This window comes from Rhagoletis pomonella, unplaced genomic scaffold, assembly GCF_013731165.1.
Source record: "Rhagoletis pomonella isolate Grant_MI unplaced genomic scaffold, Rhpom_1.0 Rhpom_scaffold_00009, whole genome shotgun sequence".
Taxonomy (NCBI): Eukaryota; Metazoa; Arthropoda; class Insecta; order Diptera; family Tephritidae; genus Rhagoletis; species Rhagoletis pomonella.
The window spans coordinates 29,601,836-29,673,603 of NW_023458563.1; the positions used below are offsets into that span (position 1 = coordinate 29,601,836).

Genomic DNA, 71,768 nt, shown 5'->3' on the forward strand with positions numbered 1-71,768 from the left:
ATCGTTTAGTTTCCGGTAGTCTACGCAGAACCGCATTTGACCATCCTTCTTCTTCACAAGTACTACCGGCGAACTCCATGGACTCGCTGATGGTTCAATCACACCACTCTCACTCATTTCTTTTATTATTTGGCTAACAGTTTCACGTTTGGCAAGTGGAACACGCCGAGGAGCTTGACGGATTGGCCTTGCATCGCCAGTATCAATGCGATGTTTCACAACGTTAGTCCTGCCTGGTTTGTCGCCATCCTTGTCGAATATGTTGCAGTATCTTCGCAGAAGTTCCTTAGCCTTGTGCTGGTATTTTTCTTCCAACCCTTCCGTCCATGCATTAATGTCTTCCGCAATGTCATTCTCGCCAATGGAATTGCTTTCAGGTAACTTTTCGCAGTTGAAGATTGCCTCTACCTCTCGACATTGCCCCAGTACAGTTCCTCTTCGGAGTTTGACTGGTGATTTGAACTCATTGAGCACTCGAACTGGGATGCGTCCATCCTTTTGCGTCTTAGCCAGGGTTTTACCAATAAGTACGTCCGGTGTAGAATTTTGTGTCGCTTCAACAACCCACAATTTGTTTGTCCCACAATCTCCATCAATCTTTGCCCACACAACTGCTTCTGACTTCGGTGGAATCTGCTCGCTTTCCTCTAGGATCACTCGCTTGCTGCTGTACGGACCATCATACCCAAACCTAAGGGGCACTTCCATGTTGTCGTACGTCATGATCCTGTTCTTCATGTCGATCTTCATACCTTGACCAAATAAAAAGTCTAATCCAATGATGACTTCATCCATAATCGCCGCGACTATGAACTTGTGTAACACCGTCACATTCCCTATTGCGACTTTGCATGTTACCTCTCCTACAACTTGGGTGTCCTCACCAGTTGCTGTCCTCAACCTTGCTCCAGGTAGTGGCCTTACCTCTTTAGTGACCAAATCAGATCGAATGATGGAATGTGATGCGCCCGTATCCACAGTTAGTACTCGCTCATGTCCGTCCACATATCCACCAACAGTAACGTTGCTCGCTTTTCTGCCAATTCTCGAGACGGAGATTATGGGGCATTCAATTGCGGGAGCCAGTATGCGCCCCTTGCTGCTGGCTCGTTTTAGTTTAACGACTGGTCGGAGTTGGGCTCGTCATCCTCAGTCCTGCGTTTACGTACTGCTGAACTGTTTGACCTGTTGGAACCCGTCTTACATTCGCGTGCGAAGTGGCCTGGTTTTCCGCAACTAAAACATTTTCTAGCACCATCCTTCCTCTCGGTTGCACCAGGAGTATTCTTCCCTGCCATCGACTTGAGTATTTTCAGGATCTCGTTCATCACGTCAGGTGTTTCCACTTCTACTCGATGGGCTTTGTAGGCTGGTCTACTTAGGAGCGCTGCCGTTTCACGTGTCTGAGCCTACGAGACCGTTTCAGCAAATGTTGGCTTTGGATTTGCATACGTCTCGCGCTTGGTATACACGTCCCGCATTCCGTTGATGAACCTCTGGATTTTTACTCTTTCGAGGTGCTCACCAGATGCATCTCCAATTGCCAAATGAGCCAACCTTTCAACCTCGGAGGCGAATTCCTGTAGAGTCTCGTTGGATTTCTGGCAGCGATTTTCCAGCTCCATCAGGTAAATCTGACTCCCGTGCTCGCTACCATAACGTCTTTCCACTGCACCCATTAACGCATCGTAACTGTTCCTTTCACAATCAGGAATAGTCTGCAAGATTTCCGCTGCAGGTCCTTTTAATGCAACGAACAGTGCAGCGGATTTATCCTCCATGCTCCAGTGATTTGCTGTAGCTGTCTTATCAAACTGGAGCTTAAAGACTTGGAAAGGAATCGTGCCGTCCAAGGATGGAGTCTTTACCTTGGGCGCGCTGGTCGAAGAAGGTGGGCGATTCAACTGCATATCTCGGAGGCGACCTTCCAACTCTTCTACCTTAGCCTCGACTTTCTCCTGAATTAGCTCTTCGATTTTATCTTGTCGTTCCTCGATTTTATCCTGTCTCTCTCTGAGTTCCGCGTTATCTTTAAATAAATTCTCTTGTTGCTGAGTAATCTTTTCATCTAGCTGCGATGACATGTACGTTTTCTGTGCACTTGCAGCTGGGATGAAATCTGTGATGACAGCTGTGATGACATCTGTGACATGGCAGCCAATAACGTGTTCATGTCCATAGCTGTTGATGAACTTGGAGACTTTTGCTGTTCTTCAACCTTCCCGGATGTCTGCTGCACATCCTTCGACGAACAAGCAGCCTCATCCTTCTGTTCGTCCTTTGCGGATGCATCGTCGGATTTACCCTGGAAGTCGTATTTGTCCACGTCGATGCCTTCAGCTTCCATAGCCTCCCGCAAACGGGATAATAATTCCACTTTTCTTCCGGAGGTGGCCAAATTACGCTTTTCCAACTCCTGTTTCAGTTCCTCAATCTTTAAGTCCTGAATTTTCGCCATTTTCAGTAGTTTATCCTTCGGCATTTATTTAACAATCCCACTTCTGGCACCAATTGTTACGATTATCCTTGAACCCTCGTCCGGATTTCCCAAATCCTCCGGTTCGTATCGCTGGATTGTTAAATAAAGGCTAACGATGACCAAATGGTAGTACAATTAACTTTATTGTACAACAAACAATTTTACAATACTTGCTAATACAGTAAAAACACTACAATACTTGTTAAAGCAATTACAACGCTTTACTACTTGTTAACACAATTAAACTTATAGCTTGCTTAATCGCAACTCGCTTCTCTGCTCAGTTTACTTGTAGCTTGCTGACTTGTAACTTACTCACCTCGCGGTGGCGGCGCCCTTATATACCTGCGCTGGCACTTATGGCAACTCTAGAACATTCTGAAGTTTATCGCTCATTCTCTTTCTCTCGCTGTTCGCAGTGTTCATCCAACTTGACGTTTCTCTTTGTGGACCATTCTACGTCATTCTTCGAACATTCTGCCTCTTTCTCGCTGTTCGCTTTGTGTTGTCGCAGTATTCGCCACAATATACATAGATTTATATATTGATGAAAGCTCCTTCAATTAAACTTCCAAAGGTGTCTATATTTTGAAAATTGGTTCAATAGTTTTAGAAATATAAGCTTTTGGAAATGTTGGAAGTTCCACGTTTAGCCCCCCTAGCGCCACCCCATCAATTTGCACCAAAGAAAAAGTTTACCATTAAACTCAGCAGAAAGGGGTGCACCACGTCCACGTTTTCTTTTTTCTCTAGCTCAAGGGTCTGTATTCTTTAGGTATGCCCTAAGTGGATAACAATATAATACAAACATTTGTAAAATAGAACAAGCGTGAAAATAACTACTTATAAAATAGACTTAACGACTTTTTGAAACTCAAAAATCAATAGGGGTCTTCATCAAAAGTGATAAGGGGATAAATTGCTTAAATTTATCAGTTTATCCGCCTTTTTTCATGAACGCACCTTGGTTAATAGTTGCATACAACTGTTTATTATTTCGCTTATACGGCTAGTTACATTTCATTCTTACCTCGTTCATTGTGTTCATTTTTTATGTGTTCGTAGCAAAAGCGACTACCTGGCAACCTGTTAAGGTTGAATTTTCCTGAAATTTATACATTTATCTACCAAAGTTGTTTTATAAAGTGATAAACTTTGGTTAAATAGATTTCCGTACAAAGTTTGACAGTTAATCTATCAAAATGATAAGTTTATCACTTTATCAAGTTTATCAAGAGTTTATCACTTTTGATGAAGACCCCTAATAACAACATGCTGGGAAATTCTGTTGACCTCAATCAGCGCCCTAGTAATGGAAGCATTTCGTGCATACATAGCCTTAAGCTTCCCTGCAAAAAATTGTGCGACTTATCTCTAAGGAGAAGTGGTATTCATCTAAACCGATAACTTTATCAAGCAGATAATCTTATAAGTTTATGCACTCTGTTACATGAACGACCCACGCTCTCTTTTCGTTTACACATTCGACAATAGTCGTGTTTTCTTTGGTTATAAAGCGCAGTGTCACTAACTTTATACTTCTAGCACGGGGATAAAGAAATTATAGAAACTACCTCACTAAATTGGAAAAAATTATATTTACGAGATATCTATTTAAATAAATGTACATATAACATAAAGGCTATTTATTTGAAGCAAGTTATAAGAAACAATTGCAGAATGTCTGTTTGTGTATGAATTCATTTATCACGGCTACCAAACTTTGCGAATTATCAGTGAAACAAAACAAACAGACGGGATAATAATTGAACCAGATCTCTATCAGGATCATATCGTTGTTGAATTTGCGTGCAAAATTTGTATGCTGATCCCGATTATTGCCTAAGAAAACATAGCTAGAGTTGCGACAGAGTTGCATTGTCTTCAGTTTATCAAGTTTATTCAGTGAAATCGCTGGATAAATTTATCAGAAATGTGTAAACGAGTTTCCATACAAACTTTGACAGTTCATTTATAAGGTTTACACAATTATAAGTTTATACGGTTTACAATGCATTTATAAGGTTTGATGAATACCCTTAGAGTATTCCGAGATTACTCTCAATCGGGTACAATTGGGAATTAATTAGTCTCAATTAGTCTCATACGGGTACTAATGGAGGTCAATTAGTCTCGACTCATCCCTTATGGGTATAATTGGAGATCAATTAGTCCCCAACTCATCTCTAACGGGTACTATTAACGATTTAATGATATGTACGCACTTAGTCAATGAAATTTCATGTGCGGCGTTGGCACACAGAAAGAGTATTCGCCTAACAAAACTGAGCACCCCGGTTCGAATCTCAGCTGGCTCATATTTTAATCTTTTAAAAGTGGATAGTCGCTTTTTATACCCGTTTGGGTATAAAGGTGAACAATTAGTCTCTTCATAGGACATGCTCGAACAAAAGAGACCAGTTCATTCCATATAAAGAGATCAAAAGTGGTATTAGTCGCATGCTCCTTTGCGATTGCTCCCGGAGTCATCCCGGATTAGTCCCATTTTTTGCAGGGTTGATATACAGTTCAAGCGTGAGCGTGAGGAATTCCATTTGTATTCTTATGGACGCTCACACCCATCTGTCAAAACTTGCCGTTCACATGCGAATGCTTTGCGTACGCACACAGTTGAGTGTGAGCTCGAAAAAAATCCATTTATGCATTTTAAATTAGTTTTTATTCCATAATTCTGAAAGATATTTTAATTCTCTATGCATGTCTCAACTATAGCCAAAAGGTTAGTAATAACTTAGATATTGGTCAAAATAAAAAGCTCACGCTAACGCTCGCATTGAACTGTATATCAGGCTTTAAAAACGCCAATATTGAAAAATTCGGGATATGGAAGGGGTCTGGCAGATATGTTAGAGCAAATCCTCTCAAGGAGTGCGGGGCAGTCAACAACACCACAAACGATATCGAAGAGGAAGGACAAGATAGTTCTCCTACTTTGCAGGATCTTTAGATTTATCAGTAGGCACCGCGATTCGTAGGTGGGAATAGGGTCCGAAAAGCATAGGCTACGAAGCGCAAAGCGCAAAAATACCTTCTGTATACGTTTGATCCTTGCAATGTGACACGTAAAGTACGGTGACCAGATAAAAGACGGGTATTCAAGCCTTGAACGAACAAACGACATATATAACAGTTTCAATGTATAGGGATCGGTGAATTCAGAGCTATGACGCCGAAGGAAAGGAAGCATAGCATACGATTTAGAGACAACGAAATTAATATGACTAGTGAATGTAAACTTGCAGTCAATTACTCCATTACTCCAAGGCTGTGGAGCTTTAAATAACTTATATTTTTTTAGTAAAGTTAAGATCCAATTAAATTTTTAATATTCAACAAAAATACATTTTCAACTATACAGCAAGATAAAAAAAATTTGAAGTGAAGAAAAATTTTCATTTTGATTTCCATTTTACAAAAATAACTTAAAACAAAAATTTTCAAAATTAACAAAGTTAAAAAATGAAGCAAGTGTAATAAAAACTATGAACCCTGCAATACTATTCCAATTGTGGAGCTTTCAAAAACTTATATTTATCTGGTAAAGTTAAGATCCAATTAAATTTTTAATATTTAACAAAAATACATTTTCAACTATACAGCAAGATGAAAAAATTTGAAGTGAGGAAAAATTTTCATTTTGATTTCCATTTTACGAAAATAACTTAAATGAAAAATTTTCAAAATTAACAAAGTTAAAAAATGAAGCAAGTGTAATAAAAAGTATGAACCCTACAATATTCCCCCTTCCAGAGAATCATTATTATATAAATTAAAAGTAACTTGTTTCTTTTTAGTCGTTGTTGAAAATGTGTGATTGTTAGGCTTTCTGCACATTGATCGTCCAATCATAGTCGCTTCATCGTCATAATCATGACGCAAGGATTACATGACGACTACACTTTCGCACACTCGGTCGTGATATTTCAATTCATTTGGCGTCTAAAAATTCACTTGAAGCAGGTATTTTCTGTTTTTCTGGTTGATATTTTCGCGAAATATTTACAAAAGCGTGCAATTTTTAAAATATGGACTGTGCTGCAACAATTCTGGACATAATTTTTCAGTAATATCTCTTATTTTCTTTTCCTGAAACCTGTTTTGTGCACGCACGCGGAGACTTTTTACAATTTCGTCATATTTTATCGTTAAAACTTTGACATTTATTGAATTTATTGGAATTGGCCACTTTTTAATAATTTCCACAGATTTTAAGCAAAAAACTAATTTTTATGCAATTAAAATGCAAATATTAACTTTTTCAATAATTTTTTCCCCATAAAATGTAAACAAACAATGCGTGTACAACGATTAGCAAACGACAGTGCCGTGCTTATCCGTTTCTGCATCTTCTACGATTTGCCGATAGCTAGCCGATAACGACAAGTGTGCAGATCTCCTTTTAAATGCATGTGCTCGGCTCAAAATTTCTAGGCGATACGATAATGCAACTATGATTAGACGACAAGTGTGCAGATAGCCTTAGTGTTTGAGTGAGTGTGTAGTGTGATTGTGTTCTTTCAACTACCGCTGGCTTTAATCTGTCAATCGAAATAGTTTTAATTTCGTTATTTACGTCTACCTTGAAATATTTCTTATCTTTTTCAATAACTCTGTAAGGTCCTTCATACGGATGTTGAAGAGAATGCTTGTTAACGATGCGAATGAAAACAAATTTACACGTTTGTAAATATTTTGGAACATAAATTCCTGAATCAAACTCTTTATGATGTTTTAAATTTGAATTAACATTTTTAAAACGCTCTCGTAAACTACTTAAAATTTCGGTCGAAGTTACATTTTCTATAGTTGGCATAACAAGTAAATCGATCAATAGTTGTTAAAATGTAGCGATAACCTTTTGAAACAGGAAGCGGTCCAACAATATCTAAATCTATGTGTTCAAATCTGCTCTTCGTAATTGGAATTGTGCTTACAGGAGATTTTGTGTGACGATAAACTTTAGATTTCTGACAACTTATGCATCCTTTTGACCATATATTTAATTCCTTGTTCATATTAGGCCAATAATACTCATTAACAATTAATCGTCGTGTAGCCTTGGTACCAGGGTGAGAAATTCCATGTAATATATCAAACACTGTTCTACGTAAACTGCTTGGAATAAAAGGCCTAGGATTTTCTCCTGAAGCTTCACACCAAATATTAAAATTCAGAACAGGAATTTTAACTAAATTAAGATTTTGAAATTTTTGCTCAGAAATAATTTTATCGAGTTCATTGTCCTGTTGCTGTTCATTTTGTAAAGTTTTGAAATTAAGTTCCGAATTCTTAAACGCATCTACTTCAAACGCACGAGAAAACGTGTCAGCTACAATGTTAGCCTGTCCATTAATATATTGTATGTCACTAGTAAACTGTGCAATAAACTCGAGATGTCTTGTTTGTCTTGGACTACGTTCAGTTTTGGAATTTAGAGCAAAAACCAAGGGCTTATCATCAGTAAAAACAGTAAATTGTCGTCCTTCCAAAAGATACCGAAAATGTTTAATGTTTAAATAAATTGCTAATAATTCCCTGTCAAAAGCACTATATTTCATTTCTGCTGGAGAAAGTTTCTTTGAAAAGAACGCGAGTGGTTCACACTTATTATTAAAATGTTGCTGTATAACACCATTAATTGCCGAATTAGATGCATCTACATTTAAAGAGAGTTTGGCATCTTTATTAAAATGATTTAACAATATCGTAGATGCAAACTTCTCTTTAATGCATTCAAAAGCTTTATTTGATTTATCGTCCCAAATTAAATTATTGTCACGTTTCTTATTCGTTCGAGTGATTAAGTTACAGATGACTGTCGTAAACTCTGCTAGGTTTGGTATATATCGATGATAGTAGTTAATCATGTCAATAAATTTCTGTGCTTGCTTAATAGATTTCGGACGTTTGAAACTGCGGATAGCTACCACTTTTCTTCAGAGGGTCTAATTCCCGCCTCTGAGATATTATGTCCCAAAAAATCAATACTTTAATATTAATGTTAAGCGTTGGAAAATTGCTTGAAGATCTTTAAAATGCTGTTCCTCATTCTCACTTGCGATTAATAGATCAACAATATATGCATAAACAAAGTCTAAACCACTAACTACTTCATTAATAAATCTTTGAAAAGTTTGCGCCGAATTTTTAAGTCCAAAAGGCATACGTATAAATTCAAACATACCAAATGGTGTCATAGTCACGGTGCAGCGAACAAAGGTGGCGCCGTCAGTGGTACCACTACTTTGGTTTTGCGGTAAACCTCCGTTTACAAATCAGCGAAAGAGAAATTTGAATTAGAAGTTAAAAATCAGTTTAAATTGTGTTAATTTGCAATTTATGAGTGATTTTTGAGTTGAAGACTGCGTAAAAATTAATAAAATGAAGTGCTGTGTGTTAAATTGCGACAGCCATCAAGATGTAAGATGCGAAGATGCAAGTGTAGCGCTGGGACGAATCGCTGCATTTTGTGTATATAGGCAAAGCCGTTCCCGAAATGTTTCTTTATTATTACCTTAACAGCATTTCCTCACAATGATTTTGCTTCTGCTACAAGCAGCCTCCATTAGCAAGTTAACTAATCAATCCCGCTGAGATGCTGCCGCAGTTTTCTGCAGCAGCCTTAATTGCAAAGCAATGGAGTGCACTAAAACGTTTGCTGAATCAGCCCCAATTGCAAGGCAATGGAGTGCACTAAAATGTTACCTATTCTCTAATAGATAAGGTAAAAATGCAATATTTTCGCATTTAGCAAAATTAAAACACGTTTTTCGCTGTAAGGTGAACTGTTTTGGCAGTTTCAATTCGTTCTTCTTTTCGTTCTATTCTTTGTTTACTTGTGGTACACAAATGTCAACGCCCCGGACGGCGCAATCTTGTATTCTATCATTCTTGTGTCATAATTGCAGTCTTATAGATATCTTCTTTGGCCATTGGAATTTGGTGGTAAGCTCTTACCAAATCTAATTTCGAAAATATATTCTTATTTCTAAGATTCATGGTTAAGTCATGAACATGAGATAAAGGGTAACGATCCGGTACAGTAACAACGTTTATTCTTCGAAAGTCACCACAAGGACGCCAATCATTTAATTCTTTTTTGGGAACTAGATGAAGTGGAGATGCTACGCATGAATTTGAAGGTCTACAAATCCCTGTCTTCACTAAGAAATCGAACTCGGTTTTGGCCACTTTGAATTTAATAGGATCTAATCGCCTTGGCTTAGAGAATGGAAGGTTTCCTTCAGTAACTGCCCGTCTCCACAGGATAAAGTTTATATCTTGATACATATGTTATCAGAAGAATATAAATAGCCAATGGAGACCGCTCATTGCTCTTCAAGAGCAATATATATCAGAGCTTATATCTTGCAATCTATTGCCGGCAATTTGGTTGTTTGACAGCTACATTTTCATTTGCACGAAAACTTCGTGGCTGCAACATCATTGCTATTTTAATATAAAAGCAAAAATTGAGCTATTTCCTGTTAAAATATTTGTAATTATGTATTTGGATGTCAAATAGCCTATTTTCTAAATTTTTTAAGCGATTAAATCAGGCAAAAATACGTTTTCGAAGCCACCTTACAAATGCTTATATCAAGATATAAAAATCCCACACAAATATTGCCACTGATATAACTTATATCTAGCGAAAAAAATGACAGCTGGGCAGCAATAAATTTTATCCTGTGGAGACGTCCAGTAACAAGTCTATGAACCGTAGTATCCCTGCCAGCCAAAAGTGGTGAAAAATCTGGTGAAACCGCGGGTTTCGGTCACTTCAAAACTGGTGACAAAACTGGTGACATTTGTATGGGCGGTGTGCAGATTGTCACCACTTTCCCCCTGTACGTGTGAGCCTTGCATCACTGTCGCACTCATTCAGATACTTCGTAAGGAAAACATATAGCTGCACTCGTCTAGCATTGCCCTCTTCTGCCGGCTCAGGGTTGCATTCTCTTCACAGCGAATTCAAAATAGCCTTAGAAACTTTAAATAAAAAATCCTAAAATGTTTTGACTTTTATTTTGCAAAATTTATTTTCAAAATGCATAATATACATACTTAATAACCAATATTATGAATAAAACTTGAAATTAACATTAATAAATATATTTTTACATACATACATATGCGCTGGCTTAATTTCTTATTATTAGTATTACTCATTTGCACATAGATGTTTAAAAAGTTGGAAAATTTCTATAAGAAAGTTCAGCGATTTTAATAATATTATAATCAAAAGAAAGGTAATCGATTTATCTTTCTTTTTTGATATATATTAAAAGTTGCAAGTCATTTATAATGGTTCACAAAAATTCAGTTTCATTTCAACTTTGCCAAATTTGATTGCGTTTTTTCGACTTATATATAGACGGTTTCAAAAGTTGCAAAATTTCTATAAAAAAGTTAAGCGATTTTAACGGTGTTATAAACAAAACAAAGGTAATTCGTTTACCTTTCGTTTGGTATATATAAACAGTTGCAAATCATTTACACTAGTTCACAAAAAATCTGTTTTGTTACAACTTTGCAAAATTTTACCACTTTTCCACTGCTTATATATAGCTGTTTACAAAAGTTGCAAAGTTTTTATGAAAACGTAAAGCAATTTTAACTGTGTTATAATCAAAAGAAAGGTAATCGGTTTACCTTTCTTTTGATATATATTAACAGTTGCAAATAATTTATGGTGGTACAACTTTGCAAAATTTGACAAGTTGGACCTACACTTTGAAGGTGCTCCTGGCGTTGAAAGTGCTGAGGGCGGAAGGTACTCATGGTGCTCCTGGCGATGAAGGAGCTGAGGGTAGAGGGTACTGGTGGTGCTCCTGGCGATGAAGAAGCTGAGGGCAGAAGGTTCTAATGGTGCTCCTGGCGATGAAGATGCAAGCGTTGAAGGTGCTGATAGTGAATCTGTAAACAAGCAAAAATATCAATTAAAATTTATAGACATATAAAAAGTCTCAATACATACTTTAAGAATGTGACTTAGTCGCTGCTGTTTTGCAATCTAAAAGAAGAAATTACATTATAATTAAATAAAATTGTTAAATACGTATTCTTACCTTCAAAGTTTTCGTAGTGACATTTCTTCACAGTATGTATACTGTCATCAAAACTCTGATGTTTCTAACATGCTCGCTCTAACGCATAGAATTCTTGTTAGAGTACGAATTCTTATCGGGTATGTAGCTCTAACAAAGGCACATTTTTTGACAGTTCGACGAAAAAATTTGTAAGTGTGTGGGTGAGATGACTAAAAAGTTGTGAATGTGTTTGTAAATCGTTTGAATTTTAGGGGAAAGTGGTGAGCCGTGGCTGGCAGGGATGTTTAACCGGTTTCGAGTAATCTGGTTCAGCAATTAGAGAAGGAAATTCCTTCAATAATTTTGTATACTTGTTATCAACTACGAAAATCTTTGGAAACGGAATGTTACAAACACACGAAATTGTGTTAAACGAAATACTTGTTTCTGGATCGACTAAACGTTTGCATTTAATGTCAATTAAGAGACCGTATTTACACAGAAAATCTGCACCGATAATTGGTTTCGCTATATCCGCTATCAAAAATGTAAACGGAAATCCGCGTCTCAAACCCAAATTAATATTCAAGAGCTTTTTTCCGTATGTTGAAATAGTTGAACCATTAGCTGCTGTTAAAGTAATATCTGAAGATTTCCTTGTACTCGAGAATTTAGTAATTGGAAGAACCGAAATTTCTGCCCCACTATCAATTAAGAAATTTAGTTTGTTAGCTTTATCAAATATAAAATGGCGACGCGTGGAGATGTCTAAATTTCCGTTGTTTGTCGCCGCAACAACGGACGACTTTAGTTTGTTGAACTATTATTTTTCGAAAATGCACATGGTTGTTCACATTTTTTAGCCTTGTTCCCAAATGTGTAGTGATATCTACATAATGGGCTGTTTTTGCTTACGCGTAAAAGCGCATTTAGCGCATTTAGCTCTAAATGCTACTCTAAATGTACATTTATCCATACAAAATTCGTCACCTAAATGCAACTAAATGCAACTCCATTTTTTATTAAGAATCTAAATGCTAAAAGCAACCCTGTGATCTTCCAACATTTCCACGATTCGAACATGGTTTAATGAGAAAAAGTGGCAACATTGCATTTTCGAGTATACAGTGGCTAGCTGCGTTTCAGTGATCGCCGATCGAGATTTCATTTATTATTTTATGCAGCGTTTTTGCTGCATTTAAAATGCAACATTTAGCACTTTCGAACATAAGTTTTCGAAGAGCGTTCATACTATCGCATTTAGCGAAGCGCACATTGGCGCGATTCTGTCGTTGCGAATTCGGCTGTTAACTTCGAATCCGCAAACGTGCGCACACTTGAGCGATTTTTTCGCGTCGATTTCCGATGTACAATTCACTCAATTTTCCCTTTATTTCGTGTATTTTCGCACTCGGCGTGCCCAAATCGTACAAAATACTATTATTACGAACGTTTTTATTAGTTTTTGTACATTACACGTTTTTTTTCTTTGCCTTTATTGCTGTGACACCTTTCTTCTTCTTCTTTGACGCCTTCAAAACGCTGCAAGACGCGTTTCGAACGCGTCAATAGAGAAGAACATTGAATGTTCGAAAAATTCGCAGCGACGGAATCGTGCAAGTGTGCGCTAGCGCATTAAAATGTATGGGTAGCATTGTTGTAATTTTTGGGCTTGCGGATTCGCAATGACAGAATCGCGCCAATGTGCGCTTCGCTTTTAGCAAATGTACATTTACCCGAGTTCGAAATCTTATGCTTTTGACAAACAGCCGTGTTCCAGTCGCTTATTCAGATCCGTATCTATTACGATAAATTCTCACGAAAAAGATAATGTGCAAAAATCCCTACTGAAAAGGAAAAAATAAATTCTAAACCGAAAATTCAATACAAAAACTTGAATTGTTTTAACCATAACCAAACATTTGTTTGTGTATATATTCATTTGTCGGTGCTGTCAATTATAATTTCAACACTTAATTAGGAAACAAAACAAACAGAGTTGCTCACAAATTAATCCAGATTTCTATCAGCATCATATCGATGTTGAATTTGCGTAACTTTTCTTTATCCAAATAATGTAAAATAATAAATGAAATCTCGATCGGCGATCACTTAAACGCAGCTAGCGACTGTATACTCGAAAAAGCAATGTTGCCACTTTTTCTCATTAAACCATGTTCGAATCGTGGAAATTTTGGAAGATCACAGGGTTGCTTTTAGCATTTAGATTCTAAATACAAAAATGGAGTTGCATTTAGTTGCATTTAGGTGACGAATTTTGTATGGATAAATGTACATTTAGAGTAGCATTTAGAGCTAAATGCGCTAAATGTGCTTTTACGCGTAAGCAAAAACAGCCCATTAAATTATTTGGATAAAGAAAAGTTAAGAAAATTCAATATCGATGTGATGCTGATAGAAATCTGGATCAATTTGTGATCAATTCTGTTTGTTTTGTTTCCTAATTAAGTGGGAAAAGATTAATTGACAGCACCGACAAATGAATATATACACAAGCAAATGTTCGGTTATGGTTAAAACAATTAAAGTTTTTATATTGAATTTTTGGTTTAAAATTTATTTTTTCCTTTTCAGTAGGGTTTTTGCACATTATCTTCTGCGTGAGAATTGATCGTAATAGATGCGGATCTGAATAAGCGACTGGAACACGGCTGTTTGTCCAAAGCATACGATTTCGAACTCGCGTAAATGTACATTTGCTAAATGCGATAGCATGAACGCTCTTCGAAAACATATGTTCGAAAGTGGTAAATGTTGCATTTTAAATGCAGCAAAAAAGCTACATAACCAATTCGGATTGTCGCGAGATTTTGATCGATATCTACATGGGCTCTAAAATGATCCCTACTTATTGACCGTGACCTCGAATAATTTTGATTTATTTCCCTCCTCATTTCACATAATTCTAAAGAAAGTTTCTCAAAATTTTTACAAATTAAAGTGGCTGTGTTAACCAAATTAGCTATAACTGTATTTCCACTTTTTGAATTTTGAAAATCATTAACTGAAGCTATCTCACTTTTGTTTACAAGCTCCCAAACATTATCAGCCAATTTTATCAACTCTCTGATATCACTTGAAGTAGAACTAGCTAAAATTACACTGAGGTTTTTCGGTAATTTCCTCATCCAAAGTTTCTTAAGAACTTCTTGGCTGAAATTGGAACCCGAAGGCAGTACAAGAGACCGATCACCCATTTCAGAATCAGAATATATTTTGTCTAATTTTGCATTCTCACTTAATGAATTCCTTTCAATTAATATTTTCTTAAGCGCGGTAAATTTATTATTTTCGGGCGGATTTTGAATAAAATCTAAAATGGTTACTATAACTTCTTGCGGAAGTGCAGTAATATTATGCTCATATTTCGTTGTTTCCTGTGTAATATTTTTTGTACTAAACTGCATTTCCGCATGGATAAACCAAGCTTCCGGGCAACTTGTAGCACAAATCTCATTACTATTCCGATCGACATACCGATTTTTTACCTGCTCGTTAAACGAACTTATTTGGCAAATCAATAAGCGTTTCATTTAAATTATGTGTATTACATGTAGGTGTATGTGTATCATGTTGTGGTGAATGAAACATTTAGACTATTTAAACTTTAACAAATAGACCTCAAGAAGGGAAATTTACAATTATTTCAAAAAATTTTAGTATTCAATAAATTATAATAAAATGTATTTATTTATTTTTAATAAAAATAAGTACTATATTTATACTAATCTAAGAGAAAATTTGAACAATACAGCTCACCAATATGTGAATTCAAGCTGCTCCAGCAACAATAATTCCTGACCAATATTTTTGGCACCTTAGTTGAGTCCTTAAATTTGCTCAGTTGCTGATCGTACTTAATGACAGTCGCTAATGTTGCCGCTGCTCAGGCAGTTGTTGTTTTTGTTGCCGTTACTGTGGCGGTAGTGGTTGCACTGCTGCTTTTTTGACAGTCACTGTTGTTGCTTTTGCTGTTAAAATCGTTGCTGTTATTGCCGCTACATGACGGTTGTTGCTGAAACTGTTGCTACTGTGGCAGCCGTTGATGTGACTGTTGCTTGTGCTAAATACCAGTATTGCAACGCTCTGGCGATAAAAAACGGTGAATATATGGTGCCGTAAAGAAAGAATAAACAGCGCTTAGCTGATAATGGCCTAGTGAAAGATGCTGCGACCACTGAGTTGCAGAACAAGCTGACAGTGCGTTGCGTTAGAGGCTGTAAATTTGGAGGCGATGAAGCACTAGCGCTTAGCCGGTGCGGTTGTATTGGTTGCACCATGTTATCCAAAATGTTTGCCGTGTGCTCTTCTAATGAAACTTATTGTGGTTTCAGTTGAGACAGCATGAAATAAAGTTTAAGGAGTCCTGATGCTGATCGTGGTTACTACGTATGACGCCAATATCGCTATTACCTCCTGGCAGGATCGCCAATTGTGGAGCTTTCAAAAACTTATATTTTTTTGGTAAAGTTAAGATCCAATTAAATTTTTAATATTTAACAAAAATACATTTTCAACTATACAGCAAGATGAAAAAATTTGAAGTGAAGAAAAATTTTAAATTTGATTTCCATTTTACAAAAATAACTTAAATCAAAAATTTTCAAAATTAACAAAGTTAAAGTGTAATATAAAGTATGAACCCTACAAAGGCCTCTTATTTCATGCACACGTTGGAGGGGTGATAAAGAGATGTGGTAGGAAGTCTGAATAACATTACTACACTTAGCAAAGGTAACATGAAAACATTTATTTATATTCAGCGAGAGTCGGTTTTTGTTGCACCAGCTGCTGACGTTATCAATATCGATCTGCATCAATTGAGAGTCACGAAGGTTAAAAGGTGTTCGCACGAGGCGATTTTGCGTTCAACTTTTGCTTTCAACTCTCGCAGGGTTGCACGAAAAAAAAGTTGAATGGCTAAATGTTGGCTGGCGACCTACTTTGTTGAAAGCGATTAGTTGAAAGGTAGAAAGTTGAACAATGCAAACAGCTTTTTAAGGCGAATATTTTTATATTTTTTTATACTTTAATATTTTTAGCCATTAAATTTTTTTTTGTGCAACCCTGCGTGAGTTGAACGGAAAATTTGCCTGAAAAATCGCCTCGTGCAAAAGCACCGTTACTAACAGCGGCTACACACGACGAACATATGCGCTCACATGCTCGGCTTGCGGTGCATGTTTGTCGTTTGTAGGGCGGTTCACGAGCTTGGTCCCAAAAAATTAAAAAAATTCGAGTTTCAGCGAGCATGCTCGTCGTTTGTAGCGTGGTTTGCGAGCATCACATTGGAAACAAAAAGAACAAACTCATTTTGTGTTGATGCTTGAAGTGTGCACATCGGCGGATAAATGCATCCAAGCCATGTGCGTCAATTGAATTTTTGATAAATGAGGCTAAATTACTATAAGTATATGTATGTACATACATACAAGTAAAATATAAATAAATTTAAGTAACAAATACATAAAAAAAGCTAACTTAAAGGCATTGCAATTGTATCATCCGCGTCTTTGCTAATCATCTTTACGCTACCACGACAAAATCACATATGAGCCGCTCGCCATCTGTAGCAAACTTCAGCGAGCATGTTGCGCACATGTGCGCGCATATGTTTGTCGTATGTAGCTAGTTTAATGGAAGCATAGATTTTAAGATCATCAGCGTAGAGTAAAAACTTAGGCGAGTGTACATAGTGGAAGATGAAAGATATGAAGATTTGTTTCTAAATAAAACCTTTTTTTTAGATAAAATCAAAAGAAAATAAAGAAAAAGCAGCAATTCATGAAATAATTTGTATAGGACAACTTTTGGAGAATTTCGCCACTTGTATTATGTGTTACGGCAAGACGGACAGACATTTTTCGAATATAAAAGAATGCCTATTAATTGATTTGATTACATTTTGCCAAAACTTGAAAAACGCGTTTTTTCACAATTGCAAACAGTTAAATAAATTGTAAACAACTCACCACAGCAAGCGATTCCTCTTTAAAAACAGTACCGCACAGTTTCAAGCTGACTGCTTGCGTAACGTCTTCATCTTCGCATTTGCTTGCTCTGTGATCACTTTCATATGTTTACTACTGCACTGTTTTCGTCTTCGGCTCAACCTTAGGCTTTCTGCACATTGGTCGTCCAATCATAGTTGCTTCATCGTCACAATAATCAAGCAACGATTACATGACGACTACACTTTCGCACACTCGGTCGTGATATTTCAATTCATCTGGCGTCTAAAAATTCACTTGGAACAGGTATTTTCTGTTTTTCTGGTTGATTTTTTCGCGAAATATATACAAAAACCTGAAATTTTTAAAATATAGACTGCGCTGCAACAATTCTAGACATCATTTTTCAGTAATATCTCTTCTTTTCTTTTCCTGAAATGTGTTTTGTGCATGCACACAGAGACTTTTTACAAGAGGAAGAGAAACATGTATTAATATCGTTAATAAACAAAACAAAAAGCAGTGGACCCATGTATGTGTTAGGTCGGTGTTATGCAGACAAACTTTTGTTTGCCAAATTAAATGGCGGCTGCTTAGTTTGCTCGGAGGTGGTTATGTCGAGTTTGGCACAGGGTTGCACGTTCATTATGGTTTTCATGGCTATTGCCAATGGGAAATGAAAATTTCAGATGTAATATATTTTTTATGATATCTTATAGGTAATTAACTGTACCCTAATCTTTTAAGCTCCTACAGCATAAATTCAGTTATTTGACTTACGGTATCACGCCAATTTTTGTGTGTAACAACAATTATCTAAAATTTTTGTATATGACAACACCGGATTTGCTGCAGTTTGACCAAACAAAATTAGTTTGCTGTGAGAGTCGCCAAACTCGCTCTCTTCGAGTTTGCTGCAACGACAATTTCACGCAGTTTGCCAAACAAAATTTCTGCATAACACCGACCTTACTTGAATTTATTTATATTATACTTGTATGTATGTACATTAGACTGCATGACCAGAAAAAGTTGCAGTTTTCCGCCGGGATTACAAAATTTATTATATCTTAAGACTTCTACCAAAATATTTCGGAAAAATATTAAGATTTAAGTGACTGAACTGATTGGAAAAAACCCCCAAAAATTGAGTTTTTTATGAATAAAAATAGTTTCCTAAAAGATTTCTTGGAAAAAATCTCCTTAAATGGCAACATGGTATAAATCTGCATAAAAATCTTCAAAATTATCTTTTAAAGGAATCATAATAATACAATTTTTTATGCTGTTTTTTTTAACATTTTCTAAGATTTGTTTAAGAAAAACTTGAAAAACTGGGCCAAAACTATACCGATATGGACTTGTGAGGTATCAGTGAAAAGGTATTTTCTCACCCTTTTCATTTCTTTGCAAAAAAAAACTCATTCACTTCCCAAAAAATTCAACATGGAATGAGGCTCATTTGTCTCACCTTTCTCTTTAATGCTTTAATTGAGCTTATTTGCAAAGAAATAAGAAAGGGTGAGCAAATTCCTTTCCAATGCTCACAAGTCTAAATCGGTAGAGCTTAGGCTGAATTATTCAAGTTTTTTTTAACCAGTCTTTGAAAAAAGTTGAAAAACAGCATCAAAAATCTCATTATTGCGATTCCCTTGAAAACTTTTTTTTAAATATTTGTATGCAAGTTTTTTAAGCTTAAACTGCTTTGTCACCTTACGTGGTTTTTCGCAAAACATACTTAAAAAACTGCTTTTATCCACAAAAAACTTAATTTTTGGTATTTTCAAATCAGTCCAGCTCATGTAAATCTTGGTGAAGGACTCAAAATATAATAGATTTTACAACTCCGGTGGAAACTTCCACCTGTTCTGTTATAAAAACGGAACGATTTTTTTTTGTATGGGGAGTGATGCAGTCTAATGTACATACATACATATACATATAGCAAGGCACATTAAACAGGTAGTAGCAGCAGGGCTTCAGTTTTGTCAAACCTTAGGTGTGTAAAGTAACAAATAGTAAGTACTAATTTGTACTGGAACCTGCAAATTTTTACTGGAAAAGTGTATAATAACACAGAAAATTCCCAGCAGAGCTCTGAATCGAGAGCGTAACAACACGGGAGAGCTGCAAATTCTTGCTAGTGAAATTTTTAGCAGAAATTAGCTAGCAGAAAAAGAAGAAGAATAAATGTCAAAAGCCGCCATTTGTTGAATTGGTTTAGCACAAACAAAGGTAAAATGAGTGGAAATCAAATTATTAATGATGCACTGAACTTTGTAAGTGCTTGTGTGTGAAGCGAAGATGATTTATCAATAGAAAAATGTTTACAGCAGAATTAGAGTTGCCAGATTTTTTATGCGCGAAATCAGTACATTAGACTTTTTCATGCTAAAAAAATCAGTACTTTTCAGTAAATTTTTAATCAAAGCAAAATTATGAATGTAAGTAACAGAAAATTATTTAAAACGCCTAAGTTCTTGTTTTTAACAATATTTTGGTATATTAATAATATAAAGTTTGTAAAAAATATAAGTGTTATTCATTTTAACATGAGTGTACACCGGACCCAATAAATTGTTTTATATTTGTGACTTTTAGCAATAATGAGATCCATCCCATTTTCAGTGTTTAAGTAGTCAAAGAATTCTATACAAAGAATTTTAATTTGAAGTTCACTTTCAAAAATCTTAATTAGAAGCCGGTTTCTCTCTTTGCGCCAGGAAACAAACTTTATTCCTAAGATCCTCTCATACTGAGAAAAAGTACCACTTTTTAAGGTGTTCATCTATATTTCCTCATGGCTTAAATAATTTTTCAACTACCCAAAAACTGCGAAAGACTAAGAATTCGCCAAAAAGAGTATCTAACTCTATGTCTTGTATGCAAACATCTTTTACAAAGTCAGTAAATTGAGAAAAAGGAGTTGTAAATTATAGGCAAAAGCCATTCGAATATTGAAATTTATTGTTATTAAACTGAAAGTTATTTTCGAGATAACTAACAACAATTACAAAATTTAAGCCTTCTTTTTAAATAATTTAAGCACCATCATGTTATCGCAACTGGTACGTAACGACCCGGCGATATGCCCATAAAACGATTGATCTTTTTGTTGTATTAATTTCTTGGGCATATCAAACATTATCTAAAACATGTCAACTATAATTAAATTATTATCTTCTTATTTTTTACAGTAGAGTTAAGGAAGTTCCAACGTTATGTAAAAACCTTAAGAAAATACTAAAGTATTTGGTTTGAATAGAAAACTCAGTACAAATCAGTACAAATTTTGAAAAATCAGAACATTAGCGTACTGATTGAAGAAATGAATAAAATCACAACAAGAGCTGAAAGATCAGTACTCTACTGATAAAATCAGTACGTCTGGCAACCGTAAGCAGAATGTCAAAATGGTGCAACAAATATTCACATGCAAGCTTTTCTAGTTTTGTGTTCAGTAACTTGTTCTGCTAGTTTTCTCTTCTTCTCAATTTTACGCTCTATACAATAGGATCCTTTTTGTCTGCTTTTGATTGGTCGAACGTGTTTACATTTCTTTCTGTTTTGTCATTCTAGGTTTCTCAAGCAAAAACAGAATATATGGCAGGATTGTGGTTGTTCTAATGCTATTACCTGTATAATATGCCTTGGCGTATAATAATTTACAGCCCCATTCCCATGCCAATGACAAAACTCAGCGGCTGACTATTGCCTTTACTACTGCGCCTAATACTATGCCGCAAATTTATTTTAATGGTATGGTGACAATTGTCATTGTTATTGTTATGACCTACTGAGTACGCAATGACAGCGAAACAATGTTTCTATTTAGTGCGTTCCAGAACGTCTACGATTTGCAAGTTTTGCAAGATTTAGTCTAAAGTCGTTCCCATACGCCACGTTCACATAAGGTTTATTAAAGGCGAAAACAGCTGTTCCTGTAAAACCTACAAATCGTGAAGTACGGGAACAGGCTAATTGTGTTTTAGGTTTTCGGCTTTCGGAGTCGTACAAGCTTTCGAAGTTGTTCAGGCTTTACAGGCGAGCAACTCCACAACAAACTTTTTGCGCTTGACGTTTCTTCAAACCTTTGACATTACGCAGTAAATGGGGAGAATGGTCTAGGAATGAGTTTTTCGACAATTTAATCAGTACTTTTGTTCCCCTTTTTTATATTAATGTTCTAACAATAAATAATTTTTCCTTGCATTTTATTGCCTAAATTTTGTGTAAAGCTGGGTTTACAAGAGTCGATTTTCTAAGCGATTCAACATTGCTCCAGAAAAATCGCTCGTGTAAATGGTGATTTAAAAATCACTTCCCTCAAATTAGACAGCCAGTCAACTTTTGCTGGCGATTATCGCCTGTGAGAAAATCGCCTCATGTAAAGGCAGCTTAAAATTCCTTTAAAATATGGCAAGTGTTATCGATTACACCATCGCGACAATCATATTCACCAGTGCTAATGTTCGAATGAGTAATACCATGGTCTGACCGACATCGATATCATGTTTTCGTTGCTAAAACTGGATTTCGACCTAAAACTTGTGTTTTCGCCCATGTCAAATATGTCAAAGAAAACCAGTTTCCGCTGAAAACTTACTGAAAACTCACGTTCCACTCATTCCAATCGGTGTCTTCACTAGTTTTTTTTGATTATTTATCGAAGTGGAAAAAATACCCTGCCAGCCACGGCTCTCCACTTTCCCCTGAAAATCAAGCCATTCACAAACACATTCACAACTTTTTAGTCATCTTACCTACACACTAAGGTTGCCAGACGTACTGCTTTTGGGAGTAATCGTATTCCTTTTTATTGCAATGTACTCCCTTGTACTCCCAAAAAAATATCTGGAAATGTACTCCTTTATTAGTTTTGTATTTCTTTTGTACTCCTTTTTCCAGCTATTCATATTTTATCATATACAGGGTATAAAATAATAACTGTTGCACAGTTTTTTGAAAAATAAAAGGAACCTTTATACATTTTGCGAAAAAAGTAGTTTATTGTTAGTTTTCCACAGATTTTACTTAAATTTTATTAATTAGATTTTTAATTTTAACCTTCATATGGGTTTACCAGCGGGTTTGAGAGAAAAGCGCAAGCGGAACGCAAGTCTTCGTCGGTTACTTTATTACATATCTTCTGTAACCATAGGCAAATGTCCCCCATTTGGGTCCTTTATACTCCGTCTTTTGTCCAATACAAGGCCTCATACTCAGCAATTGAAAAGACTCGGAACTGATGACTAGGAGGGCATTCATTCGACCAACCCTATACAGTTTTTATACCCGAGCGCCCTTGTGCACATGGGTATAGTAACTTTGTTCGCATAACGGTTGTTTGTAACAGTCAAAACGAATCGAGATAGATATGGACAAATGTATACGTAAATGATCAGAATGAAAAGAGAAGTCGATTAAGCCATGTCTGTCCGCCCGTCCGACCATCCGTCCTGGTATATAGATTGCCCTTTATCCAAGGTAGGTTGACATTGAAAATGGGCGAAATCGGACTGTAACCACGCCCACTTCCCATATAACGGTATTTTCGAAAAATGCAAAAGCTGAGATATTTTAGTAAATATTAGATGCAAATTGTTGAAAATTAGTACATGGAGTAGAATTGTGGTAAGAAATAATATTGTTATGCAATTTTTGGAAAATGAGCGTAACCCCGCCCACTTATGATGAAATGCTGTATCTCAGTAGCCGCTTCACCAATCCTTACCAAACTCGATGCGAGGGTTGGTTAGGGTCTAGCTAGAAATCTGTTGAAAATCTTTGAAATCGGGCAATAACCACGCCCACCTGGCATATAACGGTAATTTACAGACACACGAAAACTGCGATAAATCAGTAACTACTGCAGCTAATTCACTTAAAATCGATGATTACAATAACCACTTAGCAGAAATTTATAATACAATAAATGTTTGGATAATCGGCGTGGCGCCACCCACTTATGACCACAAATGTGTATCTCGGTAACCGATTTATCAATTTCCATCAAACTCGGTGCTCTTAATAACCTTGGTACGGAAAAGCAATTTGTTGAAAATTATTCAAATCGGACCAAAATTACACCCGCTTCCCGTATAACGGTAAATTTCAGAAATACGAAAACTCCGATATTTTAATAACTGAGGACGCTAATTTACTTCACGTAAATAGTTACAACAATCTCCTAACAATAAATAAGACTGCTATAGACTTTTAGGAATTGGGCGTAGCACCACCCACTTATAACTACAAAGGTGTACCTCGGTAACCTCTTTATCGATTTGTACCTAACTAGGTTCAATTATATCATTAAGGGCCGGTTACTCAATGTCTGGTTAACACTAATCTGCGGTTAAACATCGTTATTGACGTTACCGACTCCCTGTTATATGCACTGCATATTATCGAAAACGGTTGAAATCGGGTAAACATCCTTACTTGTCATGCAAAGGTAGTTCACAGAAAGTTGAAACGACGATATTTGATACCTGCGCCGGGTATATAAAGTTCGGTTTCGCCCGAACTTATACTCCTTTAGTTGTTTTTTCTTTTTTTTATACAAAATCTAAGAAAAATGCACCTGAAAACGACGTGCGTGCCGCATGTACTTATCTCCCAAAACTGGCAAATGCAAGTAAGGATTAAAATTTTTAAACTAATTAATAAAATTCAAGTAAAATATTTACAAAGCTAACAAAAAATACTTTTTTTTCACAAAACCTATAAAGGACCCTTTTATTTTTCAAAAAACCTGTGCGACAGTTATTATTATACACCCTGTACTTTGCAATTCATATTATGGCAAACGCTAATTAGTAAGCAAAGCTATGTGTGATAGTGAAAAGGTGTAAGCATGGTCGTAGCAAGGTAGGTGCAGGGCAGGGTGTCCAGATTGTTTAAAAAAAGCGCAATTTCTGAAAAAAAATCGGCAAAAATCTTTTGTTTTAAAAAGGAGATCTTGTCATAATATAGTTTTTAAAACCAAAAACGAATATAATACCTTCAGAGTATAATAACAAATAACACAAATCACTTTTATAATAGTGATATACAAACAATTTTCTTTAAAAATACGCATACTTTTTAAAAATATTTGTTTCAACACATTTTGCAACAGGACTGCGCAATTATTAAATTTATTATAACTGATATTAATTGATTAATCGCACAATCCTATTTTAAGAGCTCGGCGCTAAAAATTTGATAAAAATATAATAAGGCGAGATCAGCTATTTCTACAATTTCTTCAAAATCTCCTGAAGTATCTGAATGATCTACATTTCTGTTGTTGTTATATATTGAGCTATTCAACCTTTATAACATACATATAACACTTTATTCGAACTATTGAATTAAGGCTTTGCAACCTCGTCCTGTTTCGAATCTTAGTTTTTGTTGAATTTATTGCGGAAAAAACGCGCTCGACAAATCATGTGAGTGCGACAAGGATAAGTATATGAATTTATTTATATTTCCAAACTTTTTATTGCCTGTTGCGGTTTTTACTCCGTAAGCAATCATCCAAAATTCTTTAGAGTCGGATGGAATGGTTCTGAGAAAAGTTAATCCATGGAAAAGTTAAAACATTTAACAGGTTCCCTGTCCAATGAATCAAAGTTTTTTGCCTTGTCTCACAAGTCCATGCATCATATATGAGCAAAATCAGTGCTGACTTCAGATACATATTTCTAGGTATTTTGCAAAAAATATATTGTTTTTGTGTGGAAGTATACAAAACAGTTGTGGATTGAATATGATACATAGGACGTACCTTATCGAAAACTATTTCCCACCCTTATGTATAATAAATGAGAAATTAAATATTTTATTTTTTTTTGCATAAGGGCATATAATCTACGCTCTTTGCATATTTTTATATGCAGATAATATCAAATCAGATAAAGAATCCTGAAAAGAACGGGGGACGTATGCCATGAAAAAAGATGTATTGCATGAGGACAGGGAACCTGTTAAATATTCTGTCAAAACGCATGTGATTCCTCGACTTTAGCGCTCAGACGCACAGGGGTTTCGTATTATTTGCAAAAAGAAATAAAATGATACAGACAGTGATTTAGTATTAATTCAAATCAATAGTCATATATATTTGTCAAGATTTCTTTGTATACAATTGAGTCTATTACCTTAATGCGGGAAATATCGATGAGGCTGGTAGCTCCGGTGTTCTTCCTTGATGATTCAAAAGAGAAGTGAAGGATTAAATTAAATCGCGTTAGTTGCGGACCGCCGGACAAACACCGATATAGAAGGGGAAAGTTAACGAAAGTTCGTTGTCCGGCGAGAAGGACTTGCTAACGGCCCAAGTCTTCGCGTTAATACGTATGTGTATACATACGTGCGCATGTATAGTTATATACACACGCATGCGTACACAAATACGTATTTGAGTGAGTTACAGAAAATGGCATTAGGGTGGAGCTTTTTGAAATATTTAGGCTGAAGGCCTAAACATATTCAGTTTCCGCTGCTTTTCTTCCCTTCAAAGTCAAATAGTGAATTCGCAGGTCCCTGAAACTCGCCCTCTTGTGATTCACACACTTTTCTGGTGACAAAATCAAAGCTTTTTTAAAAGTATTTAATTGACTAGGTAATGGTTTAAAAAGTTCTTCGATTGGGGTGATTAAACATTTTTGACAGTCTTTTAATATGCTTCTTAAGTCAAGTTTATCATGCAGTTCATTAGCCTCTTCTGTAAAAATTATTTTTATAATTGGAACAATTTATTTGAATGGAAAAAATCGCCACACATCGGCAATGGTGATTTTCTTAATTTTTACTCAAATATTAAAAAAAAATCGCCAAATTGGCGCGAAATCGCCAAATCTGAACACTCTGCTGCACCTCGGGTATAAAAATCAGAAAAATATTAAATTAATTATAAGGCTTAAATTAAAAAATGGCCATATATTCAGGAAGAGTCCGGAATTCTTTTGTCGAATTTAATTGGGGAAACTTTCCTATAAAGGCGGTAATTGAAAAGGCGGTCAGCGAAGGGGAAGTGGGCATGACACCTCCAATCCCCCTTTTTGGAGAAGACATGAATCGCCATTGACAAAAATGCAATCCCCGACCACCTAGGCCCCCTATGGGTCCCTAGGAACCCCTTAGAAAAATCGCCAAAAATCACAATTCTCACTTGCGTCCCCAGTATTTTTGCGTAGAATACCTTTCTGCGTAGGCGGCCTTCGGCCCCGCTTAGGGATTATTACCCTTACTACGTAGAATTCTCCTTTTTTGTTGCCGAACAAGAGAAGAGAACCCTTTTTGTCAATGGCAGTTCATCACCTCTCCAAAAAGGTGCCACGCCCACTCCCCCTTCGATCACCATCTCTTTAACGACCGCCTTATTAGAAAGCCAACCCATTTAGTTATTAATTTTTTATCATATATTTCAGCTTTGAAAAACATTTCTAAGATGTCTTTGTTTCTTTGTACCTAATTAATGGTAATTTGTAACAATAAATTGACAAAAAAAATTAAAAAAAAATTTACTCCTTTTTTATGTCTTGTACTGCTTTTTTTCTATCGAAAATATAAATGTACTCCTTTCTCCGTTTCAAAATCTGGCAACCTTACACATTTTTTGTCTCAATTGTCAACAAAATTTCCCTTTGTTAGAGCTGCGTACCCGATAATAATTCGTACTCTAATAAGAATTCTATGCGTTAGAGCGAGCAAGTTGGAAACATCGAAGTTTTGATGGCAATATACATACTGTGAAGAAATGTCGCTTTGCTAAAATTTTGAAGGTAAGAATACATATTTAACAATTTTATTTGATTATAATGTAATTTTTCTTTTAGATCGCAAAACACCAGCGACTTAGCTACGATCTAAAGGTATATATTGAGATTTTATATATGTTTATAAAGTTTAATTGATATTTTTTTTGTTTACAGGTTAGGCATTTACCATCAGCACCTTCAACGCTAGCAGCTTCATCGCCAGGAGCACCATCAGAAAACTGAGTTTGTAAATGATTTCAAACTGTTACTATACATCAAAAGAAGGGTAAATCGATTACCTTTTGTTTGATTATAAAATCACTGAAATCGCTTTACGTTTTTATAAAAATTTTGGACCTTTGGAAAACATCTATAAGTAAGCAGTGAAAAAGGTAAATTTTGCAAAGTTGTAACAAAACTAATTGTTGTGAACCGGTGTAAATGATTTGCAACTGTTAATATATATAAAAAGGTAAATCGATTACCTTTCTTTTGATTAAAATTTTGTTAAAATCGCTTAATGTTTATATAGAAATTTTGCAACTTTTGAAAACATCTATATGTAAGGCTTTCTGCTCATTGGTCGTCCAATCATAGTTAAGTCATAGTTATCGTCATGAAGCAACGATTACATGACGATTACACTTCTGCACACTTGGTCGTGATATTTCAATTCATTTGGCGTCTAAAAATTCACTTGAAGCAGGTATTTTCTGTTTTTTTTGGTTGATATTTTCGCGAAATATTTACAAAAACCTGCAATTTTTTAAATATAGACTGTGCTGCAACATTTCTAGACGTAATTTTCCAGTAATATCTCTTCTTTTCTTTTCCTGGAATGTGTTTTGTGTATGCACACAGAGACTTCATACAATTTCGCCATATTTTATAGTTAAAACGCTCATATTTATTAAATTTTAATGCAATTATCCACTTTTTAATAATTTCCACAGATTTTATGCAAAAAAAATACTAATTTTTATACAATTTTAATGCAAATATTAACTTTTTCACTAATTTTCCCCCATAAAATGTAAACAAACAATGCGTGCACAACGATTAGCAAACGACAGTGCCGTACTTATCCGTTTCTGCATCTTCTACGATTTGCCGATAACTAGCCGATAACGACAAGTGTGCAGATCTCCTTTGAAATGCATGTGCTCGGCTCAAAATTTCAGGGCGAGACGATAACGCAACTATGATTGGACGACAAGTGTGCAGATAGCCTAAGAAGTAAAACAGTCGTCAAATTTTGCAAAGTTGTAACAAAACTGAATTTTTGTGAACCAGTACAAATGGTTTGGAACTGTTAATATATATTAAAAGAAAGGTAAATTGATTACCTTTCTTTTGATTATAATACTGTTGAAATCGCTTAACTCTTTTATAGAAATTTTGCAACTTTTGGAAACAGCTATATGCAAAGGAGTAGTAGTAATAATAAGCAATTAACCAACCACATATATATGTAAAAATATCTTTATTATTAATGTTAATTATAATTTTTATTCATAATATTGATTACTATGTATATTAGGTTAACAATGCATTTTAAAAAATTAAATTTGCAAAATAATAATTAAAAAAAAAGTAAGATTTTTTATTTAAAGTTTTTAAGGTTATTTTGAATTCGCTGTGAAGAGAATGCAACCCTGTGCCGGCTGAAGTGGGCAATGCTAGACGAGTGCAGCTATATGTTTTCCTTACGAAGTATTTGAATGAGTGCGACAGTGATGCAAGGCTCACACGTACAGGGGGAAACTGGTGAAAGTCTGCACACCGCCCATACCAAATTCACCAGATTTTTCACCAATTTTCAAGTGAAAGAAACCCGCGGTTTCACCAGATTTTTCACAACTTTTGGCCATTTCGAATTTATTAGGTCCTTTCCCGTACGCAACCCACGGGTGCCCAAAATAGCCCAAAAATCATTCCCGTACTCAACAAAATGGGTAATAGAGAGCCAAAATTAGAGCGTATTGGATCGTAAGTGTCTTCTTCTTCCTGTCCGAAACAGCCCGGACTTTTTCTCCGGGTAAAAATGGATAAAGCGTCAAAGTGCATATCAGTTGTTTTGTGTTTCCATGTTGCCAGCATTTACTTGGTGCTTTTAAGGAATAGTGAATGTATTTTCAATCTTTAAGTATATTCTTAAAATCAAATTTGTGAAACAAAAAATCAATTTCCAAGTGCTTGCATTTGAGTGACAAAAACAAATACAACGCGAATAAGCTGCTTCTCAAATTCTGGGCATGAAACGTGGTTTTTTGTGTTCCCGTACTGTTCTGGATTATGTTCCATTCTTGAGAGCGAGAGCCAACTTTTGCTTATTCTCTAATTACCGGATCCGGTCCGGATTGTTAGGGAAAGAACCTATTGTTAATTGGCTGGTCTAAGTAAAATAAGAATGAAAGTTAAAGGTTGTAAATGAAGAGAAAATGAAGGCAAAGTGTTTTGGTTTTGTTTTGTGTAGCAAAACTGTAATCAAAAGGTGTAAGAAATGTCAACGGAAACATTAACAACCGGTGTGAACAGCCTTCAGCCCACAATCCCAAAACTCGTTTTCCAAGTGTTTTCGTTGTCGGTCAGAATATGGTATAACTGTCAGACGACGCCCGAAAAGCCTGAAACAAGTTCGAAATTTGGCATCTTTCAGGCTTTTCGGGCATTTCAAACTTCGGTTATGGAGCAGCTTCTATACAATTGCACTAAATCATCTTTCAGGCTTGAGCGCCTCAAGCCGCAACGCCTGAAAAACCTGCTATGAAGCTTCAGCTTAACTGCACCAATAGTCATACGATGAATTTTGTCAGTGTCGTGGGAATAGGGCGGTTAGCCTCATTTATCAAAAATCCAATTAAGACACACGATTTGAATGCTTTTATTCGCCGATGTGCACGCTGCAAGTATCAACACAAAATGAGTTGTTGTTTTTGTTTCCAATGTAATGTTCGCAAACCACAGTACAAACGACGAAAATCAATTTGCTTTTTTTTGCGAACATGCACCGTAAGCACGAGCATGCTCGCGCACTTTTTCGTCGTGTGTGGCCAGTGTAATACTATTGTTTTGGTAGCCGTTAGACTGTGTTTATACACGGAAACTTTTGTCAACTCGATTTTCCACATTCCCTTTTGGTGTTGCTCGTTTCATTTACACACGGCAACTTTTTTGTATGCAATTGTTGTTGTCAGCTGTGAACCGCTAACTCAATTTATACAGACGAACAAGCTTCGAGTTGCCGCAACAAAAATCGCCGTGTGTAAATGAGCACTTACTGATTCGATACATTTAGGGCCGATTTCACCAACCTAACTTAAGTTGAACTTAACGGCGCGTTTACATTAGAAAACGCTGTCAAGGCAATAAAGAAATACGTATTAAGGTACGACCGCTCTAAGCGGCGCGATACTGCAGCGGCACTACGCGACACGGCGTGACACTTTTTGGTATACCGCATTGAAACTGCAGCGGCGCGACAGTTTGCTGCAAATTTTTGAATTTATTTGTGTCAAAACCTTCAAACAAGATGGCTGCCAGTGACGCTAATGCTATGTTAATGACGTTTATTTTTATTTTCCTTGGCAAATTCTTCTCAAATGTTATGTTTCTTTACATAAAATTTTCTTCCCGAATGAAATGCATGAGAATATTCACTCACAAAACGAAATACAAATTCTTCGAGTTAAAAATATTGTACGAAATGTTATGTCGTAACGCTCGGTATACTGCACTACACGGCATCGGAGCTGCGAGACACCACCCGGCGCGACGTGTTTGCCCAGTTGGCCAAGTTTTCCGACCAGTGTCGCGTCGCGTAGCTCAGCTGACGCTTAGTGTGGTATGCTCCAGAATCCATGCAAAGAATATTTTGTTGTGCTGTATAGTGTAGTGTCCCGTCGCCCAGTGCGGTCGTACCTTTAGTTGTCAAAAACGCTGATAATTGTCTCCGTGGCATAGGCGTCCTGAAAAAAGTTATGACAAATTCATTTTGAACAAAATGTCGGACGTGAACTTTGTATTATAATACGCGTTTCGCGCGAGTTATTTAAGCTAAAAACTAAAAAATAATAAAGAAGAGACAAATTTACACGCACATCAGCGTCTCTTGTGTTATATAGTTCTTTTGTCATGAATTTCTCTTCTTTCTTGCACAAGACGTCAAGGTTATTGTCTGTATACGTCAAATCACTGTCCGATTTACTGTCTTCAAAATAATTAAGACAGTGATTGAGAAAATTAGAGAAATATGCATGTATTAGTGAAAAAGTGTGCATATTTTGCTATTGTCATGACTAATGTGACCAACTATTTCATAATAATAAATAAATAAATAATTTCATTTTCCCTTGGAATATGCATGTTGGTTCGGGGCGAGGTTGTCAGTTTTTATATTCCGTCCGATATATTTGCCGATGAGCCTCTGAAATGTTTTAAGAAAGAAAGAAGTGAGGTTTATAGGTCTGAAATCCTTCGGTTTCACATGAGCGTCCTTGCCTCTTTTTGGTCGGAATACAGCCTTTGCCTTTGTCCACCCATGTGGTATGTGAGTCAGGGTTAGGCAGGCTGTAAAAATATGAGAAAGCAGGGGGCACAGTATGTCCTTAGCTTCCTGTAGTCGAGCAGGAAAGATTCCGTCAAGGCCAGGAGATTTATAGGGCTGAAAGGACATTAAAGCCTATTCCACCCTATCATCACTTACGACTTCCCTAACGGTATCACACAGAGACAAGTACGTCCTAGGACCAGGCGAAAATCCGGAGTTGTCGTCCGAGCAGCCCGGGAAGTGAGTGCTCATAAGGACCTCCAGCATTTCGTTACATAATGTCGTCCAGTCACCGTTACGCTTCTGGATAGAGTTCATACTTGAAGAGGATTTCGAGAGAACTTTCCTCAGCCTGTTGGCTTCGGAGTTCTCTTCTATGTTGTTGCAGAAGTTTTGCTAAGGTTCGCGTTTCCTGTTCGCTTAGCGTGATTGAAAAGCCTCCTGCTGTTTTCCTCAGTGCTGAAATCTCGGATTCCACTACTGGAGTTTCGTTTTACCCTTCGGGAGAGTACTTGGGCAGAAGGCTTTGAAAGCAGCATTACAGGCATTCGTCACAAAGTTCACTGCTTCATAAATTTTTGACAATGAGTCCAGCTCACCGAGAGAAACACCCTTTATATTCGAGAAACTCGCTTCATCAGGTCTTAACGATAAGCAGGACCTATCGTGAGAAGCGTATCTGCATAGAGAGGCCGACAGCGTATTTCTATACTTTGCCTAGTCAAAGGATCAAAATTCAGATTGAAACTAATGTAGAGGTGGTCCCTTATCCGATCGGGCAAACCGCTCGACACAAGAGTGATATCCAGCACTTCCCTTCTAACAGAGGTCACAAAGGTGGGATCGTTCCCACGGTTACATACAGTAAGATTATATAAAAGAATAAAGTCAAGTAAACATTCATCTTGGGAGTTGGTGTCGCTGGAACCCCAGATCGTGTTATGTGAATTAGAGTCGGCCCCTAGTATGACCGGCAGCTTTCTGCGATTTGCTTCCTTCACATCTCTTCCAGTCTATAGGGTGGAAAAACATGGCTGTCGTGGGCCATGTAGGTTGTTGCCAGCCAGATCACGCTCTCCTTCAGTTGGACGCTGATGCAGACAGTGTCCTCGTCGCTGTAATGGGAGAGTAAAAAATAAGAATATACTTTTTTAATTAGAATGCAAGCTCTGATCCTACCTATTACTGGAGCTGTTACCACCTGGTAGGCATCAGAGTTCAGTCCGCAAACCTTGTTTCTGACGATCCAAGGTCCTTGGAATAGAAGAAGGAGAGCAGCCGAGGCTGCCTTGGAGTGGTACAGATTAATTTGCAGGATCTGCACCATCATCAGAATCGGTTATGCTCATTGCTTCTAGCTCTCTCCGCTCGGCGGCGGCAATGATGTCATTGTGATGTCATTGTCTCCTCCTCCGGTTCAGATACCAGAAGATGGTCCTCGTCCAGCGTTGTCCAACGACTGTAGACCGACCATAGATAGGGCAGATACTGAGCCCGTGTCGCTCTCAGTATCTGTCGCGGTATCAGATACACTCGTTGGTGGGTCCACAGGTTGACTCGTGGTGTTTCCTGTGTACCCCGCGCTGCCAGCCACCGATGCCGGCTCGGGGGCCGCAGGTCCGCTCGAGGCGTTGCCTGTCTTTTCGGCCCCTTCGTCGGGAGCCGAAGGAGCGGGTCAGCTCGAGGCGTTGCCTGTTTCTTCTCCTTACTGCTCCGCTCTCTGGTGGATTTTTACTGTAATGGAGTAAAAGCCGTAGCTAATTACCCCTTCACAATCCTCGAGAACTGGGACAGAAGCATCGTTGATGACAAAGCCAACAAAATGTTGCTTCCCCTTGGTCTCGCCAACTCGGACTATCCTCCAACCGCTGGTGGACAGTCCTTCGTTGCCCAGTCGGATGAACTTGAGTATCTCCTCCGGTGTTGACGGCTCAGCTGGTACCCAAGCCCAGGCTCGCGGCGTATTAGTGATTTCATTCCTATGGACGGCAAGTAAGTCTGCCCTGAGCCACAGCTGTCCAGCCGTGGACATAGCTTCTTTATAGAGCCAGACCGCGCGCTCATCCGCGCACGCTACCAGCTTAACTCGCCCTTGATGCCATTCGGCATCCCGGACGACTGGTGCACGGCCGGGGTACTTCTGGAGTATCCCTTTATATACCCTGCATAAACGCATCAGGACGGACTTCCAGTTGTCCGTGGTAGTGTGGCCGTCCGGATGACCTTTGTCCAACACCGCCAGCGTGAGGTGCTCCTTGGCGGCTGCACTGAACGACTTCGGTGTTTGATACGGCCATGGACGGACGGTTAGAGGGAGAGGAAGTCCTATGCCTTTTAGATCCACTCGAGGTGTCGTCCTGATATCGCTGTCTCTTGGGGGCAAGGTCCTTCCTTAGGTTTTCCCGAGTGGGTGGTTTGTCTTTCCCGCTTTTACCGGAGGATCGCTTGTCGTTGGCGGCGAAGACTCCCATGGCCCACTTGAGGGAGGCTTTTTTCTCCTCCGTCAGTTGGTGATGCGGGAGGACCCCCAATCTTTTGGTGACTTTAGGGGCTGCCCTTCGGTCACGCTGGGCCCTGATGGAGGGCGAAATTCTAGTTGCTGCTTTGGAGCAGCCAGGGCGCAAATCGAGGTCATTTTCCCCGGTCGTCGAGGATTTACTCGCGGGAGTGGTCCTCTGCTTGTCCGTGGAGGACTTGTGCTCGACCACTTCTCCTTGTTATTTCAGTATGCCCTGGATGGGCATGGGGGAGGGGGCATTGCGCAGCTTTACCGCCGGCTTCGACTTTCCCTCATGGGGTATAGTTCCACCGGCATCCCTGGAGGTTTGTTTTCCCTCTGGAGGTTTAGCAATCCTTCCAGCTTCTGCGGAATCCCGAAGCTGCTTGGGCCGTTCAGGCCCTCTCGGTTCCGCCGATGCGGTTTCCGAGGTGGTTAGTGTTTTGGACTTTTCATCGCCGTGTCCAGCGGCGGCACTACCCGTGCAGGGATCCGAGGCTACTTTATTTTTTGTGTTAATTTTTTCTGGTTCTTTGGCCACCTACTGAGCCGATGCCTTTCGGTGGCCGGAAAATAAGGAAGGGGGAAAAAACGGTCGACCATGACAGAGCCCCATGCCGAAGCAAGTCCACCGTTACTCCCGGAGACGGACAGGTATCCGGGAGGTGCCGTTAGAATACAGTCGGAAAGCACCCTGACTGCAAACCTTCCAATGGGCATGGTGACGCTTGACAGCCTGGATTAGAGGGAGAGGGTAGATTCGATACCCTCCGGGTCTAGATCCATAGTGTTCTGTAGAAACAGGGTCACCTCTTAGATGATGCATTTCGCGCACTATGATCCTGATGTGGGAGTGGCTAGGAATGCAGGGTCCCCTGTATGCTTTGTTACGCTTCATCCACATCCTGCATTTCGCTCGATTGAAAAGAAGTATATAATCCATGGAGAAAAGAAAACTGACGAAAATAAAACTGTCAAAGGGCTAAAGAAAATACTCAAAACAAATAAAGTAATAACAACAAAAGCAGACAAGGGGAACACAACGGTACTAATGTACGAAAAAGAATATAAAGACAAAGCAACTAATCAAAGAAACAAATTGTCGGATGATGAGAAAGGACCCAACCGATGACTACCAAGTGACAGTAAAGCACGCAATAAAACAAGCAAAAACAATAATAAATCCAAGGCAAGCATTTGCAATGACATTAATGAATCCTTCGGCCCCTTCAATGAACGAAGATAAGATGCGAAATTTGTATCAATTGATGTTAAGAATCTTTACCCATCGATACCAACGGCAGAAAAAGTTACCATCTTGACGAAAACTTTGCTAGAAAAAACAGACTAGAACGTAGCAACGGAAATCCTGAACACATTGAGGGCAACACTAGACCAAAACTACTTCAAGTTTAATAACAAAATATATAGATGAACTAACGGGCTAGGAATGGGTAATCGCACATCCGTAATTTTAATGGAAGTGTTCATGCAACATTTAGAAGAAAAGTATATGACGGAGCTGACAACAAACCTGGGAGTAAAGTTCTATGCAAGATACGTCGAAGACATCATATTACTTGTAACGGAAGACAAAGAAGAACAAATTCTAGGCTATCTCAACGACCGACACACGAATATTAATTTCAATATGGATAAGGAAAACGAAGGCAAAATAAACTATTTGGACATAACAATTAAAATAAATAAGGTTACCAACAAATGCGAATTCGGGATATATAGAAAGCCCACGGCCACAGCCTCGATAATACACAATACTTCAAACCACCCTCAACAGCACAAAAATGCAGCTTTTAGACATCTAATAACCAGGCTTGAACGACCCTTATTAGAAAACGAAGCTTACAGAAAAGAACTAAATACGATTTACGCAATCGCGGATACAGAAAGGGCCTAGTAAACAAGATAAGAAGAGAAACAAGAACGAAGAAATCAAATAAGAAGGAAAATAATGAAAAGGCTTGGGCAGTCAACTTATACGGACAAAACATCATATAAATTGGCTAAAGTATTCCAAAAGTATAACATCAATACAGCATTTAGAATGAAGGACAACGAGGGGAGAATACTACGAAATAGCACAAACGAGGAAGACCCACTAGACAAGCAAGGTGTATATAAGTTGACTTGCGAGTGTCAACATTGTTACATAGGACAAACAGGGCGCAAGATAAAAACAAGATATCGTGAACATATAAGGGACTACAACAAAAAAATACTAAAATCATCCACCACACCGGAATCGAACTTCGCAAACCATATGTCCGAAAACCATTGTACGCCTATGAAAATAGGAAAGATAGCGAAAGTTCTCCATGTACAGCACAAAGGACAACGCCTAAACGTATTAGGTGATATGGAGATATACAAACAAAAGACGTTCGTCGGAAAAATAATAAATGAACAAATAAACACCGCATCTGATATATTATTCGAACCACTCAGGCTACTATACGCAAAACAGGACAGAAACCCTGCGACGCCCATAAACAATAAAACGCAAGTCCAAACTACAAAAACAAAGAGAAGGAAAATAACTGATTTTTACCTACTTACTTGTTAATCCATGCAACAATTAATCAAGAAGTGAGCAGCTGATTTCTACCTGAGGATGTATGCACAGAACAAAAACCACTGGTTGCACGAAAAAATATAATCCGCTGAGACGTACCTAACTAAGAACCAGCGACGATTTTGATTTCGATGACGGACAAACACAAATTATTCAGAACAAAAAATGACACTGAAGATGACACAACGCCGAAACCGGTTTGTCTCGAAAGCAAATTTGACAAGGGATGACGGAAAATGGTTCCACATTACATCAAATAAATAGTACTTATATGGTTCATAACATCATGCAATCCAAGCAAAAACTGAACCGATACTCGCTTATTAAACAGTAGGGAAAGAATAAAAACGCATTCCCACGACAGCCGGTTCTACGAAACGAAATTACTCGGGTTTTACCCGACTAAGGGCTGCTGTTTCGGCGATCTAACCCCGTTTAGGTCGGCGAAGTATCTCAGAAGTTGTCCGTCCATAGGGCTACATTCACTACGTATTCTTCTACTCAGGGCTGGCATCGAGTCAAACCCAGGGCCAGAAACCTACACCTGCTGTGTATGCCGGAGACGACTACACCACAACTCCACCTCAGTCAAGTGTAATGCCTGCGAGGGGTGGAGTCACCTCAGAGTCTGCTCGGGACTACGGACACATCGACAGTGGACCACGTCGTACGTGGCCCCCTGTTGCTCAAACAGAGCAGCCTCCACGGCTAACCTCAGTCCACCCGAGCAGCCTCACACAGTCACCACAACACAACAACATAATAACACCACAGACCTAACCACAGCCACGACAGACCACATAACACACACAACCGCACCACCTCCCACACGCCGCCGCCAACAACTCCTGGTTCCCCCTTCAATCTGCACGGTATGTCAGACCAGGATATTCCGTAATGTGACATCAGTCAAGTGCCTTGGCTGGTGCCACTTTAGGGCATGCTCAGGTCTGCGTACCACGCGAGATTTGACTGGGAACTTCGAGGGCCCGTGTTGCGCTGCTCGGTCGCAGACCTCAATTGCGACGCTTCCCGCCACCACCACAGGGCGGCAACCATCACAGCAGCGCAAACAGCCAACGGCGGTAAGAACACACACATCACTTACACCCCACATCACGACACGTCTCCCGAACCACATGAAGCTCCTTCAATTTAACTGCAACGAGCTACAGATCAAGACTGAGGAGATAACCGTCTTCATGTGTCGGCATGGTATATTGATAGCTGCGGTCCAAGAGACGAAGTTGCACAGCAATTCAACTTTGTTGAATTGCGCCGGGTACAACGTGCACCGTCGAGATCGCGAGCGAGATAATGGTGGTGGCTTAGCGTTCATCACGCACCACACCGTGCAGTATCGTCTAATCGAAGCATACATCGACCGCAGGGATACTACCCTAGAATGTCAGGGCATCGCTATCCAGTCAGGTGATGTTGAGCTCGAAATATTTAACATATACATACCCCCTGTCACCTGCTGCCCGGCAGGATATCACCCTGATATAGGTGCGCTCCTTAGAGGTGAAAACCGTATGGTAGTAGGTGACTTTAATGCGCACCACGATCTTTGGCACTCACGCCTGTCAAACGATCGTAAGGGAACAGACTTGGCTGAGCAGATAGACGATTCGACATTCTGCACAATGAATGACGACGCACCCACCAGGATTATGGGTAACTGCAGTAGCTCGCCAGACATCACCATAGTCAGCGCTGGTCTGATAAACAGCATAACATGGCGACCTATGCTGACTTTAGCATCAGACCACCTGCCTATTGTCATCTCGATAGCCTTCGTCAGGCCGATCCCGGAGATCCCCGTATCAGGGATCTCAACGCGGATATTCGGCAACTAGTAAACGTACATAAGCGGAAGAAGTGGGAGGAGCATCTGAAGACCTGTAACTGCACCTCTGGCGTGAGCAAGCTTTGTCAACCGTGAGGTCGCTGTCCAATCCGACGAAGCACGACGACAGAGTCGAAATTTCCTTCGGCGACCATGTTTCGTCGGACCCGGAGCGATGCGCGAGCTATTTTAGCCGGCAGTTCATACTGCATCCTCCGGTGGACAAAGCCAAGCGTCGAGTGACCAGAAGGCTGCACAAACTGCCAACAAACTGTGCCCCCCTTGCTTTCACTTGCGGTGAAGTTCAGGTGGCCATCGGGAAGGCGAAAGACTCCAAAGCCATGGGTCCCAACGGAATATGCATGCTGATGCTGAAAAATTTGGGTCCTGCGGGGGTAGCGTACCTAACGGACGTCCTCAACTTGTCTATGGCCACTCTCATCATCCCAGACATCTGAAAGGTGGGGAGAGTGGTCCCACTGCTCAAACCGGGGAAACCTGCCAAGAAAGGAGATTCTTATCGTCCGATAACTATCCTTTCCCCGGGAGCGAAGACACTCGAGGCCTTGATACTCCCGTACTTCACAAACCACTTGACCCCAGCGAAGCATCAGCATGGTTTCCGTAAAGTGCACAGTACAACAACAGCACTTAACGCCATAAACACGCAGATAACTCGTGGCCTTAACCGAAACCGTCCCTGTGAGAGAACGATTCTAGTAGCGTTGGACTTGTCAAAGGCGTTTGACACTGTCTGCCATTCCACGCTACTAGAAGATATAGAGGCCTCCTCTTTTCCACAGAGGCTCAAACGATGGTCGGCCAATTATCTGAGTGGTCGACATTCGTCGGTAATGTTTAGAGACAAAACGAGTAAACAGAGAAAAATAAAACAGGGGGTGCCACAGGATGGTGTCCTTTACCCGCTACTGTTTAACTTTTACATTTTAAAGCTCCCTCAACCACCAGAGGGAGTCTCGATTGTCTCTTATGCCGACGATTGCTCGATCGTGGCGACTGGGAATGGAATTGATGACCTGTGTTCGAAAGTATACGGGTATCTCTCCGAACTTTCTCGCTTCTTCACTGCAAAGTGTCTAGCCCTCTCCCCTACGAAATCCTCCGCGACCCTGTTCACAACCTGGACGAAGGAGGTCAGGCTACCGCTGGGGATTCATGTCGTGGACACACCAATTCCGACGGTGAATAACCCCAAAATACTCGGAGTAACATTCGACAGCCTGCTCTCCTTCTCTGCGCACGCAACCGCTATTGTCAATAAAGTACAGAGCCGCAACAAGGTCCTCAAGTCGCTAGCCGGCAGTACTTGGGGCAAAGACAAAGGAACGTTGCTGGCAATAGGCCGGCCGGTTTTGAACTACGCAGCGCCAGTGTGGTCGCCGGGGACTAGTAGGACGCAGTGGACGAAGCTACAGACTGCACAGAACACCGCACTCAGGACAGCGACAGGATGCCTCCTGATCTCGCCCGAACACCATCTTCAGGGCGAGGCGCAAATGCTCCACGTAAAGGAGCAAAATATAATGCTCTGCAAGCAGTTCCTGATCGGGAGCCACAGAAGTGGCCACCCAAACAGACAGCTGCTTGCAGAGGAGCCCTCGCCTAGGCACCTCAAGAGGCATCTATATGAACTGACGGACGAAGTCCAGAGGTCCACCAAGCAACCTCTGGACCCGACAGCTTACCGACAGGCCCTGAACGGCATTCACATGGAGTCAGTCTCGAGTTATGTAGACTCCAGACCTGTGAATGCCGTTCTCGGCATACCACCCCCGGACACAGATGAGACGGAGCTTCATCTGCCTCGGGAGACTCGCACAACACTAGGACAACTTCCCTCCGGCTACTGCAGCAGGTTAAACTCCTACCTGAGTAGATTGAATGAGGATGTGCCGAATGAGTGTCCGGCATGCGGAGAGACCCCACATGACTCGAAACATCTCTTCGCATGCCCGGAAAACCCGACAACCCTAACGGCCTTGTCCCTGTGGACCAACCCCACTGAAGCTGCACGCTTCCTAGGTTTGCCGTTAGTGGAACTTGACGACAACGACTGAGATACCAACCGTCCTGGGCGGGGTTGTTGTAGCCGCTACAACAACAACAACAACAATAAAAACGGTCGTTTTCGTTTTGAAGCAATGCAAAGCACTCAAGTTAACGCCGAACTTCGCAAAAGCTAAAAAGAATTGGATCGCGTATGAAATCAAATTTCAATATGGCCGTCTCGACTCAACACAACTTGAATTATACAGTCTACATTTAGAATTAACAAAGGCAATGGATGACATCACGTTTGCCGCTTTTGTTGAAAATCAAAATAAATTCTTTGAGCAATGCTACAACACTTTCACTTAAAAAGGCAGTATACAAAATGGAAAATTAAAAAAGCTTATTTATGAACAACATAGTCAACAACCCCAAGTGAAACACACAATCCACCCAGTGAAAACCTCGTAATGAACCTTTCAGCGGCGGAATCAAGTGATAAAGAATTGGATTTATTAAATAGAGGCCTAAATTTTACACTAAATACGAACTTTATAAAAATGGAAGAATCTATACTTGGCTTTGAATCCGCCATTCTATTCAAGCCAATCGACACACAAAAGTCGATACGTGATTCGGCAAAGAAATTAATTAATAATGCAAAATATAAACTTAATAAATCCCAATTACAAGAAATTATCAACACAATAAAGAGTTTGAAAGGAAAGGACGTTTATTACATGAAATCAGATAAAGGGAACAAAGTTGTAATTATGGACGAAACAGAATATGACAACCGAATGCATCTTTCTATTGAAGAAGATGGTTTTAACCATTTAAAAAGACCCCCCCTTAACCGTATGGTCAACGACGCTAAATCGATTATCAAACAAATTTGTGAAGTTTTTAAAATCAACAAATACACTTTGTTAGTGCCCAACCCAAGTGTACCAAAATTGTACGGTTTACCAAAAGTACATAAAGAAGAGGAAAAAATGCGATTTTTCTTCCAACACACAATACGCGTCGCGTGGTTGGTAACAGGTTAACAAAATACGGAAATTTTGATGGAGCCAGCGTAAAAAACACATTAGAATTTGTCAACAAGGCCAAAAACATCGTAATCCAAGAAGGTGAAATTTACGCATCTTTCGACGTTACAGCAGTGTTCCCAAGTATTCCAGTGAGCTTAGCTATAGATTCTCTTCAAAAACATCTAGGGAATAAACATGTAAAACCTAATGAAATGAGAGTGTTGGTAAATGCCGCACGCATTTGCATGTCACACAGTTGTTTTGTTTTCCGAGATCAATTTTACTCAAAGGATTTCGGTACAAACATGGGAAACCCACTCTCACCATTAATTGCAGAAGCATTTATGACCAAATTCGAAAACGAACTGAAGGTCGAAGGAGTCCCACCACGGGTTTGGATCAGATACGCCGACGATGTATTTTGTATAATTAAAAAGAACGAGCTTCAACGCACACTGGACATAATTAACAGCAAATACGACAGCATTAAATTCACATTTTAAACCGAAGTCGATCAACATTCAATCTCTTTTTTGGATTTAAAATGCACAGGAGTTGACAACAAACTTGACTTTTCTATTTATCGAAAACCCACTTCAACCGACCGTTTGATCACAAGGGATTCATTCAACACATATCAACACAAAATTGCATCATCTCATTCGCTAGTTTGTCGCTTTGTCAATTTACCGCTCTCGATTACTAATTACCAAAAGGAATACGAATAAATTATACATCTAGCAGTGACCAATGGCTTCGACAAAAATCTCATCGACAAACTTATACATAAGCATTCCAATTTACATCGCAAGAACCATTTGACGGCACTATTCACTCAAAATCGAATAAAAACAAACAACTTAAAATACCATTTACATATTTTCCGGCCATCACTAATCACATGAGGAATATATTTGAAAAGTATGACATGAAAATTGTTTACACCAACAACAATAAATTAAAAAAAAATATTCTTGGCTCCACATGCATGAGCGGCATTTATCAAATTAGCTGTGCGAGCTGTGATGTAAAATACATAGGACAAACCAAACGCCAAATCTCTGTTCGTTTTAAAGAACACGAAAAACACACAAACAATAAACAAGTTCATCGTTCTGCAGTAGGAGCTCATATTCACGTAACGACGGGTGACAATTCAACCGAACACCACATCGGCACCAGTGATCGGACTTAAAAAATTCTGTGTGGTAGAATCTGGAAAAAGATGTGGTAGATTTCAACCAAATGTGGTAGATCACAGATTTTGGATCAAACTTTGTAAAAAAATTTAAAAAATTCCGCAAGGTTTCACCTAAATTTCAAACTTTTTAATTAGGCTCTTAAAAAAATTCATTTTAGTATAAAAAAGTGCAAGAATTAAGTTGCTAAGTGTAGCAGTTCCTTCCATATCAAGATATTTTTCGAACATAGGTACATTTTTTTGCAAACTTGCGGAGTGCTGCCAGCTTTTCTTTTTATCACATTACGATGTAGCGAACAAATTGTGGCACCGCTACTTGGGATTTGCCGATTTTGACAATTCTCAAGTAAATGTAAACAACGCCTCAGAAATTTTAGATGCACTGAAATTTGCTAATACTTTCACAAAAATCGCCGTTATTTTAACATTTTCGCTATTAATTCTTTTTATAAATCATATATTTTAAATTTAACATAATGAAACCAAATTTACTATTTTACAGTTTATTTTATCTCCCATTCGGCTCTGTTTACTTTTATTTGAGAAATTTCATCGCCGACGGGAATGCGGAATCTTGTATTATATCATTCTTGTTACCATATAGTGTTTAGTTTTGGACAATTTTTGCTCTAAAAATTAATAAAATAATGTCGAGCAAAAATAAAACTAGGTACTCAAAAACGCGAATATGTGGTAGATTTCAGACCTTGTGTGGTAGATGTGGTAGATGCTCAAAAAAGTGGCAGATCTACCACGATCATTGATCGGCAGCTTTGAAGAGAGTGTGCGCCTAATAAAAGCTGTTCACAACAATAGAAAACTAGACGCATACGAATCATTTTACATCAGTAAAACCAAAAATACCATGAACGCTGATAAAGGGAATATAGATTCGCCTCTCTTCGCCTCAATTTAGTTTACTTTTCGTATATACATACACATTGTTTTATAGTTACACCTAATGCTTTTTATTTAAATTTCTCTGTTTTAGTAGCGCGTCGCTGATGATGGACAGCAGGTCTGCCCGAAATGCATACGTATGGACAAATAGTTGTTTTGTATCAAAACTATTAAGTGTTTTATTTGGCTTACTCATTTTGTAGTCAATAAAGGAAGTACATTTTTAAATTAAGCAAAAAAAATCATTAGACTACAAAAAAGGTTCAACTATTTTGATAAATAAATGGTACTTATATAGTTCATAATTAACAAGATGATAAAAAAATTAAGTGATTAACGCCCAACACCGGTCTGAACAAGGTATTAGCCAGGATCAGTTTAAAATTTTGCTCAAATTTCAGTTTAACAATGCATACTGTAATACGCCTTTCCCACGACGTACACTGGGGCTAAGCCTGCTCAAATCTCACTTTTTAAATGCTTTTTTTGGAAAAATAAAAACGCAGGTTTATTTTCCATTAAATTCTACGTTTGGAGTAAGTTTTCTTCCGGCTGTGAGATATGCGTGTCCAAACTTGACAAATTTGAACAATATTTTCCTTTTTTCAAAACGAAGAAATTCAAATGTGCACTTCAAATTGTGTTGTGTTGAAAGCGGTATTATACTTCGTTATTTTGTTTTTTAAATAATAATAGATTGGCGCTTACACATATGTTAGTGTTTGGCCGAGCTTCTCCTCCGTTTTGTGGCGTGCGCCTTGATGCTGTCACACAAAGCGGAGGGACCTACAGTTTTACGCCGACCTCGAACGGCGATTGTATTTTTATGAGAAGCTGTTTTTTTCATGGCAGAAATACACTCGGAGGTTTGCCATTGCCTGCCGAGGGACGACCGCTGTTAAGAAAAAACCTTTTTTCTATATTTTTTTCGCGATTTTGCTTTGACCAGGGCTTGAACCCAGGTGTTGTGGAGTGGAAGCGCGCACTGCTTACCACTACATCACAGCGGCCGACATTAACTAAAATGAAGTTTATATATTTTCATGGTATATTTTTTGGATTTATGTTTAAAAAAAATATTGGGCCGTAGCAATAGAGAAGTTAGAAAAAGGTTTTAACGATTAAAATTGTGTTTTATTGTAATCACCATTTTAACTCCGTCAACTTAAAATGCGTTTTATGGCAAAAACAGAATTTTAACTTTAAAATGAGGACAAAATGGTAAAATAAAGTTCTAAGTTTTGTTTTGTAGTTGAAGTAGTAAACGCAATAGCACCCAGGTTCGGTCCCCACTCCGAGCGATTCCAAACAATTTTCTTTTATTTTATATTTTTATTTTAACATAAACATTACTTTATTTTATTTTGTTAAATTTTGTTTTATTATCTTTCTTTGTTTATGGTATGTCATATAATTATTTCGTTATTAATCAAATTTTTTGGAGTTTAATTTTAATTTAAAAGGCCAGAACAACTATAATTAAATAACAAAAATTTATATAATATTTAAAAGAAAAACAAAGATGTAAAAAAATGTTCCCTGGCAGTGGGATTCGAACCCACGACTCACGGCTTGCTAAATCCGCAATCCTGCAGCGGACACAGGGTGAACTAATTTAAGTACTCATATTTCTATATATTGCCGGGTAAATTTTTTCTCTTCATATGGTTAGCACTGTTCTCTCTCATCTTAACAAAAAAAACTGTTTCTAAGATGTCTATGATTAACAAAACTTAAAAATCTATTCTAAACTTAAAACTGTATTTTAACAAGAATGGCCCGTAGTCATAGTCAAAATAAAGTCGACTTTAAAGTTAGTTGCAGCTTTTTGACATAATTTTCAATGGGATATCTGTCAAAAAAGCTGCAACTAACTTTAAAGTCGACTTTATTTTGACTATGACTACGGGCCAATGAGTTTTAACTTGCGACTATGACTATGGGCCATTATGTTTAAAAAAAAACTAAGCTCTATTTTTTGCAAGTGTAATTTTTAAAATCATTTTTTTTTAATGCACAAAGCGTTTTTAAATTTGTGGTTTTAAAAATGTTCTCTTTGATTTTAATTAAACACAAAACCATATACTTCTGGTTAAGTTTGATTCTGTTTCATTTTGAACTTAAACTGTTTATTATTTTAAGGTTGCTCAATGAATAAAAAGCGGATTTAGTTCTAACAAGGACTTTAAAATCTTTAGTGAGAAGCGGATTTAGTTCGAACAAGCACTTTAAAAATTTTAGAGAGATCTATAGTAGAAAAACTAGTCGCGCTAACAATTTAGAAGACGTTTTTAATAGATTGTTAGTTTCATCAGATCCTCTGATTACTTGCTCGCACTTGTTGCCCGTGATCACAAACCGGAGATCTTTCATTGCTGAAGTAATGGAGTTAGTAGAACTTGAAGCGAATAATAATAGTTTAACGGGGATTGGATGGGACTTAGATTCCCACTGTGAGGAATAAGTGTCACAGTTTTCATTATATAGTGCTTATCATAACTATAAGACACCCTATATTGACAAATTTTGACTATTTTTTTATAATTTTTTTATACAAAAATATTATTATTCCTTAACAAAAACCAAATGAATCTAAGTTTCAAACTTCGTAAAAATATCGATGTTTTAATTGGAAATTTAAAAAAGATTTTGTGTACTTATTTTTGTAGCTAGGACGTACCGTTGATTTTTGGAAATTTTTTGGTGAAGGTGTCGCTCATTTTCTTTATATAAAAAAAACCTTCGATCATACGTCGTATGGAAAAACGTAAGTCCTTGCTACTTCAAACTTGCACTTTAATGTACTGTAATTAAATGGATTACAAAACTGCATACTCAAAATCCTATTAATTGTGCTTATCATAACTATACGACACCCACATATTGTAAAGTTTTGACTGTTTATTTTATAGCTGATTTTTTAATTAATTAATGTTTTTAATTAGAAACATAACTTGCTTTTCGATAGTTTGTATGCTTAATTTGTAAATCTCTTTAAATTTAAAACATAATGGGGCATATTCATAGTCGAATCAAAGAAGAGACTAAAAATAATTTAGACTTTTTTGACACATTTTTCTTAAAAAGTGCTGTCAGAGAGCTGAAATTATTATTTTTTCAACTTTATTTTAACCATGCACATATTCGATTATGTTTTACATTGAAACGTAAACTTTTGCATCTATCTCCTATTTTTTACTATTTAACTGAACTCTATACATGACTTCCCCTGTTTCATGCTCTTTCCTAGTGATTACAACAAATACACACTTTGTTACTGTTATTACAATTTATCGCTTTTGACTTAGTTCTAAGTATTGCGAATTCATTGATAAAGCTATCCTCGAATCGAAAGGACTTATTCTTCCTGATTATATTGTAACCTAAACTTACCTATTTTTAATGAAATGAGCTCGGAAAAGACTATAAAAAATTGGCCACTAATGGGTTAAAATATTGTTTGGGAATGAGTTCGGCAAAGTAGAAAACCACGTTGTCCCAAATAAGTCGAGTAAGTGTCTTTCACTTCTTTATTGATTCACGTTCTTGAATATTATACCCTAAGATCACCAGATACTCCTTATATACATACAGAAGTATATGGGCAAAATACTTACATATGTGTTCTACTCCTAAGTACATCAGCTACAAAAACGTCTCACGCTAGAGCGAGAACAATGATAATACGCATAATATGTATGTTAAGCGATGACATTGCAAAAATGAACTAATGTTGGTTGTATTGGTGCATTCAGCGGGTGTTGATGAGCAGAGCTGAATGTAGGTATGTTCCTGTACTAACGATGCCCAATACCTTACTGTAACTCTTGAATATCCTGCCCGGATGAACCCGTGCGGTTCAGTAATTCTTCAGATGGGCCTGTTAATTGTCATAATTTCTGTACGGCCGCTGACATCGGTGTTTGGTAAAAAGTCCGTTCGAGGTTTTCTGGTTAGAATTGTATTCGATGGTGACCACGCGAACCAAACCATCACTGCCCAGATGCACGTCAATGACCCTTTCTATGCGCCAAAATGTTGGGGGGGGGAGATTCCCATTCCGGATGAGGACGACGTCGTCACGCTGAATGTTTGGCTCCGGTCTAGTCCATTTACTGCGAGACTGAAGGGAATTTAGGTATTCGCTTTGCCAGCGACACCAAAAGTGCTCCAGCATTCGTTGAAGACGTTGCCAATAATGCAAACGATTTTCTGGAACTTCTGGTAATAGAGGTTCCGAACGACAATTCAACGGGCGGCCAATAATGAAATCACCCGGAGTGAGCGCTACACCACCGGCTGGGTCATCGTATAAAGCAAGCAATGGCCGTGAGATGCTTTTTGGCAGAACGCACCGCTGCTTCCCAAAGGCCACCGTGATGAGGTGACGATGGTGTAATAAACTTCCAGTGGGTTCCTACAGCCACCAGGTGTTGTGAATACACATTCACCCATGCCTGTAAATCCTCCTGCAGTTGTCGATTCGCACCAATAAACTGACTACCATTATCGCTGTATAAGGTAGCGCAGATGCCTCGTCGACTCACGAAGCGGTCGTACACGTTTATAAATGCTTGTGTACTCAAGTCCTCGGCCAGCTCAATATGAACTGCACGCGATGCCATACAAAGAAAATGGCTGCATAAGTTTTTGTCGTAACTGCTGAGCGCTTGCTGCCAACTCGGAAGGGGCCACAGTAATCCAAGCCACTGCGGTAAAATGGTGGTGCAACAAGGACACGCTGCTTTGGTAACGACGCCATCTGTTGCCGCTGCGTAATTTGCAGATGTCTTCAACATACGGTGCACCTCCAGATGTAAGATTTTACCTGGTCCCGCGCACATATGAGCCAAAAGCGTTGTCGGAGAAACTGGAGCATCTGTTATGATTTGGTGTCGCTGATCGTTACTCATGTCAGCGTTGGTTAGTCGGCCCCCTACTCTCAATATTCGATTTTCATCCAGAAACGGGTTTAGGGGTAGAAGTGGACTGCGACCCTCAATTCCGGAATTAGATACAAGTGCTTTAATATCCTGTTTGAAAGTATTACCTTGTGCCTGACGAATGTGTAAGACCAGCGCCAAGTTCTGCTCTTCGGCGGAGACCACAACCCCTCTGTTGCCTCGAAATAACGGTAGTATGCGTCTAAGCCGCGCCGTGGTTTTGAGAAGATGTCCCAACGTGCTAAATCTCTCTATGCGAGGTACACGATAACCGTCAACTGATGTCATGAGCCACTGGCAGTCAACACGAGATACTAGCGTATACAAAGGGCGAGATTCGGATCTAAAAATGTGATGATCTTCCTCCGTCATCGTGACTGGTTACGATCCTACGGTTGTGTGTTGATGGATGCATGTCGGTCCGGCCCACCAAAGTCGATGACTTTCTAGACCAGATGGCGACAAGCCCCTGCTTGCGCAATCCGCCGGATTAAGCTCCGATATGGTTCCAGGAATATACATCAGAATTGGCCTGGATGAAAGCGACTCGATTCGAAACGTACTGTTCGAAAGCAGAAAGTGCATTGCGGATCCAACATAATTCAACAGTTGAATCGCGCCAATATATGCAAGGGACATATTGTAGGTCAAGAGCCTGACGGACGTGGTTCATAGTGATTGTAAGTAGGTGGGCACCACATAGCTCAAGGCGTGGAATGGTCACTTCCTTGACTGCAGCGACCTTGGTCTTTGCAGCAACCAGAACTGCACCTGAATTGCCATTGTGATCCACTGTTTGGACATACACCGCAGCTGCATATGCCTTACGACTAGCATCACAGAAACCATAGAGCCTCACCATCGAATCTGAACGCATGCCTAGCTAACCCGTTGCGGAATATTAACCAAGCATTGAGCAGGTCAGGTGGGAGTGCTGAATTCCACTGCAATCCCGCCTTCCACAGATCCTGAATAAAGAGTTTTGCTACAATGACAACTGGTGCCAATAAGCCAGTCGGATCATACAATCTAGCTACGTCGCTAAGCACTGTCCGTTTGGTAGGCATCGCTGACTCGTCGAAACCCCGTACCTTGAAGAAGAGCTCGTCATGCAACGGATCCCAATGCAAACCTAGTACCTTCGTCGCTGAATCGTTCAACTCCAGCTCGGATGCAGACATTGTTGAACCAGTGATGGTAGCAAGCGTGTGTGAGCAGTTGGAGTTCCATTTCCCCAACACAAATTGACCTTGCTTCAAGATGGTCTCCACATCTTGTGCCCGTGTGATTGCTAGTTCGGACGTGTCGACACTGTCCTGATAGTCGTCCCCGTAAAAATTATAAAGGATGCTATGTTGCGCTGCGGCAGCCAGGCTGGGGTCACTGATGGTCTTACAATTGTCCTGCGCACATTGACGCAGCGCTCGTACCGCATTAAATGGACTACAAGCCATTCCATACGTCACCGTTGTCAACTCGTATATTTGGAGAGGAACGTCTGAAGCCTCACGCCAAAGAATTTTTTTCCATTTTCTATGACGTTGGTCGACCAAGACTTGACGGAACATCTTCTTCACGTCTGCAGTGATGGCTACGCTGAATTTGCGAAAACGGTGAAGAATGTCGACCAAGTTTGGGTGTAGCTGTGGGCCCGAGAATTGCACGTCGTTCAGTGATACGCCATTCGAGCTATGTACTCCCTCATGAAAGCCGTATATTGCTCGCGTAGATCAGCGTCGTTCGCTAATCTCCGTTCCAATTGTCGGAACTGACGTTCTGCAGATTGGTATGAATCGCCAATGATGGGTGCATCTGGTTTAAATATGATCTGCACCTGATATCGGCCATCCGTTGCGCGTGTAAATGTGTTGGTGAATACCCTTTCACAGTCATCTTCTCGAGTTTCTGATGCAACGGCTGGCTCTTCGAGGTCCCAGAAGCTTCGAAGTAGTTTGTCGAGTCGTTGTTCGTTGACGCGTTTGACAGCATGCGATGTGAGCTTTGCGGATAGTGTTGAACTACCATGAGCTGGCCCAAACACTACCCAACCAAGCCGTGTATTCAAGGCGCAAGGCTGTTCTGCAGATCCCCGAATTAAGCCTTCCAGCAAGAGATCCTTAAGCACCTCAGCACCGAGAAGCAAATCCACCCGACTCGGGCTACCAAACGTAGGGTCCGCCAGCGGCAAATCCTGCAAATGAGTCCAGTAGTGCAATTCACTACGCTACTTTAACGTTTTTCGCATCGTTAAGTTAGCTAAAAGTAAATTTTATCGATTTTGCTATTCATTAAACGTTTTTCTAACGAAATTCGCTTTGACAAAATCAGCTGTTATCGTGAACGTTTCGATTGTGGCTAAGTTCTCGACAAAAATTTTTGTGTCGTTAACATAATCGAAATTTCAAGTTTTTAGTTGCACTTTGTTTTAAAAATGGCTTTTGTACTTAGGATACACCCTATTTCGGAGCGAGCGGGAATTTTGTCCTCCAACAGTGGATCGAAGTGTGTTGAGAAATGTGGACAACCCATTTAATTTAGGACCAACGGAGTTCAAGAAATTGTATTGCTTAAGTCCAAACTTGGCAGATGACCTAGTTTGGCAGCTTGATGGGCATCTAAGAGGTTCAAGAGTAACCGCAATAAAGACGGAAAAACAGGTAACTTACAAAACTTTTTAGTTTTAATGCAATTTTAAATACTTTTCCATTGTGCTTGGATAGGTTCTAGCGGTCCTACGATTTTTTGCGACAGCATGCTTCCAACGGCCCGTAAGAACAGTGGGGAATATCGATGAGCCAGTCATCGATAAGCCGGTCCATACACCGCGTGACGGATGCTAGTTATCATAATATGTTCTGCTCCAAGGTACGATTTCCAATGACGCAAGCGGAGCGGCAAGCCGCAAAGGAAATTTTCGCTTCCGCCTCCTCACCTTTCGTTGCAGGTTCTATTGGGGCTATCGACTGCTCTCATATCGCTATTTTGAGCCCGAAGAACCATGAGGAGGCTTATGTAAACCACCATGGTTACCACTCAATAAATGTACAAATGGTAAGAGGGAAATTTTATAAAAGATTAAAAATTATAAAACCTGGGCTCGAATCGTAACATCCGTTCACGGATTGAAAACGATACGAAGGAAAAATACGTGATACGTCAGGCAGTATAAGCTGAATGGGGCAAAGAGTACGTTCACGTATGTGACAATCCGAAAAATGTGTTTTTACGTGACGAGTAGTACGATATCGTGTGTGACGATTCGAGCCCTGTTTTTATATGTATGTATGCATGTAGATATGTGACCCACATCTGAAAATTTTAAATGTGAATGCTAGATATCCGGGAGCACGTCACGACTCATTTATTTGGACCTCATCTGCAGTACGAAGAGTAATGCAACGACCAGTCGAAAATGGTCACCATAATATGTTTTTAATAGGTAATAGTGGAGAGGTTATTTGTTGTCCTTAAAGCAACTTGGCGATGTCTATCACGGCAAAGGATTCTTTTATATGATCCAGGATTTGCTAGAAGAATAGTCAGTGCGTGCGCTGTACTGCACAACATTCGTTTGGACGAGCAAACGAACGAGTTCAATGATGTTTTTTCGGACACCGATGGTTTCTTTTCAGAGCCTTCAGCGGAAAACATTTGGGTAAATCTGGATACCCCATCCTCAATAGCAAAACGCGTACAGGACCGACTGATCGCTAATTTTTTTACCTAAGCCAAATATTCAAATGGTATCTACCTGTAAAAACTTCCAATGGAATAATAAGAATAGTTTCATGTAAATATAGCGTTTTATTATTTTAAAATTCAGTCTTACTTTTAATTAAATTTTCTTTAGGTACATACATACATATATTTGAATTTGAGATCAGCCTCAATATGTATACAGAATACATTCAGTGACTGAAGTATAAATTGGGTCGGGACATTTTATGAAGTTTAGGCTATTTTGCTTTGGTTTATTAAATGTTTGGTATTTCTTTATGAAAGCATAGCTCATTACCAAACAAAAACCATATATATAAATCCAAATTACAGACTTTCTAAACTAAAGACTAAAGATTCTAATTAAGAAGTTTAGAAAATTTGGCGAAACTTTGCAGAATATTCATAATTTTTGCACAAAGTCTGCAATTTGAATTTATATGGTTTTTATTTGGCAACCAGCTATGCTTTCATAAAGAAATAACAAACATTAAATAAACAAAAGTAAAATAGCCTAAACTTCATAAAATTCCCCGACCCAATTTATACTTGAGTCACTGAATGTATACATTAGAGTGGTTCAAAAATTTTTTTTTTTGGAAATTCATAAACGCTACCCAAATTATTGTTATTTGTGATAAAAAAAGAAAAACGGTTTTTTTTTTTTGAAAAAAAAGTTTTCTTAGAGGTCGCGCTGGTCGGTTTTTTATAAAATTGCTGATGTCCTCAATTTTTTTATTTTCTTGGCATGTTAAAATGCAGCTAAAAATTTGTTTTTTAGATATAATTACTTTGGTATTATTGGGGAACACTCCCTTAATCACATACCTGTCTTGGACTGTTAGAATGGGCCTAGTTCCCGAAAATATGCTCTCGAAAAGACACTAGTAAAATTAAAACGTTGATACTGAACGATTTACGCATTGTCATGGGTTGGAACTTGTTACCAGGGGGTTTCTGGGGTTGCCGATTAGGAATCTGATGTCAGATTTTCAAAATTCAAAATGGCGGTTAAGAGTTTCAAACAAATCCAATCATTTTTTAAAGTTGGTCGCCATTTTGAATCCATCATTTTGAATTTTGAAAATCTGACATCAGATTCGTAATCAGCAACCCCAGAAACCCACTGGAGACGAGTTTTAACCCTTGAAAATGTTTAAAACGTTCAATATAAACGTTTTAATTTTAGTACTTTTTTGCGTTTTCTTCCATATAAATAAAATAGCATACTTCATATGGAAGAAAATTCATAACGCCATCAGCAAAATAATGATCAAAAATCAATGCGACTTTTAAGCCACTTCAAATTTACACATTATAATACTAAAATTTATAAGTCTGTAAAACTGTATACCGAAAACTTTTTTAGAAAGTCTGATTAAAAAGTTTCAAATGTTGATGAACATTTGCTACGTTTTTTTTTGGTTTATACAAAGTGTAAAGTTTGGATTCATTTGGTTTTTGTCAAACAATGAGCTATACTTTATAAAAAATTAATCAACATTAAATAAACTAAAGTGAAATAGAAATAACTGAATCAAATTTCGCTAACATATTTTTTTGGTTATAGGTGTATATACTATAAGTTAAAATAGTTAATGCTAATGTAGCTTAAATTAAAAATATACATAAAAATTTTAAGTCCAGGAGCTAATGACGTCCACCAATCTGTTGAACGCCTCAATCATCAATTTGTTGGTTTCTGTATTGGCGGCACTACATTCAGCTAGCAGCTAAAAAACCAAAAATGCAAAAGTCAATAATATTTTTGCATTATATTTGTATTCGTAAAGAACGACTAGTAAAGTCTGGAGGTTAAGTTTACTATGGTACAATACATTCGACTTTTATGCACATATATTATTGGTCACTGAGTGTGGAAGAGGTAATATTGATTCTACAAACGCTCTCACAATATTCAGATTAAGTCTGATAAAAAATATTTCTTAGTTTTAATAAAAACGTGAATCGTACATTATACCTAGTAGTGGACGCCCAGACATTAATCGTTTTAATGAGAATTTACCTTTAAAGCATCTGCTTGCTTGCTGGACACTTCCAAGAACTTGCCCTGCATCTCCTTCTCGTTCTCCTCATCTTCTCGCTTCCTTTTTAGACTCATACGCGCAGTCCTTTTAGCAGGAATACGGGGTGTCGCACACATCACCTCGCCATCGTCAGCTGCTGTGGTAGTCGATAGTACGGAGGCAACACTATCGTCTCCATCCTCCAAACGCAATTGCCAATTCTATTGAGGAATATAAAAAGCTTTAGAAATGAGGAATCCAAAATATCACCTGACTCCATATTACCTCTTTCATAGGCACATTTTCGACAACTCTTCCATTGCCCGCAATGTACTCGCTGCCGATGAGCGCCATAACTCGTCTCTCAACCTCTGTTATGGGCTCTTGATTAACCGGCCGGTTGCCGGTTAACGCTTGCTGCCTCTTCCTGTCCCGTACCCTGACACTTGTACGGCTTTTCAGATCGCACCACACCTGTTTAAAAAAAATGTTGTATCGCAGATTCTGGGAAATGTTTAGTTATTTGCCCACTGTTTTTAGAATAAAGTGTGTACCCTTCAATATAAGCGTGTGTCAAAATTGTTTGGGTCGGGTCACCTGTTCGGGCACACAAGCCCGAAATCATTAGGCAAATTACTGAACAGTTTCCCAGCTCCTCGTCAAATAATTCCAAAACATATACTTACTGTTTGCCATTGTTCGACAGTCTTCACAGCTCCGCCGATGATATTTAGATTTGCCGCCAGCTCACTCCAATTCCTGTCGCTCTCAGACTTACCGTGTATCTTTTGGAATTTGCCCGCTGCTAGTCCCGGGCACTCCGATAAGTAGTCCAGCAGTCTTTCAATTTGCTCGCCTGAAGCGCGGCTCCTCTTTGCTGCACATTGGCTTGTTGAACTCATTCTTAATCGATAGTAAACATATTTATGCATAAATCATAGTTTAAAATGTGTATATTCTCTTTTATAATACTTACATCTTTCAAAAATCTTAAATTTTGTCGAACAGACAATTTAAATTGGCGGCGAACACAAATATAATTGTTTTTTCGTATTCCTCTTTGTGCTCTTCGTAAAATTTGACATTTCATTTCACAGAGGTGCCACGTGCTATCAATTCAAATAAAAAGTGAAAGTCAGCTGTTTAGTGTCATTAAGAATAAGTTAGGGAATCGCAAGATCGTTACTGCAAACATCAAAAATCGTAAAGTAATAATCCGACAATCGCATCGCTAAAAGATAGTGAATCGCACTACAGGCTGCCGGATCGATCGTTGCGCTTGGTGTAGTTGAGGTTATCATCGGCACAACATACGCCTCCAGTTTGAACTCAGTGTCACTGTCAATTGTAGCCTGCATCTTAAGAGTCACATTGCCTCTGGTATAGACCGCGGTTCTGGAATCGATGCCTTCGATTCGGACCTCAACTGGTTTTCTACGGAGACCCATACGTTTAGTTAAAGAATCACCTGGGAACCCATATCGCAGAGGGCACGACAAGGGTGTTGTTGTCCATTATGATCCACAAGACGAACCTTTGCTGTGGCTAGTAAAACGGTCCAGTCATCGTGGACTAGAAAAGACCGAACCGTCTCTGACTATCATTACTTAGAATTACGAGTCGACACTGCTGATGTGTTCGCTACTTCGGCTGCTGGTGCACTGACTGCATCTTCTTCTCTGCAGAGAAAGGTGTGGTGCCGGTGATGGCTGCGTATACAATCCCGCGACGGGCAATCTCGCGCCCCATGGTCGACGCTGAGGCAATTGAAGCACAGTGAGAGCCGCTTCACGGTGTCCCAGGGCTCTGTTACCGGAAGGTGCTTGAACGGGAAGCTTGAGTTGAATTAACGGCTGCTACATGTGCCTTGAGAGACCGTGTTGCTGGTTGTCGATGCGTCGTTGCTACATTAGAAGCCGCCTGAAGCAAATTGTTTGTGCGCTTCTCAATGACTTCATAAGTCATGCAAATTGGGAATGTTGTTAGTCTGGAGACCATGCCCCACTCATACCGCGTGGTAGTTGGTAGCTTGGGCAGCTGAAGTGGCACTGTGAGTGCATCCCATTGAGTTACTGGAAGATCCATTACAGCTAGCACTCGCATAACATTTTGACGGTGTCGACAACTCGAAGAAGGGTCTTCTGCGATTCCGCTGGGTGATTCGGCAAAGTAGAAAACCACATTGTCCCAAATAAGTCGAGTAAGTGTCTTTCACTTGTTTCTTGATTCACGTTCTTGAATATTCTACCCTAAGATCACCAGATACTCCTTATATACATACAGAAGTGTATGAGCAAAATACATACATATGTGTTCTACTCCTAAGTACATCATACATAATATGTGTGTTAAGCGATGACATTGCAAAAATGAACTAATGTTGGTTGTATTGGTGCATTCAGCGGGTACTGATGAGCAGAGCCGAATGTAGGTATGTTCCTGTAGTACTAACGATACCCAACGTTGCATTTGATCAATACCTTACTGTAACTCTTGAACAAATATGGTCGTCAATGCGTTAAGTCAAAGCTGTAAATGGGTTAAATTATTCATAATTTCCATTATAATAAAATCAAATTAACTTAACATTAGCATTAACATTAAGACATTACAGAAAACTGGGTCACCAATGGGTTAATGCAAGATCAAGAATGGGTTAAGACGTTAAAAATTTACTCTTAAATAGAAGTCCAAGCGAGTCTAATGGAAACAAAAGGATTTCAAAATTTTGAGCACCCGTTTATATGGGGCGGCCCCAGTGTGCGACGCCCCAATTACGTAGTTCGCTCTCTCATTCGTAATTCGAACTCCAATTATCCTTCGAATTACGTAACTCGCCATACAAAATTTTGAGAGCGAATTACTCATTTGTTCCTCATCGATGTTGGTATCCCCCCTTTAGGCGCTCCTATATCAGCATGAACTAATAGGGAGGCTCCGCATGAGAACCTGTGTAAGACACGAGCTTACACAGTTTCCTATGTGGAGATTACCGCACCAACGATTACCCCTGCCCTCATCCCTCCTTATTTTTCCCATCCCTACAACCCATCTCCTCCCCCCTAATCCAGGGTATTACACGACACCGTGCCCATTGAATCGTTTGCAGCCAGGGGGTTTAACAGACCGGCTGTATTTGCACGGCGCCTACCTGACACCGGGCCGCCTCAGGGAGTAACGGTGGCCTTACTGCGGCAAGGGGCATGATTTCCCCACGCAATACGCAGACCACTGCCTGCCTCGTCGAGCAGGTGGTCGTACAAGCAAGATGAATCACAACAAAACCAAAAAACAACCCAACAATTGAGGTAATTTAACTTTGGCGCAAGCGCCGAACAAATTAAAAGTTTCATCTTCCCCAAATCGGGAAAAACTCCGCAGGCGCAAGCGCCAAATGCGCCACTTCGCTCAAGAAGGGGCTCGTCCGGGCTGAATGTGGGGACACTTCACGCCGGCCAGTGACTACGGGTGTCATGGTGGGACTTAGCACCAGCAAGGCTGCAGGGATTAGTTGCGTTCCAGATGCTTCACGATTTGCAGGTTTTTACAGGAAGTCGTTCCAGATGACCACCTCCCATAAGGTTTATTAATGGGGAAAACAGCTGTTCCTGCAAATCGTGAATTTCGTGAATATCGTGAAGCATCTGGAACGCAACTATTGTGTTGGAAACAGCACATCAATCTGCGGTTTTGGGCGCTGGGGCCTATCAAACGCCGGCACGGCTGCGAAGTCCAAATCCACAAAAGCAGAGGCCTCACGGCCTGCCCAGAGTGGATTAGGGCGACAAGTGGCCACAAAAGAAGTCACCGGAGGCGTGGAAAAATGAAAACTATGGGCCACGCCACCAAGGAAAACGAGTCTGAGCGGGGTCTCGTTGGACACCTTGCCCCAGAGCGCGAAGGAAGCGGTGGAAAGGGCGAAATCTCTACTACCCAACTTCCAGGTCACTCGCGGGGCTTCGGTGGGAAACCGGGTACCTCCGTCAAAGCGACAAAGGTCGGTGGAGGAAAAACCACACTCCTGGATGGGCAGACCCAGCTTTGAAGAGGTTGCGAAGGACCGAGTCCTCATAGGGGTTTTGGACCGAGGCTACGAGCTCGGGTCCATACCGAAGGACCAGTGGAGGTGTATGAAGGCAGCCTTGGCGATTGTAATTTTTGATGTTCTGCTGGAGAACACCGGAACCCCTCTAGCTTGCAAAGACGCTGGTTGGTGCCAGGGCCACGTAAAAGTGGTCGCCTGTGAGGACCCGAGATCGGTGGCGCTGTATAATGCAAAGATAGTCTCTGTCTATCCAGGGGTTAGGTTGGAGGTTGTAGACTGGAAGGACATTCTAGTTAGACCAAGAGCAAGGGCTTGGGTACCGCCGGCACCAGAGAGCATACTTAAGATGCTTCAATTGATGAACCCGGCCCTTCCGACGAGTGATTGGAGGGTCCTCCGAGTCGAGGACGCTGATGGCCCTCCAAGACAAGTGGTTTTGTCCCTAAATAAAGAGTCACTTGAGCTCCTGGAGAGGCGGCAAGGCCTAGTGTAATATGGCCGCGATGAGGTCATAATAAGAGTCTATCGCGGGGACGCTCAGCACGCCTCCAGTTCAGGTGTAGCAATGGATGTGGACATTGAGGCACCCGACCCGGAGCCGAAGCTGAAGCTCTCCGACGCCGAGAGAAATTACTCCTTACAATCGAGCTACGCATTGACAATGCGTAGGGTTTTTGCGGAGGACGAACTGCTTTACAGGGACGGGGAGTGCGAGGCTGACGTAACTGTCGTAGCCATGGAGGGGGTGGCAGATAACTCAGATGAGAGTACTGCAGATCAACCTCCACAAGTCTAAAGCAGCATCGGCTGCTCTTCTATGTCATCTGTCCAAAGGCGACAGGAACAGTACGTTTGCAACTCAGGGGTTTTGAGGTGTTTTCTGAGCGTGGTAATGGTAAAATTGTAGTCTGCATTTTGGCAAAAGCGGATTTAAATATCTTTCTTTTAGCTAATTATAGTGATGGTGACGTCGCGACAACATCAGAGCACCCTCCTCAAGCAACGGTGCGGAACGGTGTACTTGAAGTATGAAAACGGTCACAATTTGATTGGAAGTGATGCGAATGCCCACCACGTCCAGTGGGGCAGCATAGATATAAATGATCGGGGTGAGTCACTTTTCAACTACCTCTTAACAACTAACCTACTTATATGCAACAAAGGTAGGGAGCCCACGTTCATTACTAAAAACCGTAAGGAAGTATTAGACATAACTCTATGCAGTGAAAGCTTAACCGAGATGGTCGAGGGTTGGCGGGTTTTAGATGAACACTCCTTCTATGACTATCGCTATATTGAAATAGTATTGAATTTCTCTCCAACTAGCCGAACACTAAGCAAAAACTTAAAAAAACACTGATCGGAGCTGCTATAAACAGCTACTTGAAGACAAACTTTCTAGCTTAGTCCCCATAGAACCTGAATGTACTGAGGATCTAGAAAACATGGTCAACGTATTTACCTCGACCTGCTCAGAGGCCCTAGGTGGGGTGTGCTCTGGCAAACGTAAACCCCACTGGTGGTCGTGGGAGTTAAGCACGCTTCGCAAATCTTGCAGGAAGCAATTCAATAAGGCCAAAAGGCTTAGATGTGAGCTTGAATGTCAGGAGTACAAGCGCTTACTCCGGGCCTATAAAAAAGCTCTGAGGGATGCAAAGAGATCTCTTCGTGGAGAGTTTTCTATGGTGGCATCGAAGGTGTTTCCGAAGCTGCCAGGCTACGGAAAATTCTTTCCAGATCTCCCAGCCCGATAGGTTTTTTACAAGAGCAGGATGGATCCTGGACCTCTACGGGAAAGGAAACCCTTGAGCTGCTTCTAGATACCCATTTTCCTGGGAACATACCTCTAAGGGAAAACTCCCCTTCCCTAACTTCTTCCTACGCAGTGAACATATCCATCTCGGAAGAAAGAGTCAGATGGGCAATACAGAGCTTGAAACCATTTAAAACAGCAGGACCAGATGGTATAATACCTGCACGACTAATTAAGATACTGGATGTGTCTGCGAAATGGCTTCTAAGTATTTTGAAGGCCTGTTTCAAGTTTAATCACATACCGTCGGTATGGAGAAATGTCACGGTCGACTTTATTTCAAAGGCCTGAAAGGCCTCACATACTAACCCAAAGGAACTTAGGCCTATCAGCCTTTCCTTCTTTGCGCATAAGACGCTTGAAGGGATTGTTAGCAGCTTTCTTTCTGAGACCATTGACAGTCGTCGACTGACTCCTAACCAACATGCGTACCGTAAAGGTAAATCGACGGAGACCGCACTTCATAGTCTGGTCGCCTATATCGAGAAGTCCTTCAGCATTAAGGACTTTTATCTCGCAGCCTTCTTGGATATTGAAGGCGCTTTCAACAACATACTTCCGGAGGCTATTACTGACGCCTCGAGGGCCCTAGGAGTGGATAACTCACTGACGGAGTTTATCGGTCATCTACTCTGCTGCAGAGTGGTGAGGGCGAGGCTGGGAGCGTGCAAGATGTCGAGGCTTGTGACGAGGAGCACTCCCCAAGAGTTGTTATTTCTCCACCTCTGTGGAACCTGACCGTCAACACGCTCTTTTGTGGAACGGATTGGGGGTAGGGGGGGGGGGAGAGAAAAAGTCATTGCATACGTCGACGACACTGCGATCGATTTCAGGGGAAAGTTTCCTCAAATGCTATGTGAGCCGATGCAGCGAAAGCCTCGGGATGCATCTAAGTGGTCTACCTTCTGTGGCCAAAGCGCCAGCTTAAGCAAAGTGGAGCGGTTAGGTCTCGCTACAAAAGGAAAATTTCTTGACGTTATTTTAGATAAGAAACTGAGCTGGAAGGATAATATAGTTCAGCGTTATGAGAAGGCTTCCGAAGCCCTCTATACTTGTAAAAGGATCATAGGCAAGAGATAGGGGTCTCCGTCCCCGGATCTGTCGATATTTATAGCAGTCGTCAGATCAATCCTCCTGTATGGGGTGATCGTGTGGTGGCATTCGTTAGATAAAGACGTCAACCTCAGGCTTCTCAAAAAGGTGCAAAGGTCCAGTACGATCTGAATAAGCGGAGTTCTCACAACCACGCATAATGATGCTTTGAACGCTATTTTTGATCTTCGGATAGCAATACCCCGACATAATAAATAGGATGGTATCCTTGCGGTCGATGTCTGATTCGATAAGACGACACTGCTCGGTGTGATGCGTGATGAAATAATGCTGTACGAAACCTACTATTGAGAGAAGACTTGCACGAGATGAAGACTTACGCCTGCGCTACAATGACTTCATGCAGGAACTCATCGAGATAAAATATATGGAGCTTGAACCATAATTATCAAACCAGACGTTTTATCCTGTTGTAAAGGAGTCCAGTCTCACGACTAAGCTGAGGGTTGCATTCATAGCATCCTCTAAATGCGCAACCGGAAACTCGTTGAATGACGCCTTATTTGTAGATCCCCAATTGCAGCAAGATTTGTTTTAAATTTTAACGCGCTCCAGAATGCATCGCTATGCAGTAGCCGCGGACATCGCAAAAATTTACCGCCAAGTTTGCGTATCGCCGAAACACGTAGACTTACAACGAATTGTCCGGCGTCGTGATCCATCTTTGCGCATACAGGAATGTTACGTATGACTTACGGTGTGGCAGCCGCGTCACACCTTGCGGTCGAATTGCGATAAAAAACCGCAAAATATTCGTCCAACGTTTCTCACAAACCTGCTTCCGTCATCCTCAATGACTTTTACATGGACGACCTCCTCCAAAGCAGAGCTGCTACTTTTGCAACGAAACATATCTGGAATACTCCAGCAAGGTAGCTTTGAACTCCGAAAGTGGGCGACAAACTGTGCTGAGTTTAGCGAATATATTTCGAACGCATTGAGGACTACATCGCACTATCTAAAAAATGGTAAAGATGTTCACTAGGCTGGGTCGATTTTGTATGGGGGAAAATAAAAGGCATTTGACGGTATTGGCCACGAGAGACTAATTTAAAACTTATCTTTAGCCTGCGCAATTGGATCAAAGTGTATGAATTTCGAATATGAAACTTTGGCTCGTAATATCTATACAATGCGTTTATTGTTATAAACGGGACGATATATCTAATTAAAGGTTTTTAAATTTAGGTTCTAAAGTTCATATATAATTTTTCAATAAGACTACAAGTTTTCAAGATATCAAGATAAGTCTTACAAAAACGATAATTTTTCCTTATGTGTTTTCAATTCTTCATTACTTCAGCAAGCAAGTTAAGGAAGGAAATTTTTTTTTTAAACTAGAGATCCACGTAAGTTTTTTCGATATAACTTTAGTAAATATTACTCCATCGGTACGTAATAATTATCAAATAGAAGGCGAGACTTACTGTTACTGATTCGTGATAATAATATGATGAAAATCATTCAGATTATAAGAAAGATATTAAAAAAAATTTTTACCACAAATTTTTTCAACTTTCTATATTTGCCATTTTTGTATCGTATGCATAAACATAAGTAAACTAATTAGTGTTTCTAGAAGTTGTGCTTGTTCAGGGTTTCCATACTCATTTGCATACACAAAATTTTTCCACCATGATGGAAAATAATGGATTTTCTATTAGAGCTACCGAAATTGTTCCTAAATTTGCGAACTATGGCTAATATTAAAACAAGATTAGAATATTTGGAACCAGCGACTTAAATGCATCCCTGCAATATAAATGCTGTTCTTTACATCTTTTGACTATAGGCCAGTGCAATTATCAAGAGAAGAATTAAAATTTTCTTGAAAATAGAAAACTTTGAGATTAACGAAAAGCTAAAGTGCTGCGAGAAATGACATTTTACTTTATCTTTTGCGTTAACGGGTTCATTATCTAATAATTAGCACCAAACCTTTTTGCTGAACCCAGAATTTTTAACAAGAATTGGTCCTACTCTAGTAGTTTGCTATGTGTCACTTGACGGTCGATGCGCGGGCTCTTACAATTAAAATAAAATACTAATATTTTTCAGGCTTGTTGTTGACTTCATAATACAATATATTTTCACTATTACCAAGGGATTTGAGACAAATTAGATTTTCGACCCGCCCTAACGTTCACGCATTGGGATTAACCTGGAACTCCGAGGACGATTTACTGATGATCACAATAAGCATGGCAAAACCGCCCGCTACCTGAACGAAGATAACCTCTTTATCGGATGCCAGCACACTTTTCGATCCGTTGGGGCTGCTTGCTCCAGCAACGATAAGATTTAAGATGTGGTTTAAGGAGGTTTTGCGCAATAACGTTGGTTGGGATGACCTTATTCCTGACTCCATTGCAACAAAATGGTTGGAGCATCGATCGGAGCTGAAACTATTATCAAACTTAAAGATCTGTTGCAGGTTTGGTGTAGGAATGACTGGATCGCTCACAGAGTTACATATTTTCGCTAACGCGTCTGAACGCGCGTATCGCCGCAGTTATGTACGCACGCTCCGTGCAGATCGACGGCATTGTCACCATCGCGCTGATTTCATCCAAAACTTAGGTAGCGCCGCTCAAAACAACGACATTGCCGCGACTAGAGCTGTGCGCTGCATGTCTTGCTGCTAAACTAGTACAAAGCGTTCTGCACAGTTGGGGTGATCACCGTTATCCGTGTATGCATAGACGGACTCCACCATCACATTGGCGTGGTTACAAGCTTATCCTGGCAGATGTATTACGTTCGTCGCCAACCGCGTTGCTGACGTTCAAGAAACCCTGCCTCCTGAGTGCTGGAACAATGTTCGCTCAGAGATGAATAGAGAAGCTTGTGCCTCGAAAGGTATATCCCCGTCCGAGCTACTGTGCAAACAGCTTTGGTGGATTGGTCCAGAAGGTTCCAGACCTGTTCTGGAAGCGAATATAATCAAAAGATCACATAATCAAGTTGGGTGTACGGAACAAGGTTGTTGCTCACATCACGACTTCCAGCGAGGATTTGTCGATATTGACGAAGTTTTCTTTTTCGAAGATACGCCGGGCCATCGCCTACGTTTCGAGGTTTTCCATCAACGCTCGAGCGAGTACTCGACTCAACGCTGCTAAGCTATTAGGTCCTCCTAGTTGAAAAGAGATATCCGAAGCTGAGCTGCTCCTGATCAGGTATAGCAGTAGCAGTCTTTTGCATTTGCAACCATATCTGAACGAAAAAGGCACCTTGCACATTGGATGCAGACTGAAGAATCCTGAAGTAACCCCTGACGTGAAGCAGCCCATTATCTTGCCAAAGAATTCTTCGCTTGCGAAGTTGATCATCATTGAGATGTACGAGTTTATACTACACGCTGGGACTCGGATATTGCAGACAGTCTTGAACGCCGATATTGGGTCATTGGCGCCCGCATATTAATTAGCAACATTTACCACAAATTCGTGAAATGCACCTTGTTGAACCGCCATCTCACCACACAGTCAATGAGAGATTTACGTGCAGCTCGAACTACGTATGCCCGTTGTTTTACATACACCGCTGACGATTTCGCTGGAGCTTGCAATTATAAATTCACCCATGGGAGAGGAGTGAAGGCTACATATGCTCATTCGTCTGTAAGTGCACTGGCGCAATGCATTTAGAATTTGTTGGAGACCTGTCAACGCCAGGGTTTCTTTACGTGTTCAAGAGGTTTATAAACAGCAGAGGCTATTGTAAGTTTATGTCGTCCGACAATGAGCTGCGGACTGCGTTCCAACAGTGCATGGCGATACCAGACCCTGTTAATTTTTCGCGGACTCCGAAATGGTGTGGTGTTTCAATCCCCCGTCTGCACCTCACATGATAGGTTACTAGGAAACTCGTATCAAGCGAATAAAGTATCATCTTAAACGCGTACTGGGGGAAACTCTTCTGTCTTATAAAGAGTTCAACACGCTGTTGACAGAAGTTGAAGCTTGCGTAAACTCTCGCCCGCTCTGTGACAACTCTACATCTGACCCTAGAAGTCCTAACTCCCGTTAATTTCATTGTCGGTGCACCGCTCAAATCACTCCTAGAACCCGAGTGTCAAGGGTTCTGTGTAGTCTTCGTCAGCGATGGCAAACGATATTTGCCATATGACAGTATTTCTGGCGACGATAGAGAGACGATTACCTTGGTCAGTTTAAAGCGTCGCTCCAAGTGGTTTCGTTTCTCACGCAAAGTAGGAGAAGGCGATGTGGTCGCAATTTTCAACGAGCCTACTCCGCCGACAAAGTGGACGTTGGCAAAAGTTATAAAATGCCACCCCGGTACAAATGGACGTGCACGAGTGGTCACTTGTTCTGCGAAGAAAACCCATAAATTTCCAATATGTACATAGGCATTAAGTCATACCTTTTAGTATTTTTTTATTGCTAAATATGCTTAATTTACCATACAATAATTGAAATTTTAAATGTTGAACTTATGAATAGTTCAAGGGCGGCGGTATGTTGGGTTCGCTTAAGTTAATTATAAGGTTTAAATGATAATTACAACATTAGGGTTAATGCACAAGTCTACACAATGGTAGCGATTATAATTTGAGATTCCTTTTTTTGCTTTGTTTGTATCACTTAATTTTAACTAGCTTATAAGAACTAATTAACTGCTCGCATGAGCAAGAAGATTCGTTTTTGTACTCGACCCGCTTACACGTTCGCCGCCGCTCAGTAACTTTTCGCCATAATTTACCCGCATTTTTGTATTAGCAAAACCCGCGCCTGAAAATTTGGATTCATTTCTCTTCTTATTTGGATTCATTAGTTAAAGTTAACTAAATAAAAGGAACTGAATTCCGAGATACTCCGCGTTTTAATTGGACATTTATTTGGAAAGGAATCCGCGGCATCAACGATCGTGAGGTCTAATATTCGTATGAATGTAAAAAAATATTATTTTTTTAAGGAGACCATTTATACGGTGGGTATTTTTGAAAAGTGTTGCCAAATTTTACAAATTTCAGTTTTAAACCAAAATATTTGGATTTTCGTATCATAAAAACACAAAAGATTATAACTAAACTTAAAAGCAGCAACCTTTAGGATAACATAGTTGTAAAATCTTCTTATTTTTACCCTATTTGCACGATGACTTTTCGGTGACAGGTAATAAGGTCAATGGAAATAAGGTCAATTGAGTTTATTTCCCACCCTGGTGCGAAATAAAGTCAATTGACATTATTACCTTTATAAAAGCGTAATAAAGTCAACAAATATTTGGAAATAAAGTCATTGACGCTATTTTCTCATTCAAATGGAAATAGCGTCAACAATGCTTAAAGTATGTCGATTCATAGAAAAATATGTTGTTCTTACAATAAACATTGCCCCGTAAGTTTTGTTTTTGAATAGATGAGAAAGGTTATTGCAAATCCTCCGTATTGTGATATTAATCCACACACAATCATGAACTACCACCATTTGATTTTATTAAACAAATTTAAATTACGAATATGTAAAAACACGATGCGAAAAACTAAACGCCTGCGCACAGCTGGAATACGAGAAATATATAAGAAAGAGTGTAGAAATGATCTATAACTTGCAAAACATGTTTCGTTTCCCCAAAAATAAAGCGAACACTATTAAATTGAAGAAACAGTCCATGTCCAAAAACCCCGGACGAACACTGAAAGAATTCTGTGTTTTAAATTAGCATATTTTGAGCGAAATCGGAATGTCTAAGGTGGAAAAGAAACCAACCTTTCTATAAGGAAACAATTATAGAAAAAGACTTTTCTTACACTGTATTCATGTCTCCACCAGCAATTTGTGACGACATCATTTAAAAGCAGCTAAGTAGAATGACGACACTATTTATTAGATGGCACATTCAACGAGCCAATGTGCCAAAATGCGGGTATAAACAATTATTGATTATTTAATATCGAAACCGAGATTATATAAGTTAATTGATTGGTTTTCACACACTTTTGAAACACAAATTATATGCCTTTTTCCTGCAGACAAGTTGTTGCCCCAAAACACAGCAGAAATCTTCCAGTCAGGACTGCCAACTATCCTTAGATATGAGGTGCCATATTGAGGATAAAAAAGTGCCAAAATGTGCCAAAGAGAAAACTAAAAGTGCCAAAAAAGGTGTTATTCCTTTTAATCATTCACATTTATCAATCAAATAAAGCCACATTTTCAAATCGAAAGTGCAATGATAAAATAGGATAAACCAGTTGAATGGCCTTTATAAATTAGAAAATTTTAGTTGAGAAAAAGAAGTGCAAGCAAAGGATTTCGTAAAACTGAATTGAAATGTTATTTTTTTTACAAAAGTGCCATTTTGGCACTTTATGCCAAATTGAAAAATTAAGTGCCATTTGAAGTAAAATAGGGACAAATGGCACAGTTTGTGCCAAGGCACAATAACTTACAAATATAAAAAAGTGAAATATCGAGGGCTTGAATTCATTAATACCCTCAATCTGCAATTTGCACAAAAACTAATTTGTGATTTTAGAAACCATCTGGGACTTATTACCTGTCGTTATATAAGGTAACATTAATATCACTGATGACAGTTAAAGCTTAGGTGGATTTTTATATCAGAATCTCATCTTTGTGAAAAATGTGCTGATAGAGGGTATTATTGAATATAAGCCCTCGATGTTTAAAATATATAAAAATTTTATTTCAACGTATACAAAAAATAAATCTACCTGCGTTACAGCACGGAGGGGGGGTCGGGGAAGGGGGCCGGGGCGGGGTGTGGCGCGCTAACGCAGGCCGCCGCGAAGCTAAGCAAATTTAATGTTTGAAAGAGAAATAATCTCAATGGATTTTATTTCGTTTTTAAAAAGGTAATAATGTCAATTGACTTTATTTCGCACCAGAGTGGGAAATAAAGTCAATTGACCTTATTTCCGTTGATCTTATTACCTGTCACCGACTTTTCAACCTGCGTTTTTTTGTGTTCTCTTCTAAAAGTCGTCTAAAATCTTTGTGCGTTTACACCAGGGGTGCTCAACAAATTTAATTTACTGAGCCAAATGACAACAATGTCAATATTTCTTCTGTGAATTGCAAAAATTATTTCAGCCCCAAACTAGAAATTAATGATACAAACATACAGCTGAGCAATTGCGTGCCAACGCGAGGCAAACTTTCGCAATGGTCCAGAAATGAGATTTCGAGGAAAAAATTTATAGTTGACTTAGGTTCTTCAAATTGTATGTAAGATATATTGAGGTTATAGAAAGTCTTGCGGGAAAAATGGGCGTGGTCAGTCCCCTTTTCGCATGGTTGCTCTGTGGCCAAACTTTGAAAATATCGCAATTTTCAGTGAAGTTAGTTTTAAAAATATACTATTTCTGTTGTAGGCGCAAGTTTGCGCAGACTATATTTGATTCGTATCCAAGGCAATCACAACAGTTCTACTCCACGGAATGCAACAAACAATTCAGAAGCTTACACAAAAAAAGACAACGTCATTGGAAATGTTCACGTGCTTTTTTTTAAATCACATTTCGAAAATTGCTTAAGTTATTTGATTCTAAATACCTTTATCAATATTTTCCCTATTAAAGTATTCGTTTAACTTGAAATTTTCGGAAATAATCAGCACTTGCACTTTCAACACAATTTCGGCGCGTAAAATGTCACACAAGACAGAAATAAGTACAGTGACTTTGACAACATACTGACAGAATAAGAGTTCTCATCTTACAAGTTTTTTAATTTTTTAGCAACTCTAATAATTGATCATCAGAGGATGGTTCCGTGCGCAGAAGTGGAAAACTTTTGACTGCCATTCACCTGGGAGTGGCCAGAAGCGATTCTTGTGTGTACGGTTCAAATCGCAGCTAAACGTCCGGATATTTATATCCACGTATCCTCTGGGTAGCAACCAAACACCCGTTTGGGAGCGAGCTAAAGTGAGAAGGCGTAAAACTTCGCGTGCGCTGGGTTTGGGTTCCGCCACGTTAAAACCCCGCCTAATGAAAAGAAAAAAACAGCCTCGGATGACACCCCCTTTTTCTGATGACGACCTCGGCAAACGTATAAAGGACTATGATTTAAGGGTATGCACCTGGAATATCCGGACCCTTAATGGGAAAGGTGCCTCTGCCCGGCTGGTTGATGTCCTCGGGAAGACAAAGGCTGACATCACCGCCATCCAAGAAATGCGATGGACGGGGCAAGGAAAAGTAAGCGTGAAGCCTTGCGACGTCTACTACAGTTGCCACGTAAAGGAGCGCAAATTCGGTGTTGGATTCGTGGTAGGAGAGAGACTCCGTCGCCGAGTACTGGCGTTCACCCCGGTGGACGAACGTCTAGCCACAATCCGCATCAAAGCTGGATTCTTCAACATCTCGCTCATCTGCGCCCATGCCCCGACGGAAGAGAAAGATGAGGCGTCCAAGGAACTCTTCTATGAGCGCTTGGAACGTACATATCATCGCTGCCCCGACACGATGTCAAAATCGAGCTTGGCGATTTTAATGCCAAGGTGGGCAAGGAAGGGATCTTTGGCGCTACTGTCGGAAAATTCAGCCTCCACGACGAAACGTCCGATAACGGACTGAGGCTGATCGACTTCGCGGGGGCCCGAAACATGGTAATATGTAGTACTAGTTTCCAGCATAAGAACATCCACCAAGCTACATGGCTGTCTCCAGATCGAAAAACGAGAAACCAAATCGATCATGTTGTGATAGACGGAAGGCATGCTTCAAGCGTTTTGGACGTACGCACACTCCGAGGGCCAAACATCGACTCGGACCACTATCTTGTTGTAGCCAAGAAACGCACCCGCCTCTGTGCAGCAAAAAATGTGTGCCCAACAATGCAAGGAAAGCTTAACGTCGAAAAGCTGCAATCACAACAGACGGCCAATTTATTCGCCACTCGACTCACACACCTGCTCTATGAGAGCACTCTTCAACAATCCGACATACGCGAGCAGTGGAACCACATTTCCCGATCATTAAGTACCGCCGCCGAAGAAGTAGTTGGATTTCAGCGAGCCCGAAAGAACAACTGGTATCAGGAGGAATGTCAAGAAGCCGCTGAGAAAAAAGATGCCGCCTGCAGGGCCACGCTGCGATCAGGCGCAACGCGAGCCATGTGGGACCGTTATAGGGAACTGAAGAAGGAAGCGAGACGTATTTGCCGCAATAAGAAGAGAGAGGCCGAAATACGTGAGTGCGAAGAGCTTGAGATGCTGGCCGACAGGAAGAACGCCCGAAAATTCTACCAGAGAGTTAGGCGCCTTACGGACGGTTTCAAGACCGGGGCGAACTCCTGTAAGAACAACAATGGCGACCTAGTGACCGATGTCCACAATATACTTAAATTGTGGAGGGAACACTTTTACAACCTACTGAATGGTAGCAGCGCTGAAAGTAGTGAAGAAGACGAACCCGAGTCCCCAGTCTATGATGGAGTAGCTGTCCCACCGCCTGACTATGACGAGGTAGTCAGCGATTACGCGGCTAAAAAACACCAAATCTGCTGGAGCTGACGGCCTGCCAGCCGAGCTATTGAAGTACGGGGGCGAGGAGCTGATGAGGTGCATGCATCAGCTCGTATGCAGAATATATTCAGATGAACGCATGCCCGACGACTGGAATTTAAGTCTGCTCTGCCCAATCCACAAGAAAGGCGACCCCGCTATACGCGCCAACTACCGCGGAATCAGCCTTCTAAGCATAGGTTATAAGGTCTTATCGAGTGTATTGTGCGAAAGACTGAAGCCCACCGTCAACGAGCTGATTGGACCTTATCCGTGTGGCTTTAGGCCTGGAAAATCCACCATAGATCAGGTATTCACAATACGCCAAATCTTGGAAAAGACCCGCGAGAATAGGATCGACACTCACCATCTATTTGCCGATTTCAAAGCCGCTTTCGACAGCACGAAGAGAAGTTGCCTTTATGCCGCGATGTATGAATTTGGTATCCCCGCGAAACTAATACGGCTGTGTAAAGTGACGTTGAGCAATACCACCAGCTCCGTCAGAATAGGGAAGGATCTCTCCGATCCGTCTGAAACCACACGAGGTTTCAGACAAGGGGACTCCCTCTCGTGTGATTTCTTTAATCTGGTGTTGGAGAAGATAATAAGAGCCGCAGAACTGAACCGCCCAGACACAATACTTTACAAGAGCGTACAATTGCTGGCGTATGCCGACGACATCGATATTATCGGTAAAAACAAGGGCTACGTCTGTTCTGC

General features: G+C 39.7%; 3 protein-coding genes and 1 long non-coding RNA gene across 5 annotated transcripts; 1 reads left to right on the forward strand and 3 right to left on the reverse strand.

The window, feature by feature from the left end:
• Positions 1-48,193: 48,193 nt before the first annotated feature.
• Positions 48,194-49,204, reverse strand: LOC118745480. Its single transcript, XM_036478928.1, has one exon. The coding sequence runs from the start codon at positions 49,202-49,204 to the stop codon at positions 48,194-48,196; it is 1,011 nt and encodes a 336-aa protein (XP_036334821.1).
• Positions 49,205-49,668: 464 nt separating this feature from the next.
• On the reverse strand, positions 49,669-50,400 carry LOC118745481. Its single transcript, XM_036478929.1, has one exon. It carries the CDS (start codon positions 50,398-50,400, stop codon positions 49,669-49,671), a length of 732 nt encoding a protein of 243 aa, XP_036334822.1.
• An 805-nt stretch (positions 50,401-51,205) lies between these two features.
• LOC118745888 lies at positions 51,206-52,738 on the forward strand. Its single transcript, XR_004993729.1, has 3 exons — positions 51,206-51,489; positions 51,553-51,883; positions 52,168-52,738. It is a non-coding gene; the product is annotated as an uncharacterized LOC118745888 (long non-coding RNA).
• A 544-nt stretch (positions 52,739-53,282) lies between these two features.
• Positions 53,283-57,138, reverse strand: LOC118745704. Of its 2 annotated transcripts, XM_036479316.1 has the most exons (6): positions 56,883-57,138; positions 55,553-56,825; positions 55,263-55,479; positions 54,862-55,050; positions 54,576-54,797; positions 53,722-54,282 (listed from the first exon to the last, which is right to left on the reverse strand). In XM_036479316.1, exons 3-6 carry the CDS (start codon positions 55,476-55,478, stop codon positions 54,187-54,189), a joined length of 723 nt encoding a protein of 240 aa, XP_036335209.1. In that variant the 5' UTR covers position 55,479; positions 55,553-56,825; positions 56,883-57,138; the 3' UTR covers positions 53,722-54,186. The 2 variants fall into 2 exon arrangements, with proteins under 2 accessions (XP_036335208.1, XP_036335209.1); XM_036479315.1 differs by lacking the exons at positions 55,553-56,825; positions 56,883-57,138 and having other exon boundaries at positions 53,283-54,282; positions 55,263-55,542.
• Positions 57,139-71,768: the final 14,630 nt, after the last annotated feature.

Bases quoted from the DNA above. Each gene is read 5' to 3' on its own strand.
- LOC118745480 (XM_036478928.1), bottom strand. From the start codon at position 49,204: ATGACGGAGGAAGATCATCACATTTTTAGATCCGAATCTCGCCCTTTG.
- LOC118745481 (XM_036478929.1), bottom strand. From the start codon at position 50,400: ATGTTCCGTCAAGTCTTGGTCGACCAACGTCATAGAAAATGGAAAAAA.
- LOC118745704 (XM_036479315.1), bottom strand. From the start codon at position 55,508: ATGCATAAATATGTTTACTATCGATTAAGAATGAGTTCAACAAGCCAA. The intron at 55,051-55,262 runs GTAAGTATATGT...TTTTTTAAACAG, and splicing joins CTGTCGAACAATGGCAAACA to GTGTGGTGCGATCTGAAAAG. The intron at 54,798-54,861 runs GTAATATGGAGT...ATTCCTCAATAG, and splicing joins AAAATGTGCCTATGAAAGAG to AATTGGCAATTGCGTTTGGA.